The following is a 68,742-nucleotide window of genomic DNA, read 5'->3' as shown; positions in this document are numbered from 1 at the left end:
ACACATGCACACACACACATATGCATACACACTTATACTCACACATGCATGCACACACATGTGCACTTACATACACACACATGTACTCACACATGCAGGAAGAGCTTATATATCCTCTAGGTTTATTTAGCCAATATGTAATGACGGTAGACCCAGCACCGGGAAGCAGCAGAAAAGAATTCTTTCCCCAAACACCCCAATCATATCGGAGCACCACTCCCTGACTGCACCAAACCAAGATACCAGATTGGAGCCCTGAGTCACCAGGCGCTGACATACTCTGGGCATAAAAGGCAGAGCTAGTTGGCCGGGCTGCAGAGAATTCCCCAGGGGTGATCCCAAGAGTAATAAATTAAAGTGTACTCTTATTTACTGGGTGGAGTTTGACTGTTTGGTGGGTCCTGAACTGGCTCACAGGAGGCTATTTTACCTTTGTCCCCTCCTGGGAAGACAACTGTGGCATATGTCACAGACTTGGAGGACATCAGGACCTTAGGAGGCAGAGGGGGCTGTGAGGGTGGAGCTGGGGGTTCGCTTGATGGTGGATCAAGAGAGGAGCCTGTGTAGATAGAGTCAAAGGAAGGCGGTGAGTCGAGCCTCACATGTGGAATGTCCGAGGGTAGTCCCGAGTCACTGCTACGGTGGGCTGCTGAGGGAGGGTCCTGGAATAAAAAAGCAGGCAAGTCACACAAAGTCACTCTGCCTGAGTTCCCTTGAATGGGAAGCCTGAGATCATAATGGACCCACTGTAACAATCCCAATGTACCAAAGGGAGGAGGGGACATTGCTTTGGCCAGGAATGGTGGCATGTACTCATACATGCACAAATGCACGCACATTTAATCCCTGTATAGAAAGAGTTCAGGTTCTGCCTGGTCTACATAGTGAGTTCCAGGCTGGCTAACGGTACTTAGTGAGATCCTGTCTGAAACACAAAACAACAAAACCTGGGGGTGGTCTTTAGTCACAGCACGTATGGGGTAGAGGCAGGTGGTTGTCCACGAATTTGAGGCCAGCCTGGTCTACATAGTAAGTTGTAGGCCATCTAAGTATGAGACCCTGTCTCATTGAAAAAGAAAAAAAAAAGTGGAGTGGGGTGCTTTGAAGACATCCTAAGCCCCAAGGCACTCCCTAGAAAGTACCCCCCCCCAGGTACTTCCCCAGGAAGGGGAGGGTCTTTCCCCCCACCTATCAGTAGTGTGATGGCTAAGGGAATCTGCAAAGGTCTCTTACCATTCCTGGAACTCCAGTGCTCTGGGACGGGCCACAGACAACAAGCCTGTTCCCTGGCAACAGAGGACAATAGTACAATAGTCTAGTCGCTTGCAGAGTAGTAGCTCCAAACCTTTGCAAGTGCACAACCACTTTCTCCACTCCAGTCTCTAACCCTCTACCCCTCCACCTCCTCACCCCACAGGCTTGCCCTACCTCCCTGCCCATTGCCCGCCTCTCCAGCTGCCTCAACCCTAACCCGACCCCCCTGGAACTCTACCCTTCCTTCCATCCTTTCTCTCCAATCCTACTCCACACTCTTAACCAGCTCCCTCAGGCCTGCCCTAGCCAATCCCCTTCCTGCTCTTCCCATCCGCCGCTGGAATTCCAGCCAGATTTTTAGGTGAGAAACACGCCCTAGACTCCTGGCCTCGTCTTCAAAACTGAGCCGCTGGAGTAGGTGGGTGGCTACCTACCTTTCTTTCTGGCCATCACAGCAAATATCACCACAGCCACCACCACCAGGGCCAACAGGAGCACAGCACCCCAGATCAGGGGGATACTGAGAGACACAAAGAGATAGATAGGCTGGTTTAGCCCTGGGCCTTAAGGGAAGCTGCCAAGCAAGAGCTCCGGGGTAGTGGGAGAAACAGCCACTTTCTTCGGGACCCATAATTGTGAGGAGATGGAATGGAAGAAGAAGGCCGGGCCCAGATGGGAGAGAGGAGAGACATACTTTTATAGTGCCTTTGTTAGAGATCGACCAGAGTGAAGGGACCGTTACTGAAATGGATAGATGTCGATCTGTCTGCTGATGGGAAGGTCACTAGCAGTGGGATGAGCTAGCAGTGATTTGAATTGAGACGACTTTAAAATTTTACTTGTGTATGTCTGTGGAGTCACAGGCTGCTTTTAACTGCTGGGGATGAAACTCTGTCCAGAGCAAAAGCAGCAAGTGTTCCTAACTGCTGAGCCATCTGTCCAGCCCTCCATCTGACTGACACCACAGGTCAAAACCAGTTTATGTTTAGTGCCCAGTTCCCCTAGCCTCCCATACCACTGCTTCTGACACCTGTTCTCACGCCGTCTGAACTCGTGAGGACCAGCACTCGCGGAAGGGTCCAAGGAGGGGTCCTCGAGCAGACTTCCGGTTCCGATTCTATAGGTTTCTTTCTCGTCCTCTGCTTCCTCCCCCTCTCTTGGGCCAGGGACTGAGCCAGAAGGAAACATTTAGTGAGTGCATAGCCCTTGTGGAGCAGCTTTTCATAGCTTGTTAAGATCTGAAAAATGAGATAACCCCTCCCCGCACCCTCCCTTGAAAGGCAGGCGGACTGGGAACAGACCATTCTTCATTCTGTGAGTTAGGAAGTAGCTTCCTCTCTTGGTATCTCTGTCTGGTTGTAAACATAGCCATTTCCCCTCTGCCACCAGCTCCCACCCATGGCCCCCGACATTTCTTCATCTCTGCCAACTCCATCCCACACACTGGTATGTCTCCAGCTTAACCACACTATGTCTGACCATCACTGTATGGTCTTGAATCTCCTTCTCATCCCAGAATAGATTCTCTTGTTGTCATCCTCAATGTCAACCTTGCTCTTGGCTCTCACAGATCTACAGTGAGGACCTCCTCCCATCTACCTGCGGCCCTGTGACCTCATCTTCAAGCTGATAGGATCCCATCCTGAGCTGCCCTCAGGATTTACAAGGATTCTGGCTCAGCATTAATGGGAGGCAAGGCCCAATGATCTTTCTGATAACCCAGCTAGTACCTGGGTTCCAATGGGATAGCTTCTGCCAGTCCTACAGTGTCTTAACGTTGGCTGCAGGATACGGTGGTGTGTTCCTCAGGGTAGGTTTTGAGGCTTCAAAGGTCCATGTTCCTCTCTCTCTCTCTCCCTCTCTCCCTTTTCCCCTCCCCCTCTCCCTCTCCCTCTCTCTGCCTTGTGCTTAAGGGTCAGGATGTAAGCTCTCAGCTACTGCTCCAGTGTCATGCCTTCTTGATTGCTGCCTTGTTTACCACCATGACAGTCATGGACTCTGTCTAGAACTGTAAGCCCCCCCCAAAAAAACTTTTTTTTTCCCACCCTGTAAGCTGATGTCTCATCACACCAATAGAAAATTAACTAAGCTACCCTCTGAGACTAAATGCTTGCCTGAGGGACAGGCTATTCCCTCCCTGGGCACCCACATGCTCTACCCGCCTGCCTGGGCATTCCTTTTCTGCAGCACCTGCCCCACTGCAGTGAGAGGAGCTCCCGGTACTTGCTCCATCATCCTTCCTCCCCCATCACCCCTCCCAGCCAGACTGGTATTGTTACCATCTGTCTTTTATGGAGTTAGAACCTGGAGTTGCATCAGGCAGAGTAGAGCATAACTGCGATCCCAGCATTTGGGATGCAGAGGATCTTATCAAGTTTGAGGCCACTGAGGTCTGTGTGAGTTTCAGATTAGTCAGGGTTACACAGAGCATGTCTCTAAGAGTTAAAAAGGGGTTGGGGAAATGGCTCAGTGGATAAAGAGCCTGCCACGAATGCATGAAGAGCTAAAGTTGGATCACTAGCACTGTGTACAAGCCAGACATAAAGCACACGTCTGTAGCTCCAGCGCTGGGACAGGGTATGGATGGACACAGGAGACTCCCTGTAACTTATTGGCCAGCCAGCCCAGCAGAGCTCCAGGTTCCCTGAGAGACCCTGTCTCCAAAAATAAAGTGGAGAGCAAAAAGTCCAGCACCGACCTTTTCCTCCACATCCACACGTGCATACATGCACGCACGCATCTAAGAGCATGTATGTAGACCATGCATGCACAAGAAAGAGGAAAAAGTAAAACAAGGCAAACCCTCAGCATGTCAAGGATGCGGGATCCTGAGAAGGATTCATGTTAGCCAGCATCCGCTTACTGTGTGAAAGGATGGCCATGGGCCAGCAAGTACAGGGGCTCCCTGCCAAGCCTGACAGCCTCAGTTTAAACTCCAGAGCCCAGAAGGTGAAGGAGAGAATCAGCTCTCACCAATGTCTTCTTACCTCTACATATGCACTGTGGCACATGCGTGTGCTCGAGAGCCACCCCCCCACACACACATAGACAGACAGACAGACAGACAGACAGACACAGGTGAAGTTCTAAATAATCACTGTGGAGTAAATGTAAACGTGAACCAACAGCATTCTGACCCACCCCTCTTACTCATCCAGGAAAAACAAAAAATAAAATAAAATAACGAGAATGACTTTACAGTAAGGGATTAGACCTAAGTTACAGCTCACAAAAGATGAAAGGTGCCGTTATCTAAAAGGCATCCATCACCTCCAGCCTTCTCCCTCCAGAGCAGTTTTTTTTAGTTCATTTTTCATTATTTTATGTTATGTGTCTGCATGTTTTGCCTGCATGTGTGTGTACATAACGTGTGTGCCTGGTGCCCAAGGGGGCCAGAAGAGGATATTGAGTCCCCTGAAACTGGAGTTTCAGAAGACTCTGAGCTGCTAGGTGGATTCTGAGAATCAAATCTAGGTCCTCTGGAAAACAGCCAGCTCCGTTAGCCACTGCACCATCTCTCCAGACCCCTAAAAATAGACATCTATTTTTAAATTGCATTTTTATTTTAATAAACACCTAAAAAGACGTGAGCTGTGAGGATATTGCAAAAGCAATATGCTTTCTATATTAAGGTTGCCTAATGAGTTTACACATTAATGTATTTAATATTAATGTATAAATATATTAGATTTAAATAGTCTTAGTTTTTTTATTTAAAAAAAATTTTTAAAACCTCCAATTTTAAAAACTGAATGGAATCAGGCACAGGATTGCACACCTATAATTCTTACATTCAGGAAGACGACGAGTTCATGGGATCAGGATGGTCATGAGTTCAAGGCCAGCCTGGACTATATAAATGGGTTCTAGACCAGTCTGGGCTACAAAGTGAAACTTCTAAAAGAGAAAAACGAATCCTGCATGAGTTGAAGGCCAAAGCAGGAACTAGCGGATCCCATCTGTAGGTCAGATGTAGGACCATGAAAGGTAGCCTGGTACCCGGTTGAGCTAAGGTTGGAAACCCCGTGACCCTGAGGAACAGCAGGCATTTTTCCTGGTTCCCAGACACTAGGCTCCTGACGCGAGGCTGCAGCCCTCCATAGATTTGTCCATTACTCACATAAGGGCAATGTCCCAAGCCCCCTCCACAGGTACAGGACGTGACCTGTGGTCATGTAGCCTCAAGACACATCTCCATTTTAATGAGGTACCTAAAGGCCTGGAGGCTTAGCCAATAAACCCTCCTTCCCAGACACTCCTCCCTGTAAAAGGTATTTAACTTCATGCCCACCCCTGAGAAAGCGGGGTACGGTTTTATTCATCCACTTTCCGCCATGACAATAAATGTCTTAAAACCATGGACTGCCTCTTTTCATAGGGATCCACAGTGGGGAGCAATGGAACAGGCCGTCTAATCTCCCGCAGAAGGCCTCTCAGCGTTCCCAGCCACAGCTTCCACCAAGCCAAGCTAGGTGCCTACAAACCAAGGACTCTATCCCTGTGGGATCCAGCAGGAGGACTCTCTTTCCCCTTGGGCCCTGGGCTAGATCCAGCCTGTGGGTCCCATTCTGTTCTCAACTCTTCTGTGGCTCCCAGCAGCACCTGAGTGCCCAAGAGCCTGAGCACCAGACAGCCCTGGCCTCCTTGCAGGTTCAGGGACCCCAGAGCCAGTTTTGGCTGTTCCCAGAACCTCAGGCTGCGCTCCCCTACCCCCGGAGCAGTGTCCCACAGCTTCTCCATAGCCTGACACTCACCGGGCGCCTGTGTGGGATAAGGGCAGTCAAAACTCCCGTATCCCACCTCCCCAAGTGCCCGAGCCCTGTGGTGGAGTGGCCTCGGGACCCCTTAACCCTACAGTCAGGCCCTTACTAAACTATGTTAAGATAACTTTAAATCATGAAAGGAAGGCAGGGCTGGAGAAATGGCTCAGTGGGCAAGGGTAAGGTCGTGAGTTCAGATCCCTCATACCCACATAAAAGTGCTGCATCTGGAACCCCAGTGCTGGAAGCTAGAGATAGGCAAACCCCTATATGGCCAGCCAGTCTACCCAAAGTGGGGAGCTTCAGGTTTAGTGAGAGACACTCTCTCAAGGTGATTAGGTAGACCATGATAGAACAGGACATCCTCTGTGGCTGTATGGGTGTTAACATGGGCACACACACACACACACACACACACACACACAGGGGAAGGCACAAAAATTCATTTCTGTTAATATGCTTGAAGTTCCTGTAAAGTAAAACAAAGATAGTATAGGAGAGTTGGAGGAAGACACGGGGCCTTGGATATGCTGTGACAGAAAGCTACTGTCAAGGAGAGAGAGAGAGAGAGAGAGAGAGAGAGAGAGAGAGAGAGAGAGAGAGAGAGAGAGGAAGAGGTGGCTGCTTAGCTACTTATCTCCAGCCTCCCAAACAGTTCCGTTGCCACTCAGTCCAGGACGAGCTGTCAAAATGATATCTCACCCCCAACGCCTTCCTAGTGGGCCCCATACCCCAAAGCTCCAAAGAGCCCCCATCACAGATCATCCTGCCTACAGTGGGGGCAGCTTAGGGTAACTCACCTGGTGGAAGAACCAACAGGGAGACCCTATGCAGGGTCTGGGGTCCTGCCGCTCCCTCCACCACACAACCATACTCCCCTGTGTCCTCCTCCTGCAGGGTCACCATTTCCACCTGCAGGAGCCCCCCACCCAGGTCAGTGAGGAATATGCGCCCGTTTCCCGGAGCTCTTCGGTCCACCGCTGAGGTCACTAGTGGGTGGCAGCCTTCCTGCAAGAACTGGCACCACACCTTGAGAGCCCTCACATCCTGGAGCCGGTAGTGGCACTGCACTAGAATGGATGACCCCACCGGTGCCTGTAGCACCTCGGGATGACTGTCAGCTGAGCCTTGGCCTGCAGAAGGAAAAGATGTGGGAGTGAGGGTTGGATAGAAGCAGGCATGGTTCCTAGCCCACTCCCCAACATAGGGACTTGGGGATCCAGAGGGGGGTAGCTATGGCATCTGTGATACTGGTGAAGGAGGCGTGGCTACATCTGCACCTTACCTGCTAGTCCCAGGAGCAGCAGCAGCAGCAGCAGGTAGCAGTCCATGGCTGGGCAGTAGTAGGTTCTGAGGATGGCCTCCTCTCTAAAACTGCAGGCCCCTGGGGGCAGGAAACATCTGTCTCATACAGTCACGTGGGCGCTCCAGCTATCCATCGAGGCTGACAGTTACACTGGGGCAGGGAACTTTTCCATAGATTTCTTGGCTCAAGGTTCAGAAGGCCCCGAGAGACCGGTAGGCAAGTGAGGGAGAGGTTGGAAGAAGAGGGTCTGATACCCCACCAAAGGGAATGGAGAGGGGACCCAGCAACCAGAGGGCAGGAGAATAAGGAGAGATAATCTTCAGTCTCCTACACAGATCCGAAGAAAGAGCCATGAGGGAGAAAATTTAAGAGCTGTCCATGTGGCCCAGGGCCATCTGATTCTCAAGTCTTTATGGGTAATTCTCCTGTCCTGACTCTACTTATACACATACCACCCCAGCTCCCAGGGGACCCCCACTCCCTCACCACAACCTCTTCCCTAGAAACCCCTGGACCTGTCTTTGCCTGTGTCTTTCAAACCCACCCCCTCAGATCCAGGAAGGATGATTTTTCTTCAGAGGCTACAGACCATACTCTTTCCTCTTGCTGTTCTGCACCCACCCATCACCTGGCAGCAGGGATCTTCCCTTTCTTACGTGTTCTTCCTGTGTTCATAACTTTTCTTTCACATTGTTCATCTCTTAGTCCATCAAGCTTCTAGTATCTGCATACTCTTCTTCCTCCCCTTCTAGGATCTTCATTTTCCTTTTGGAGATAGGGTCTCATGTAGCCCAGGCTAGCCTCAAAGTTGTTAGGTAGCCAAGGGTGACCTTGAACTTCTGGTCCGCTGACTCTACCTCCCGAGTGTGGGAGTTTCAGACTTACATCTCCACCTGGGGTTCTGTGCTGCTGGAGATGGAACCCTGGGCTGTGTGCACGTGAGCAAGCCCTGTACCAATGTGGGTTTAGCTCCAGCCCCCTTTTCCACTCTCTCGTTTTTAAAAAGAGATTTATTTACTTTTATTTCACATGTGTAATTGTTTTGCCTTTATGAGATCAGGAGAAGGTGCCTTATTCCCTGGAACTGGGGTTGCAGATAGTTGTAAACTGCCACGTGGGACCTGAGCCTGCGTCCTCTGTGAGGGCAGCAAATGCTATTAACTATTGTGCCGTCTCTCTTACCCAATTTTCCTTGACAATTTTAATTTAGAAGTTCTCTTTCTTATTTTTCAAGTGTCATTATTTTTCTGCAAGCAGACTACTTTGGTGCCACAGATACTGTGTTGTCCATGAATATTTCCACCTTCCTACATGGTCCTGACAGTGCGCGCAAAGCCCTTGTGCTTTGATATGGGCGAGCGTTGGACGTCCCGCAGGAGCTAGAGACTGAGAAACACCCAGAGAAACTTGTATCCTTCACTTTCCTCCTAAGAACATTTGTACTGCACAATAAGGGTGTCTGTCTGGTTCTTTCTCTGTCCCTGCCGCTTTCTAAAGAGGAAGAAGTGTCAAGGAGCCAGTGTATTACTGACAAAATAATTCTGAGTTTATTGGGGTTCACCATCTTAGGGGATGCTGGCCTGTTATGACAGGCATGGCAACAAAAGCATGGGGTATCTGGCCACAGCATGGAGGCAGTCCGGAAGCAAGGGGTGAGTAGAAGCAGGGCCTGTCTGCTGTGACTCCTTCAGATTCCATATCCCATTGCCACCAGCACCACCTATGTGTTTAAGCAGAGGAGCCTGTGGGGGCCATTTCAAAACCCTAGAGCTCACTTGTTTCTTGAACTGCAAGTCTATTTGGGTTTCTTAAGATCCAGATTCACTGCCTACGGAGGGAGCATCTGGCTTCCAAATTGTCCTGGGGGTGGGGTGGGGGTTGGGCACTGGGGAACCAGACAGAATGCATGATAAAACAGTCTGTCAGAAGGAGAGCTATGTGCAGGGAAGTACACGTTGCCTTGGTGTAGAAGATGAGCTCCAGAAAACAATGGCAAAGACCTTTCCTCCCTCCATGACTCTCTACCCCTCCCTCCCTCATTCCCTCCTGCCCTCCCTCCTCTTCCCTGCCTATAACTGTTCTGAAAAGAATGAAGATATTCTAAAGAGACCCTCATGCCCCTTCTTTCAACTATCAGGCAATTGAAGCAATAACGGAAGCCCTGGTGCCATCTTTCAGAGGGAAAAACTGTTTCCCAGGGAAAGACCTCACACAGGTATAAGGACTGTCACATTACCAAGCAAGAGCCAGAAGCCTGGACAATGGTGGTGAGCAGGACCTTGGCAGAGACTCCCTCCTTCATACCTCTTGGACTCTATTCAAACCCAAACCTCATGCTAAGAATGCTAAGACCCCAAAGGTGGGTGCTGGGGTGATGGCTCAGTGGATAAAGAACTTGCTGCATAGCCGGGCTGTGGTGGCATACTCCTTTAATCCCAGCACTCAGGAGGCAGAGGCAGGCGGATTTCTGAGTTCGAGGCCAACCTGGTCTACAGAGTGAGTTCCAGGGCAGCCAGGTCTACACAGAGAAACCCTGTCTCAAAAAAACCAAAAAAACAAACAAACAAACAAACAAACAAACAAAAAAGATACTAGTCAGCCGGGCGTGGTGGCACACGCCTTTAATTCCAGCACTCAGGAGGCAGAGACAGGCGGATTTCTGAGTTCGAGGCTAGCCTGGTCTACAAAGTGAGTTCCAGGAAGAACTTGCTGCATAAGCATGAACTTTGCAGTTTGGATCCTCAAGAACCCATAGGTTCAACACTGTCATATGCACAATAGTGTGTGTGTATGTGTGTGTGTTTGTGAATGTGTGTGTTTGTTTGTGAATGTGTGTGTGTGTGTGTGTGTGTGTGTGTGTGTGTGTGTGTGTGTGGTATGCATTGGGGAGGTGGAGGTGTGCCTGAGGTCAGAAGAGGATGCCAGCTTCCCTGGAGCTGGAGTTACAGGCAATTGTAAGCAGCCTAATCTGGGCACCGAGAACTAAACTCAGGTCCTATATAAGAACACCAAGTGCTCTTAACCACTGAGCCTTTTCTGGTGTGAATGTTTGGCTCCCAGTTGGTGGATTGCCGAGGATATTGGCTTAGATACTGTTCTTTCGCTGTGAAGGCAACTGTCCCAAAGGGAAGCATTTCACTGGGGCTGGCTTACAGTTTAGAGCGTTAGTCCATGACCACCATGGCAGGAGACAGACAGTATGACACTGGAGCTGGAGCTGAAAGCTTTAGATCCCCATCAGCAGGCAAGAGAGAGAGAGAGAGAGAGAGAGAGAGAGAGAGAGAGAGAGAGAGAGAGGAAAAAGAAGAAGAGGAGGAGGAAGAGGAGAAGGAAGAAGAGGAAGAGGAAGAGGAGGAGGAAGAAGAGGAGGAGGAAGAGGAGGGAGAGGAGGAGGGAGAGGAGGAGGAGGAAGAGGAGGAGGAGGAGGAAGAGTAGGAGGGAGAGGAAGAGGAGGAGGAAGAGGAGACTGGGTCTGGTGTGGGCTTTTGAAACCCTAAAGCAGCAATACCACTCCTCTGACAAGGCCACACCTTCTACCCCCTCCCCAAACAGTTCACTCCCTAGTGACTAAGCATTCAAGTATATGAGCCTATGTGGGCCATTCTCATAGAGGGACAAGGAGCTGTGGCTTTGTTGGAGAATGTGTGTCACTGGGGGTGAGCTCTGAGATTTCAGAAGTCCGGTTCATGGTGATTCTTAGCTCAAGGGAGGGCATACCAATGGTCACGCTAACCCAGAGGTGGGCATCTCAGACATGATAGAGTAGGTAAAGAGTGAAAAGCAGGCTCAAAGAGGAGGGAAGCCACCCTGTTCCAGTGCCAGGCAAATCTCAGAGAGCCTCTCGGGCCCACTTTACAGCCCTGTGTTCAAAGTGCAGGCAGCTCAAAGGGCCTGACTAGACTGGGCTAGATTTGGGAGGATGAGTCAACTGCCTTAGGCCACAATGAGTCAGAGAAGCCCAAAATGTGCAGGCTGACCCAGAGCTACAGTCCAGGGTTAGCGGAGAGGCCCGAGTAGGGGTGACAAGGCAGGGATGAAACCCAGAAGGGCAATGTGGGAGTGAGGCTGGAGCATGCATACCATGATAGACTTTTCCCATAATTCCAAGCTCATGCATGTTAGATGGTAAAGCACACACATGTCACCATGGCCACAGGGATTCCTGGGTGTCTACTTCTGAGGCCTAATAGAAAGCTTGGGTCTGTGGCCAGCTTGATCCCTCTACACTCTGGTTCACCAGGGAGTTTCTACCCTGATCCCTCTAACTCTCGCCAGGATGTTGGTGCATGTTTGTGTGTTGGTTGATTTTTTTTTTTAATTTTGTTTTATTAGGTACTTTCCTCGTTTACATTTTCAATGCTATCCCAAAGATCCCCCATATCCACCCCCCCAATCCCCTACCCACCCACTCCCCCTTTTTGGCCCTGGCGTTCCCCTGTACCGGGGCATCTAAAGTTGGCAAGTCCAATGGGCCTCTCTTTGCAGTGATGGCCGACTAGGCCATCTTTTGATGCATATGCAGCTAGAGACAAGAGCTCCGGGGTACTGGTTAGTTCATATTGTTGTTCCACCTATAGGGTTGCAGTTCCCTTTAGCTCCTTGGGTAATATCTCTAGCTCCTGCATTGGGGGTGTTGGTTGATTTTAACAGTCAACTTGACACGATCTGGAATCCTCTGGCAAGAGTGTCCCAAAGAGGGGTTGTCTAGATGACTTTGGTGTGTAGGCATGTCTGGGGGGATTGTCTTGACAGTGAGCAGAGGTGGGAAGACCCAGCCTGAGTTTGGACTCTGTTGTTTTCTGGACTGGGCCTGGAACTGCACAAGGGAAGAAAGCTCAGTAAACATGGGCACAGGAAGCAGGCAAAATAGATGCATTTGCTTCTCTCTATGTCCAACTGAAGATGTGATGTGTGTAGTTGCTTGAGTTTGCCTCAACTTCCCCAAATTGATGGACTGTAGCTTGAAATTATAAGCGAAACAAGCCCTTTCCTCCCTCTGTTGCTTTTGGTTAAGGTGCTTTATCACAGCATCAGAGATGAAAGGAGCAGGGTTAAAGAGACTCACACAGGCCTGACTGTCCCCTTTGCCTCAAATTCTTTCTCTTCACAATTCCCTCATGTATTTGCTAACATCCTTTGCATGTCCCCTACTCAAAGTGGCACATCCTGTATCCTTTGCACCCGGATTTATTTTTAAGTTTCCCTCAACACATTTTGCCTTTGGATATAACCCACATTATTGTGTTTATTACTACGCACCAGCTCCTATCCCTAGAGCAAGAGCTCCAAGGGCAGAGTCTATGCTGTATCTCTGGGGCTCAAATAATGCTCAAAGCAACATGTCGAAATGCTCTTAGCCACAAACACACTAGCAGGATAGAGCTGGAGAAAGAGGTGCCATGAATGTGAAGGAAAACTTGATCTTCAGGCTCTACTAGAGATGAGGACTAAGCCCCCCCCCCCCTTCTCTGAGCCTCCATTTCCTCTCAGTACTTCTAGGGCTGTGACCTATCTGTTCCCAGCTCAGATACTGTGACTTAGCCTTTGTCATTTCTCCAGAGGGGAAGTTGCAGATGGAAGCACAGCTCTGGGAGGTGAAAGACAAGTCAGTGGCTTGGATGTCCCCAAGTAGCAGAAGTAGGGACAAGAGGATGGAGCCAGGAGCTGGGAGGGGGCAACTGTAGCCCAAGGGTAACCAATGAAGACAGTCTTACCAGGGGAGGAGTGGGAAGATGACCAGCTATCCCACACAAGGACTTGGTGATCAAATGTACGGAAAGGAAGTGAGGATAGAAAGACTAGAGCCCATGAGATGGAAGGCATGGCACCCAAAATGGTTACTTTTAATTGTCATCACAACACAATCCAGAATCATCAAAGAAAGTCTCAAAGAAGGGTGAGTAGATGAAATTGACCTGTGGGCATGTCTAAGGGGGTTGTCTAGATTACATGCTGATTGCTGTGGAAAGATCTAGCCCAATGTGGGTAGCACCATTCCCTAGGCAGGGGCTCTTGGCCATTTCCTCTCTGTACTGTGTATCCAGTACAGAGAGGAGCTAAGCACAAGCAGGCAGGTCTGCATCTATTCTTTATCTGCTCTTGACTGTGGATGTGTTTTAGGTTCCTGCCGCCTTGATGTCCGTTCTGAGATGAGCTGTAATCTAGAAATATGAGTTAAAATAAACATTGTCTCACCTAAATTGTTTTTTGTCACTATTTTATCACAGGATATTTTATTACAGCAACAGAAATGAAACTAAGATAATTTATTACCTTTCCCTCCTTTTCCTCATCCAGCCGTATAATCTTACTCTGGGAATTATCTAATCTTACTCTGGGAATTATCTTAGTAGTAAGCTCTTGCGTAGCATGCACAAAACCATGAGTTTAGTCCCAGCACTGAGAAAGAAGACCTTTATGAGGCACAGAACTGTGGGACAGTGGACTGTGCCAGGAAACTTGGTAAGGTAAAGCAGGTCTGAGACCCAGGCACTCAGGTACCCCCCCTGCTCCCTTCTAGATTCCTGGCCCGGAACATGTGTCCAAACTCCCCATGTTGGTCACGTAGCCAACATGTTTGGAGGTCTCCCTGCTGATGAGATACCTAGAGGCCCCGAGGGTTTAGCCAATAAGCTTTCCTTCCCAGATATTAATTGTAGCCTCCCCCATCCTTGAAGCAGGCTGATTCAGACTTTGCTGCCACTGAATATGAGATCACCTGGGGAGTAGCCTTCCTACTTAGATGGCTATATTGTTATGTCAAATACCGTGTCCCTTCTCCGAGACTTTGCTACCTGCTGAGAGACCTTTGAGACACTCCGGAGGAGACACATTCTATCCTGCATGTTACCTACAGGCTGGCTCCAGGCACCAAGAATGGATTGGGGGGGGGGGGAATGGGCCTTCCCGCTTTTAAACAGTCTCTTAGTGTGCCTTGATCAGAGAAAACTTGTTTTGGTTTCATTATTTTCTCGCCGTCTAGTCTTTCTCTTTTTCAGCCCCAGCCTGCCTTCCAGGAATACCTGGTTCATGTAGGCCGTGGGCCAGCTTACTACTACTACAGATATTCCTTTCTGCAAAAGGTATTTAATCTCTGGTCCACCCTGAGGAGTTGGTATGCATCCATTTTCCACAATGAACAGTCAATAAACAGTATGGATAAACATGGACTGTCTCTTTCATTGAGAAGCACCGTTGGGAGCACGGAGAAAGCCTTTGACTACAAAGACACTGCCTAAATCTTCCACAGAAGGCCTCCATGTGCTTCCAAACAACTGCTGCTAAGCTAAGGAGTTTCACTGACATCTAAGCCAGAAATCCCTGTTCCCCCAGCCCCAGGTTTATCATTGTCCTCAGCCTGCGGGCCCCCAATGGTCCCAGCCTCATCAAGGGCCCATGGACCCCCATTCCTTCATTCCTAACTCCTCTGTGGCACTCCAGTGGCGACTGGATTACCAGGAGCCAGAGAACCCCAACTTTGACCTGCCACATCTCAGACTGCATTCTCCCACTCCCTGAGTGGTGTCTCAGCACTTCCCTAAAGCCCAACAGCCAATGGCAGTAGAACGGGGAGACATAGGCAAGCACTCCCTGGGTTTCACCTCCCCAGCAGCTGTACCCAACACCTCAGCAGTGGGGCAGAACATAGACCCACACAGAACCATCTAGAAAGAGTAGGCAGTCCTGGGTTGGTGTGTGGAGAATGTTTAATGTCCAAAGTGCAGAAGTTGACAGACAACCATCCAGCTGTCTTCCCCACTCAACACAGATGTACACACCAGTATTCCTGCTCCCAGGATAGGTGGGCTTGAGGCAGAGGCGGCCTCTGAAGCAAAAGTAGCAGAAACAGAAGTCTTGGTGGAGGAGGGGAGAGCATGCAGGCTGGATTGACTCCTGGCTGGACTTAAGCTGTAGTTCTCCTCCCACTCAGAATTCTCTCACGTACCTCCGGGTCCTGCAACAGATACCTCTCAAGGCTCCCATCGCTCCCCCCATCCATGCCCAATGTCCCCCTTGGCTTGCCCCACTCACCAGTGAGGATCTGAAGTTGGTGCCCAGCATCTTGGCCACAGTCCAGCCCTCTGACCACAGGTGTTCCCGGCTTCTGCCTGCCCCTGGCCACAGCCCAGAGGATGCTGGCTGCAAGAAACTTGCTCAGGAGAACGCAGGCCAGGAGGAGAAGAATGGAGGTGGGTGGGAAGGAGGTCTCTTGATTCCTTGGAAAGAGGAGGAAGGTGGTAGGCTAGAGGTGACCCACAGGATGAAACCTGCCTGTGGAGAAGGAATAGGGAGAATCCAGGAATTCCTAGGGGTCTGGGGAGGGGCTTCATGTGGCTCAGGGGACTCTGTTGTCAATTTTAGGATCTACTAAGTGCACGAAACACATTCCATTTCCCCGATGAGCTCTTCCACATAAGATGCTGTGGTGATGTGGTTGGTGCACAGGTATGTGGCTGCTCAGGGGTTGTCCAACACACTTCTATATTTATGCATCGGAATGGACTATCCAAAGAAGCAGGGCTTCAGTTTTAAGCTAAAGTACTGAGATTTATTGCTGAATTTTAGGGACCTGTGGAATCCCTGAATGTACTTTTGTGAGTTGCTACAAAGGGCTCCAATTTCTCAATATCTAGCCCCCAAACATCAATACGCTAGTGGGTAGAAGGGGGTACTTAGACAAGACTATATCTTGTCCTTTGCTGATCTGTTTGCCCTGGGACCTCCATCCGCAGTCACTGCCAGGGGGTCTAAGAAGGGACCACTACTGTACCTGGAGGTGCTGTGTTCCACTTGGGCACCCTCGAAACTCGATGACTCCTCGGGGACCCAGAGATCTCCAGCATCTTGGTCATCTAGAGGGTCTGTAATAGACAAACCATGAGGTCACAGCCCTCTATCCATTTAGGCCACTGCTGGTGGGGGAGGGGAGAGCCCCTGCATATGCAGTGAAATCCTCAGGGCTCCAGTCTTGTGTAAATCAGGTCATTAGCCTCTGGTCGATTCCCTATCCTTTGCAGTAGCGGGTAGCTGGTAGCAGTAGTGGGGAGGGGAGGCAGAGGGGGGAGGGAGGACATCAGGGAGGGCTGGACATGTAGCTCAGTTGATAGAATGCTTGCCTACTGTGCATAAAGCCCTAGGTTTGATCCCTTACACAAGAGTCAGGAATGATGACACAGGGTTCCTGTGAACCCAGCACTTGGGAAAGACAGGAGGATCAGAAGTTCAAGGTCACCCTCTGCTAGAGATTGAGTTTGAGGCCAGGCTGGACTACATAAGACCCTGACTCATACATAAGAGGGGCTGCTGGGAGCACCACCTTAACGGTGGCAAGGTTTGACCTCAGCCTAGTACCTGGCACCCAACTGGCGTCAACTCTCAAAGCAATTCTCATCTTGTTGCTTGCCCATGAAGAGCGAATGAATATTGGGAGGCCTGAAAATCTTCTGCAAGTCAGGCATGGTGACTTCAGCACTAAGGTACAAGAGGATGGAGAGTTCTCCGTTAGCTTATCCCAAAAACAAAAGAAAACAAACCAGAACTTTACACTACTGGCACTACCACCAAACCATATGAAAATGTTATGTAAATTACGGGGTATAGGGCTGGGTCAAGTCTATTGAACCAGACCCCAAGAATTTGTATCTCTTGAACCCCTCTTTAGGAGGGTGGTGAAGGTAGGGTTTATTAAAACCTACAGTCTCCCCACCTCAGACAAATACTGAGTCTAGATATTCAATTCCATTGTAGAGGCCACAGTGTGGGCAGAGACCCGGAGCCTGGAAGCAGCTTGCCTATGGGCCTCTGCTAGTCCTGTAGACTAGGCAGAAATCCGGACTCCCTTTTAAGGGGCCTGCTCCTCTCTCCTCACCACAACTCAGTTCAGAGCATCCAAAAGACACCACCATTTCTCTTCAAATCTATTCTTCTGGGGTGCTTAGGATGGAGTCTGTATATGTTAGGTAACAGCCATACCCCATGATCTCCTTTGAGAGATGAGGCAAGGGAGGCTGGTAGAGAGATAGACAGCACATTGCCCAGGTAGAGAGACAGACAGCACATTGCCCGGTACAATCAAGAGGTGTTTTTCTGCACCAGGTTAACGAGTGGATGGGTTGATCTACTACTCTTTAAGAACCACATACACAGTGCTCACATACTAATGGGATGCCAATTAGATTAGCTGGTTCAAGGACACAAGGCTGGGACTTGATATAAACTAAAGAAAGATGCCCTTCCAGCAGATGGGACAGCTCTGTACTGGGCAGTATGGCGTGCCTTGAAGAGGGCACACTGGAGTTTAGCTCCCACGTACAGTGAGTGTTCTAGACTCATGATACAGTGAGTATTCTAGGACCATGGGATCCATGCAGTATATTTTCCTAAGAGCAGGGAGATGGTGATAGCCCTTCACATATATGCCTGAACTTTAGTGCTGTAAAACCATTTCCTCTGAACTGAAACATGTCCTCATGGGGGGAGGAGAGAAGGCCATATAACTCAAAGAGTAAGGAAAGCATACAAGGCTCAGGCACCTCGTAGAACTTTATAGGATTTATACACACACCCCTAGATTATATCTGCCATTACAGTTGTCAGAAGAGGAGACTCTAACTAAGACCTACAAGATGCTCAGGAGCTCCATGCAGGGAGCCCCAGGGATGCAGGGAGCCTCAGGGATGCAGGGAGCCCCAGGGATGCAGGGAGCCCCAGGGATACAGGGAGCTCCAGGGAATGCAGGGAGCCCCAGGGATGCAGGGAGCCCCAGGGATTGAGGGAGCCCCAGGGATGCAGGGAACCCCAGGGATGCAAGGAGCCCCAGGAATGTGGGGAGCACGGAGGAGCACCAGGAATGCGGGGAGCACCAAGGTTGCTGTTTTTTTTATTATTCATAATCCATGCTGGGATGATTTTTTTTTTTTAGATGACACAGTTGTTTTTGAATTGCCTGTAAATAAACCCTTGCCAGGCACCTACAAGTAGCCCCAGTATACTCACGAATTCACTAAGCTAGACCTGGACTGAATCATTTCTTATATCTGTTTGTGATAGCTAATCTGGGACAGGCATTTATTTATGTCCCCCTGAAAAAGTCCCACAACAATAAGACCTGGCACAAGGACCAGCCAAAGGTGCACCCAGCTACTGTGTACTCACCCTCCAGCACCTCCACCAGTACTTTCTGCAGGACCTCAGCCTCTCGGCCTCGGAGACTCTGACACTGGTAGAGGCCCGCGTCACCGGCTTGGAGGTTCTTCAGAGTGATGGTGACGGTTCCAGCAAGGGTGTCATCTGCGATGACTGTGCTCCCATTCCGCTTCTTCAGGAAGGCCAGCAGCCACACACCGTGTGTGCTCACCACACGCTGGCATGGGCCCTCCTCACCCAGCTGCCGACACCAGGCCTTGCGTCTCCCCCAGTGCTTCAAGGCGTCATAAGTACATGACACCCTCAAGGACTGGCCGGCCATGCCCTGCAGCACCGTGGTGTTGAGGGCTTGGGACAGGGCTGCAGAGGAGACAGCCACTTGCTTGGAAGCAGTTCCAGGAGTGCAGGGAGCATAGCGTGTGCATGGTCATTAGGATAAGTTCTGGTCCTTGGGTACCTTCCACTTTTTGTTTGAAACAGAATATCTCATGCGTGTGCAAGATGGTTAATGACTGACTCCCTGACGGGCTCTAGAATCATCTAGGGGCAAACCTATGAGCTTGCCCGTGAGGGATTTTCTAGGTCAGGTTAGCCTATAGGAACATGAATGAGAGACTATCTGGACTCAGTTCTTTGGTGTAAGAAGATCCACCCTGACCTATGGGCAGTAACATTCCGTGGGCCAAAATCCCTAGCTATATCAAAAGGACAAAGAGAACCCAGAGGCTGCGTGTATCTCTTAGCTTCCTGACTGAGCATGCAATGTACAGCTGCCTCTGGCCACCATGTGTCCCCTCCAGGATGGAGTGTATCCCCGACGCTACAAGCCAAAATGGACCCTTCCTTTGCTGAGTTGCTTTTGTTAAGATGTTTTCTCACAGCAACCAAACAATAACTAACACAGTGCAGAAATTCACACCGTGGACCAAGCCGGCCTGTGTGCTCCTAGGGATCTGACTGTCTCTGCCTCTCGTGTCTCTGTTCTTGGGAGACAGGCATGTGACACTGTAACTGGCTTTTCTCATGCTTCCTGTGTATCCAATCACAGATCCTCATGCTTGCAAGTCAAGTATCCTGCTGGCTAAGACGTGTCTTGTTCTTGAAATCCCTCTGGCTCTATTTAAGACATCTTCCCTCTGGTCTTATGGGACCAGGATGCCTATTTTGCCCTCTTCATCTCGGGAGAGCAAGGTTAATGGATCCTTGGAGCTCAAGCTGGTTCCCTGAGGGTTGGGATGGCCCCCTCCTTCACCCTACCTTGCTGTCCGCTCCTCAGTCATCCATACTTGATGCCTCTTTCCTAAGTTTGAACTCAGCTTCCCTATTTCTGTGGCTCTGTTCCTCTTTTAAGAAGGACTTGTCTCAGGGCTATTTTGAGGGGAGACATGAGACTGCTATTTTGGGGATCCTTTTGGGGTAGAGGACATGGCATTGGAGCACCCAAGTTATGGCCAGGGCAAGGGGACAAGGGTTCAGCCAAACTTTCTACCTCTTGCACCTTGTCTCCAGCTATTACTGAGATGGGAACATGAAAGGGGGAATTACGGAGCTGATGGCCTGCCTTTCAGAGACCTCAGTCTGCCTAGAGACAGGCTAACGTTCCCTACCTCTCCTTCCACTTCCAGCTGAGATGCTGCAGGGACAAGATGCAGGGCAGCCTCTTCTCCTACCTGGGTTTGTCCATGACTTTGCAGGAACAGGAGGCACCCAGCCCACACTGGAATGAGTCAGTCCATTACAGGTGAGGATACACTGATAAAGCCTACAGCATCCTCACCTCCCACAGAGCGCTGAGGTCGAATCTGGGAGGACCTCCAGGAAGATGCAAATCCTAGTCTGTCTTTCTCTCTTCTCTCCCATTCTGCCCCTCCACTTATGGTTTAAGTGCTTCTTGAGTGTTTAAGGGCTCTTGGCAGTGTCTTAACGAGTCCCCTACCTCACAACTAGTGCCACCCTCACAGCTCCTTCAGTGACTAATTCCAGCTGCCCCTGTTACCCTTCCTATAGGTGGATATTAATCTCGGGGAGGATGTGTGAAGAACACGAATGAGCCAGTGGGGGAGAAAAGCAGAGTCAAAGCAGGACACTGGAGTGTACCAGGACTCCAGCCTCCATAATAGTTCCCCCTCCATGCCACCCTGCCCCCACACCCCAGCCATCTGCTCAAGGAAGGTGAGGAAAAGACAGTGTTGCTGAAGGTAGGTCCCTCCTGTGGTCCCACCTGTGATCAGCAGCAGGAGAAACTGGTGGAGAGGTCCCATGGCACCTTTCCTTTGCCAGCAGCCAGCCGGAGGGGACCTTGTGCAAGATCTTGCTTTTCCCTTGAAGTGCAGAAAAGAGATGACCAAGCCAGTCAGGCTCAGCCCACAGGAACTGTGCTCCTGGATTGAGCAACAGTCAGGACTAGGGTAGGCGCTGTGATTCAAGGAGGGAGAAGGGCGTGAGGGAGGGAGGAAGGAAAGGAGGCTTCTACAGTAAAGGTCAGCTGCTTTCCCGCAAGGCTGGCATGGGTGGCCCTGCATAGCTGGCGCCAGACAGTCTTTTAGGTTATTCTATCTCCTTGCAGAGCCTCATTTGAGGGGGGGTGTCATTACCCTGACGCTGTAGCCAGGGTGTCTGCCATCTCCACTGGTCCCAGTTTCCCCCAGATTGGAGGACAGTGGCTTCTTAGGAGGCTGGCATGTCACCAGAACACAACCCTATTGTGTAAGGCAGCAGGTATGGATGCAGACCAGTGCCAGAGTTCCCATTTGCTGTGTGTGCGCTCAGGCCTGTAACTTTTCTGTGCTTCAAACCATGTATCTGTAAGGTGGGGCTATTGGTGATAAGCAAGTTTATCCCGGGGCTAAAGGTGGTTTCCTACAATCCAGGGTCCAGATACGCAGAGGTCCTCAGCAAGGGTTAACTGTGTCTATTACCCCAATCAGCAGGGGATAGGGAAACAGCCAATCTCTGGTGTGTTTCAAGAATCACCTCCCTGGGGAAATGTAAAGAACATCTACTCCCCCCTCATAAGATCTCAGCCACAAACTAAAGTAAGATTCCACCAAGATTCACCCTGCTTTAGTCCGTGTTCTATTGCTGAGTGAAGAGACACCATGACCAAGGCAACTGCTATAAAAGAAAGCATTTAACTGGGCCTGGCTTACAGTTTCAGAGGCTTAGTCCATTAGTCCATTATCATCATGGCCGGCAGCATGACAACATGCAGGCAGGTGCTGGAGCAATAGCTGAGAGCTACATCCTAATCTGTAGGCAGAAAGGGAGAAAGAGAGAGCACTTTTGCTTGCCCCCCCCCCAGTTTCCTCTGAAGAGCTGAGTGTCCCCTCAGTGCATACATGTCTACACAGCTCAGTCTTTTCTTTTTTTTTTTTATTTTTTAAGATTTATTTATTTATTTATTATATGTAAGTACACTGTAGCTGTCTTCAGACACTCCAGAAGAGAGCATCAGATTTTGTTACGAATGGTTGTAAGCCACCATGTGGTTGCTGGGATTTGAACTCAGGACCTTTGGAAGAGCAGTTGGCGCTCTTAACCGTTGAGCCATCACCAGGCCCCCCTCCCCCCGTTTTTTAAAATTGATTTTTAAAAAAGATTTATTTATTTATTTATTTATTTATTTATTTATTTATTTATTATATGTAAGTACACTGTAGCTGTCTTCAGACAGTCCAGAAGAGGGCATTGTTACAGATGGTTGTGAACCACCATGTGGTTGCTGGGATTTGAACTCGGGACCTTTGGAAGAGCAGTCGGCACTCTTAACCACTGAGCCATCTCGCCAGCCCCTACGCAGCCCAGTCTTAACTTCTGACCATCCAGTGACACGGTCTCAGCATTTCCTGGAGTTCTAGAGGACAGGGATTCCATGGCTGGGGCTCCCCACAAGGGATGGTCCAGGCACAGGGTCCTGCATGTACCAAGGCACAAAGGTATCTAGCAAGTCAGGGGTGGAGCTCAGAAGATCTGAGGGCATCCCCAGCCTGGAAACAGAGCTGTGCCAGAGGTCACGAGCTAAGAAGCCAGGAGACTGGAGGTGCATTACCTGGCTCTTTCTGGTCTCTGTTGTCATGATTGTGTCTATTTATTCCTCTTTTATGGTCAGGGAGTACACCTGGGGTGGGAACTCTTAGGGAACAGAAGACAGCTCTACAACAGGACAAACAGTCTAATGCACAGAGTGGTCCTAAATCACTGGACAGGAACCATTCTTGGTGTGTGTGTGTGTGTGTGTGTGCGTGCGCGCGCGTGCGTGCTTGTGTGAGTTTGACGAAGTCAGAGGTGTCTTCCTCAGACACCATCTATTAAGGTCTAGGTAAAATGTTAAGGCCTAGATGGAATGTTAACATTTTATGCTGTTACTAGTATTATAAGGAAACTTTCTCCTGTGTTGTTTCTGCTGTTACTAGGAAACTTTTTCATGTCTAAGTTGATTACATATTCTGTTACGTTTTGTGCCCTAGGAAATCAGTCACGATAGTAGTCAGTAGAACTGCGTTATGTAGTTATTACCCATAATAAGCTTGGACCTGAACCACCCACCCAGCAGCACTTCCTGCACCTGTGTATAAGCTTTTATGATATTTGCATTCACAAGCTGCCCCTGGGATGGACCCCAACATAAGAGAGACACCTGCACCAGTATAAGAAACTATTCGAAATAAGACTTCCATTTTGACTAGGGGTCGAGTAAAGTTTAAGTTCCCAAGACCTCCCTGGAAACTGACATCCTACTTGGCAGAAAGAGAAACGACCATGGGTAACTAACACCCTGGCTGGCAAGTTAAGGCATGAATATTAGACAAGTCCCCTGCCACAGTTGAATACCCCAACCAATGGGAGCAAGATAAGTGTACAGCAAGGACATGTTCCAAAGGAAATCCCCTAGTCCTAAATCCAGATTGGTGGCATAACTTGGCATAGATGTTTGTTGATTTTAGGCTTAAAAACCCTATAAGATCTTAACTCAATGTCACAGTTGAGTTCCTGAGCCCGAATCTTGGCACTAATCAATCCGTCCTGGGGCATATGCTCAATGAACTATCCCTATCTAAACTGAAATAGGTCTGTTTGTGAGACAACTCCTGGACACAAATACCATCTACCTTATCTTTTGAGGCAGGGTCTCTCACTGGGCATGAAATTCACCAACTGGGCTATACTGTCTGGTCAGTGAACCCCAGGGATTCACCTATCTCTACCTGCCCAGATCTAGGATTATATATACACACCACTACACCTGTGTCCTTTTTACTCCAATGACTGCATCTAACCGTAATGATTTATGTTACATAATTTTATATATAGTGGATAAAAACTCATGATCCTGAGATTCACCAGAGAAAACCAATTCCACCATTTTCAGCCAGATTTGAAAAAAAGTTATAGTAGATATTAAATACTGACCAAGAGACGGACTTTGGTCAGGACCATTTCCTGGAATTTCCCAGATAAATCCCCCAAGAAAAGTGTTGCAGGGGTTGATAAGACCAAACCTACAGGCCACTGTACTTTCCCAAGGGGTGTTGTTATTTTCCAAAGAACTACAATTCCCAGCATTCCAAGAAGTTACTGGGTCCTTGGGCAGGTGGGGCTTATTGGTTAATTTTGAGCATTACACAACATATTTAATGATATATCATAACACAACATATTTAATGACCTAAGACTATGAGGACGAAATACTTTTTAGCATATTAGCTATATAAAATACAGTTATGAGTTTTTCCATCAAGACCTATCCACCACATGTTGCACATTTTGTGTTAGGTGTATCCCTCCCCAAGTATCTTCCTATGAAACAATGAGAAAAACATGCAATGTTTTCACCTGGCTCTTTTTTTCTCTTTTCTTTTCTTTTCTTTTCTTTTCTTTTCTTTTCTTTTCTTTTCTTTTCTTTTCTTTTCTTTTCTAAAAAAGATTTATTTATTTGTTTGTTTGTTTATTTATTTATTATATGTGTGTACACTGTAGCTGTCTTCAGACACTCCAGAAGAGGGCATCAGATTTTTGTTACGGATGGTTGTAAGCCACCATATGGTTGCTGGGATTTGAACACAGGACCTTTGGAAGAGCAGTCGGTGCTCTTAACCGCTGAGCCATCTCACCAGCTCTTTTTTTTTTTTCTTTATGTCTGTCTGTCTGTATTTATTTATTTTTATTAGCTATTTTCTTTATTTACATTTCAAATGTTATCTCCTTCCCTGGTTTCCCCTCCAAAAGCTCATATTCCCTCCCTCTTCCCCCCGCTCCCCAACCCACCCACTGCTGCTTCATGGCCCTGGCATTCCCCTATATTGGGGCATAGAACCTTCACAGGATCAAGGGCTTCTCCTCCCATTGATGACAGACTAGACTAGGCCATTCTTTGCTACATATGCAGCTAGAATCAACAATATGAACTAACCCCCAGAACTCCCTGGGATTAAGCCACCAACCAAAGAAAACACATGGTGGGCCTCACCTGGCTCTTTATGTGGGCTCTGGAGAGTGAACTCAGGTCCTCTCGCTTGCAAAGGAAGTACTTTCTGACAGAGCCATCTCCCAGCCCCCCACAATGTATTATGCATTTTATAGGTTTAAGAAAACGGATACAAACTAGTTGGCCCACACGGTTGGCAAGGACAGCTCCTCTGTCCCTATTTTTAATCTCTAGTTCCCACTAGTTCTTTTTTTTTCTTTAATCTTCCCTTGTATTTTATTTGCTAAGGAAACCAGATAGTTTTTATCTTGCAGGGTTGTCTACAGTGTGTAGCCTGCTGATTCACCCCAGTGTTGCTTCCTTTTCTCCTCTGGCCTCTACATTTCCTTAAGTTGACTTAGCTGTGAGGAGAAGCTTTGTAAATAGTCATAAATGGTGCTAGGGTCCCAGGGGCCTCAGCCAAGGGGCAGGTTTTTTTTTTTTGTTGGTTTTTTTTTTGTGTGTGTGTGTGTGTGTGACAGTAGCAGTTTTTGCTTAATTCATTAGGGGCTGTGAAGGTGTGTTGCTGTAGTTGACTAAAGCTACTCAAATGAGTTCCTCGCTACCGGCCCCAGTGCTCTGGATTCCTGAATGAAAGACACACACACACACACACACACACACACACACACACACACAGCCTTCTATTTAATATGCCTTAAACAGTTCAATGACTGAGCTACTCCCAGACTTCCACGTTGCTAATGCCTCCCCTCCAATACTCCTAAGTTATTACTTCCTAAAATCTATAGTCCATCTTTGTTACCCTAGACCAAACGGGGGAGTGGGTGGAGGGAGTCCTGGGGCCATTTTCCCTAGGCTCTTACATGATTGGTGTGCTCTCTCTTCTGCAGCTCTCAAGCCTGGATCTTATTCCTTTCCCAGCATGGTGATTCTCCTTTCTCCTTGGTCCCCTTGCCTCTGATTCCTAAAGTCCTGCCTCTGTTTCCCTGCCCAGCCATTGGCCGCTGGTAACTTTATTTTCAAATCAGAACCAACTGGGGGCAGGGGCTCTCAGCATCTTACATTCAGATTCTTGTGCAATTTTGGGAACCCAAATAACGTAATGAAAGTGTTAGACCAAATCCACAAGAGAGGTGAATGTCCCTTCTTCACAGGTCACCCAACACTTCTGTGAGACACACTTGCTCAGAAAAGCAGGAGATGAGGGGTGGGTGAGATGGCTCAGTGGTTAAGGCAGCTGCTGTTCAAACCAGATGACCCAAGTTCATTCCTTGGGGCCCACCCAAGGGAGCAAGGAGACACAGAGTTGCCCTCTGACATCACATGTATGCCCACACATCACACACATACACATCAATGTGTGTATTAATAGTTAAGTAATTTTAATAATAAGTAATTTTTAAGTGACAAAAAAAAGGTGAAGAGCAGTCTGTGCTGCACACCTGTGATCCCACCATTGGGGACACATGGTGCACTGCACACCTCTGACCCCACCACTGCACACCCGTGATCTCACCACTGGGGAGGATGAGGCACAGAGCAGCCATCTCAAAATAAAAAGCAGGAGTGCTTCATTCTCTCATTTATAAACTGTTTTGTTGTTGATTGGTTGTGTTTGGTTTTTACACAAGTGTACTGTTTTATTGGCAACTCTGGTTACCAGTAATGTTTTAGGTATAAAGAAACGAGGTAAATAGATTTGATGCATTTAAGATTCGATGTACTTAAATAGACTTGATACATTAAATAGATTGATACATTTGATACATTTACATTTGAAACAGCTTAACTTTAAGATGCATAAATTTGCTGACAGCAAACTCAAACAGATCTGCCTGCCTGTCTCTCAAGTGCTGGGATCAAAGGCACCACCTCTCCAGGCACTGTAGTTGTTGTTTTTGTTGCCATGGGAATCACTCAGTCTTTGACCCCTGGCTAGTTACTGAGTCCTTCCAGTTGATTTAAGCCCACCATCTTCCTAGCCACATGGCATGACAAGATGTCTCAGGCCTGGCTTCTTCACTTCTTATTTAGACTTGGCTCAGTCCATTTCAGGCAACGCTGTTGCTATTTTTAGTGAAAATGAGTATTTTAATGCCAGGCCTGTGTCTTTGTTTCTTCTCCCATGGCTGTGATAAAATACTCAGACGAAAGTGGCTTTAAAATGAGATGATGCATTTGGCTTGCCATCCCAGCTTACAGTGCATCATGGTGGGAAGCCATGACATCCGAGGCTTGAGCATTACATCATCACAACCATAGTCAAGGAGCAGAGAAAGACAATCCATGTTTTCTGGTGCTCAACTCCCTTTGCCTGTTTTCGGGATGGTCCTGTAAATGTAATTAGGATATTCTCCGTCAGCCAGGTTCCAAGGCTCATCTCTCAGGCAATCCTAGAGTCGGTCAAGTTGACAGTTAGCATTATCATTTGTCATTGCAGAGGCCTGTGATCCCAACAGTTGTAAAGTCAAGGCAAGAAGATTGCTTTGAAGGACAGCCTGGGATATGTAGGGAGAACCTGACCCAAAAATTTTTTTAAAATGTATTTCAAGAACACTGCAGTGTATGTGATCATCTGTAAAAGTATATTTTATTCTTCTGGTGTGATTGTCTTCTTGGAGGCTTACTACCTCTGTCTGCTAACCTAGGCCTAGTCCTGGAAGCTTCAAATCTCTATACAATCTTATCTAGGCCTAGAAGGTTTTCAGCCTCTGAGACTTACTGCTAAATAAGTGCATCCTTTCTAGCTCTTTCTGAACTCTGGCTGGCTGCTCAACTCAGCTAGCCGTTCTGGTTCAAACTCCACTCCAAGTTGACTGATTCACTCTGACTTCTCTCTTGGCCTCTGGCTTTTTGCTCTGCTTGGCCTTGAACTAACTCTAGCAATATGTCCTAACCTTCTGGCTCCTTCTCATTCTCTGTCTCGTTCTGTCTTCATCTGTGTCAAGCTTGTTCTCTCTGCAACCTGTCTTTATAAAACTCTCCCAATAAAACTGCCTTTGCTCTCTCTCTACATTGCCCCTCAAGTAGCTTCCCGTTCCTCTCTCTTCTTGGGAGAATTGGGCAGATTCTATTCTGTTGAATCTTTCTCTGACTTTTCACTTTCTCTGCCACTCAATTAGACATCACTTGCAACATGGGTGCTTCCAACTACAAACTAATTTTACCTTTACTGTTTGGGATTAAAAGTGTATACTAAAGACATGTCTGTATTCTAGCCAGAGGGATTAAAGGTGTGATTAAAGGCTGAGCCATGCTACAATTAAAAACAGGTTTGTTTGTTTGTTTGTTTTCAGTTAACACAATCTCAGAGTTCTCAGTGTGATCAAATATCCTGCAACAATCATTAATTTAGTACAGCCAAGGATCACCTGAGAAGACAGTCTCAGTCAGGGGTTGTCTAGATCAGGTCGGTTGTGGGCATGCCAGTAGAAGAGTGTATGAGTTATGATCTTCACTGTGTTAACTGATGTAGGAAGACCCAGCCCACCATGGGTGGCACCATTCCCTAGGTAGGGGATCCTGGACTAGATGAGTGAAGAGAGGTGGCTGAACACAAGAAGCATGCATTTATTTATTCTCTCTGTGCCTTTGACCCTGAATGTGACTAGCTGCTTCAGGTTCCTACCTTCGCTTCTCTGTGACAGCAGACTGTAACCTGGAATTGTAGGCTGAATAAATGGTTTGTTGTTGTTGTTGTTGTTGTTTTCCCTCCTAAAGCTGCTTTTGTTAGTACCTTTTATCACAGCGACAGAAATGAAACTATGATGACCACAATCTGGATACTATGGGGCCTCGTTGCTACTGGGCTAGTCACTAATTCTGGGCTTTTTTTAGTGGGTAGAGGCAAGAACTCTTCAATCCTTTATTTTTTCAAGATGGCACCTTATATAGACCAGGCTAACCTTAAACTTGAATTATATCTTAGGATAACTGTGATCTCCTGATCCTTCTGCCTTCCACATCCCTACTACTGGGATTACAGGATTACATTGACTAATTGTTTGTTAGACACTTTCAATAGAAAACTAAGATGAGGACCCTTGAGATGATTCAGCAGGGGTGAAGGCTCTTGATGCCCAAGCCTGAGAACTTGAGTTTAATCCTTAGAACCCCCATAAAGGTAGATAGAAAGAACCAATGCCACAAAGCTGTCACCTGATCTCTCTCTATGTCCAGATTATGTCAACTGTGACCCCCCCATAATAATAAAGTAATTCATAGAAAAAAATTCTATGGAGTTCTATGGAAATTCAGATGGAGTTACCACCTTCATCATGTGTCTTTGTCTTTCTCCCACCCAGAGAACCTTACCTCCAAACAGTAGTGTTAGAGGCTCAAATAACAACTCATTTGCTTTGTGTCACATAGGTGGTACAAAAGTCACAGGATAGTGGCAGCAATGCCCCTGCCAACACTGTGCTCTCTGACGCTGTTATCACTTTAAGCGCTGCTTTATTCTTAGGGCATATTACACCCGAGGAAGCAGACAAACGACTATGCAAAGTTGGTACTCAGTTCATGTGTTTCTTTGCCTCCTGCCCGCCTTCTTCCTCATTCTCCCTTCCCGTCCTCCCTTTCCTCTGCTTTTTACTCTTGCCCTGCATATTCTCCCCCTCTCTCCCTTCTCTCTCTCCCCCTCCTCTCCCTCCCCTGCTTCTTAATCTTTCTCCTGCATATTCTCCCCCTCTCTGCCTCTCTTTTGTGAGTGTTTTTGTGACGCTATGATGTAATAAAAATTCGTATTTGGTCTCTAGATCAGGTTCTTGAGACAGAATCCCTAATGTCCTTGTAGATGTGAGTACTTTGTTCCATTTGGGGTTTTTCACTCTGGATTCCTGACTTTGATCTCCTGAGATAGCTGTAGTTGTCTGAATGGGGAACAGCTGACAGGAACACCTACATTTCCTAAGTGGTAGGAGCCCCTTGGTGGGCTCTGAGCTAGCGTCAAGATGGGGGCTAGTTGCCGGGGGAGAACCAGGCTAAGAGGGCTGAGAATTTCAGGTCTACTTTCAAATTTCAGGGAAGGATAGGGGCTGAAGATAAGTAGTCAACCATGGCCAATGATGTCATTGTGTCCTGGTGATGGTGAAGCTTCTGTGATGAGACAGAGTTCAGAGAGCTTCTCAATGGATGAACATGTAGGGGTCCTTGGAGGTGGCAGAGCTGGAAGACAAGGATGCTCTGCCGCCTAAAGGCTCTTTCTGTCCTGATGGAGGCATTAATGCCTTCACAGAAAAGGGTTATTAGAGAATCTCTGCTTTACTGAACATAAAGACCAGAACCAGGTTTCACGGCCAGCCTCAGTAGACTCTCCGCACGGTGGCGCTGTTTCCCTACGTTGTCCTGTCTATGCTGGGTCACAGCCCTCTTAGTGGCAAGAGATAAAGCCAGAGCCAAGGCCAGACTGACCTCTGTTAACCCCCAAATGTTCCTAAAGCTATTTTTAAAGTTATGGAACATCTACCCTAAAATTATCATTTGCTTCTGAATTTGAAAAGCAAGCAAGAATCATTCTTAAATTGGTTGCTGGAAATTGAGACTCAATTAAAGATTCAATTTAAGTCTTTTTAAGGGGAGATTTTAAAGCAGCAACTAAGAAAAATTAAAATTTGAAGACCCGTGTGTAGAAATTATAACTCAAGTTATGAGAACACTTACGAAGAAGCCAACACCCCCAGCACACATGAGTGCTGTCAATACTTAGGATAAAACCTCTCTTTGGGTTTCTTTTGTGTTTGTTTAACACAGTCTTTCCGTGTAGCCCAGGCTGTCCTAGAACTCACAGAGACCCTCTTGCTTCTGCCTCCAGAGTGCTGGGATTACAGGCGTGGTCCCCCACACTCAGCTTGTTTAATGTCCTAAAAAAAGAAGAAGAAGAAGAAGAAAAAAGGCTAGCCTACATCTTTTTTTTTTTTTTTTTTTTTTTTTTTTTTTGGTTTTTCGAGACAGGGTTTCTCTGTGTAGCCTTGACTGTCCTGGAACTCACTCTGTAGACCAAGCTGGCCTCGAACTCAGAAATCCGCCTGCCTCTGCCTCCCAAGTGCTGGGATTAAAGGCGTGTGTCACTACCGCCCGGGTAGCCTACATCTTTTAAATTCTTGTGCAACCAGAGCTGGCTATATACTGTGTTTTACAAGAAATGAAGTTTACTGGCTGCAGACCTGGCCCACAGACCTCTGATTCAATCCCCCATGTCCTCTCCCTTTCTTCACCTGGATGGAGACGGTCCCCCCAGATGCTCTAGTTTCTCAAGGTGACAGACACCCTTGTGGGAAAGAACGTGGGTGCCTGGATGTCTGTGTGGAGCAGAGCCTCCTTGGTAACTGACACTGGAGCTGGGATGAGAAGCAAGCTCGTGTCCGGGTGGTGTGTTACCACAGCTAGCTCACCTACAGCTCAACAACAATGTGACTCCCATGTCTGTGGGAGCTTCTGCCTCTTTCAAATTCTCTCCTCTCATTAACTCAACCAAAGGACCAGAACTTCTCAGGCTACTTGCTTAGGGTCACCAAACCACCCTCACACTGATCTCTCTTTGGGGGCAGAATCTTTCCCAGCTCCTTCAAGATTTAGTGTCTTTCCAAGACTGGCCACCAGACTTCTCATCAGAGGTTACATCCCTGTGCTGGTTAGCGGTTTGTTAACTTGACAGAAGCTCTAAGACCATCTGGGAAGAGGAAAATTAATTGGGATAATGTTACCATAGGATTGGCCTGTCGGCAACACAGTGGGGCATTTTCCCGATTCATGATTGATATGGGGAGGCCACAGCTCATTGAGGGTGGTACCTGGGTAGGTGGTCTCCTTCTATCCGTTGGGGAGCAGAGTGGGTGGTAACCAGGATTCCTCCATAGTTTCTGTTTCAGTTCCTGCCTTCAGGTTCCTTCCCTGACTTCCATCGTTAATGGCTCTTGATGAGGACGTGAAAGCCAAATAAATCCCTTCTTCCCCAAAGGACTCTTGGTCATGGTGTTTATCACTGTAATGGACCGCTAACCAGAACACCACTGCTGTGTTTCTCAAGTCCTTCTCCTCAGCATCCATGTCCCAAAGAAACGGACATCACTCCTCTGCCTCTTGCTTCATAACAGCCCCGAGCCTCTGCACCTCCCTGTGGCTTCACCTCTGTCCTCCATTGGGTGGTGACAGATCAGGTCTTCTCCTCAGAGCCCCCTCCCACTCCAAGTATAACCCCCACATGGACTCTTGCACCAACTATTGCAGTAACTGTGTTTAAAAACGAATGTGAGTTGTTAATCCCACCAAACAAGATTACCCAGAGTCTTTGGTCAAATTCAGCAAGCTTGATTTTCTGTCAGGGCCATCTCCCTAAAGTGGGGTTTGTGGAAATAGTATTGAACATATGAAAAAGTAGGGCTTCTATAGCCCCCCAAAACCTGCAAGACTAGAAGAGGTCTAAGGGTTGGGAAGATTTCCAGAGGAATTTTAGTAGAAACTTGGCTGAACATCTAAAAATTATTTGGTAGAACATCTTATCAGGATGGAGGTCAGGGTACAGGGTGCGGAACATGTCAAATTCCAGAAGATGGGTTAAGACCTGGTTAAATCCAGGTTTTACAGAAAATAGGAGTGACTTTATAATAAGATGGCTTTTAATCTTAAAGTGGAGTCAGAATGGCCCATCATCCTCTTGGGTCTTATGTGTCCCTTTCAAATTCTTAATAGGGAACGGCCATTTATGTCTGTTGTATGGCTAATAATGCCAGCAGACAGCAAGTGTCTTAGCTTTTGTTGAAAATGGTTATTAATTAGCTCTATTCTTAACATGACACAGCCAGACCCCCAATAATTGAGAGTGAGTACTATCAATGTATTTAATCAGCTTAACACAATGACTAGGTGCTTATCCCTAATCTATTTTTATACACTTGACTGGTTAATTCCCAGCTGCGCTCCCCAAGTTACTTGCTGTTTGAGTCTCCCTGGGCTGCCTTCCTGCTCCATCAGCTGGTCCTCAGGATGCTCTTCTCATGGCTCATCTCCATTTACAGCAGCCTCCTCCTCTCTTCCTTTTTCTCCTCCCTCTTCTCTCTCATGGTCCTTGCCTGCAGCCTCCAGCCTGTTAAGGAAATCACCACCTACCTTCATTCTCCCTAGTAATCGGCTGTGGCCATTTTTATTTAACCACTCAGAGAAGATTGGCGAGCAAAGTTTATACAACATTATTTGGTGTACGAGAGAATTTGCTCATTGAGATGGCACCCAGATCTTGGGGACTGGTGTTTAGCATTTGAGTATGTTAGCAGCACCAGGCCAACTCTCTATACTAGCATTTTCTATTTGGCAAGAGACAAAATTTGTATCATAGCTAGGGTCTCTAATTTGGTCTGATTGGTTAGTGTGGGAAGCCACATGTGTCGTTGCAGGGTGGCGCAGGCTACTGCTGGACACCACGCATAAGTTTGGGCAAACAACCAATGTGTACATATGCAGTAAAGTTTTTTGCCAAGACACTGCCTGACCCAGGCATGATAATGAGGTTTTGAGAGTATAACCAATCAGATGTGAGACACGCAAATGAGGTATGTTAATGATGTTCGGTGAGGTACTGAGAGAGAATAACCAATCAGATGAGGAACATGCAAATGAGGCTTAGTGCATAACCAATCTGGATGTGAGACACGCCTCTCCTATGCCTATATAAGCAGCACCAGTTCTGGGCTCGGGGTCTCTTTGCCTCTGCAATCAAGCTCTCCCAATAAACGTGTGCAGCAGGATCCTGTTGCAGCGTAGTTCTTGCTGGTGAGTCGGAAGCGCGCAAGAGGTTAGCATAGAAAGAATACATTTTTCTTAAAGTCCTCTTCTTTGCTCTTTGTATAGAGTAGGCCAAGTACCTTAACATATTGTAGAACTATTTTAGCTAATGAATCTAGCTGTTGATAGACCTTGCTCTATTTGGTTTCAACAGGTACCTTTTTTTTTTTTTTTTTTTTTTTTTTTTAACAATGAGAGAGCCCGGTATGCCAATACATATAGTCATTTTGTTCCCCTTGCGAAGAAGTTGCCTTTAGATCTGACATTCTAGCCTCCGTTGAGGATAAGGGGCAATGCATTCTCTTAACTACTTCCTGCTGAAGTTAGAACGCCATCATCAGGGCCCAGGAAGGCTGACTCATTAGGCAAAGCCCAGAAAGGGGGTAGGGCAAAGAGGTTTTCATCCGAAGCATCAGGCTCACTGTCCCAGCCAAAGACAACAGGGAACAATCACATCAGATGGAATGGCTCACATTCCTTATCAGCAAGTGAAGTGCTTTCCAGTTTTGTAGGGCTAAGATGTAGCTCACCCTTGGGTCAGTTGGTAGTTCATAGCTGATTTCTGGATGCTGTTTATCAGCTGAGCGGAACTCCACAGGCACAGATATAGACTAGGGATAGAAAAGAAAGTTAAGGAACTTGGATCTTACATTTGGAGATTTTCCTTTTGGCATAGGCATCAGGCAGAAATATTTATCTGGTCTCCAATTGCTCTGTGACCGGTGGAAGCAAGTTGGGGATTCCCTGAAGCATATATGAATCTTTAACTAAAAAAAGATAAAAGTTTTAGTAACATTAGCATTACCATTGTTTGCAATTCATACTGAAATCCACATTGTAGAAAGAGCAGCTAACAGGTTGTCTGTGGTAGACTTGTGGCTTTGAGTCATAACAAAAGTTTTCGTTTGGGGTTAAAAAGTGTGAACATTTTTTCTATGCCCAGAGGACTGGATATAGATAGGACAGAAATGTTTTCTTAAATGATGAGAAATACCTTCAAATCTATATTTAGAAGACAATCCAAGGTAATTAAAGTCTTGAGCTTGTGACTGATAACAGTGGTCAGTGCTTTGCCACATTATCAGAACTCCATTGATCAATGCTAAAACTCTGAGCCTTTGAAACCGTAGTGTGACCACAGCAGAGAGTAACACATTTGTATCTTAAATCATTGTTAGAACTTCATAATTCATTTAAGTTTTCCTATCCTCAGAACTTTATGTAACTTGCATTACTTTAGAAGAGTTTTCTTAGACCCTCAGAATTTACATAAATTTAAAACCGTTTTTATTCCAACCATTTCCCAGGGTACACAGGTGGTTGGTTACTGCAAGGTCCTTTAAATAGAGGAATGGTAAAGAGTTTCATCGGAAACCTGTCTATCCTTTTCCGTGAAGCCTGTTAGTCAGGCCAACCTCTCTGTTGAATTTGCCTTTCTCATCAGGAGACCCAATGGCTCTAGAAAGGCTAGATTCTTATATTCTAGAAATGCAGACACCAGGCAGCTGTTGTTCCGTGAAGAACACTTAGCTGCCAACAGCATCAGAGATCTAAGAAGATCTAAAATTACTAGAAATTAAGAAGGATAAACTATAGTGGGGAGTATAATCCTAACGGCCTCTATATCAATAAAATGACAGAGACTTACTGTTACCTGTATGTCCCCAACTATCTTCTTTAGAGACCTTAGGATTGTGGCTAGGATCTGGCATTTCTATCTATTATATGAAGCTTTGCCCATTAAACATTTTAAATGTTGTATTCAGCAGATCTCTGAGAGGTTTTGAGTGCAGTCTACTAAGTATACCAGATTTTAAATAAACTTTACTTGTTTTTAGTTATTTGCTTTAGGCTTAACCCTGAAAACATACCTGGAAGTCTAGATAAGGCTTATTCCTATAAGTAAGTCATGCATCCTGCATGACTACAGTTCTCTACAAATTGAAGAAGTTTGTCGTTTATAATGTGACTGACTACCAAACTTAATGTGTTAATTTTCTTTTGTATAGCAAGTTCATGATTTTTTTTATAAGATTAGGACTCAAACTTAATCCTAAATTGATTAGCATTTTCGTTTCAACAGTATCCCGTAGAAACACCAAACTTGTAGTGCATGGTCTACACTGGGTGTGCTGTAGGCCCAGTAGAATTTAACTGGAAATGCAGTAGCCATTGATACTTCAGCTACATCCAGCAGTAAGAGCCAGTCTTTAGCGATGCATAGCTTGCTACCTATAGCCAGCACACCAGCACTCCACACAGGGATTATCTGGGCTTTCATCCTCTCTTATAGTCCTGCAGACCCAGCAACAAGTTGGTGTCTGTCACCAAAGTCAGCGTCTTCGTTTCGAGGCAAGACAGGCTTTAAGATGCTGTCTTTGTGCTAGAGCTTCCCGAGAGAGCAGAATTTAATGGGATTCTTTTAGGCTTACTTCTCTATGTAAAGTGTAAACTAGGATTGGCAAACTTACTAGAAGACCTTTTGCTTATTTCAAATGACACAGCATCTCTGGTTTGAGAAATGCAGATGCAATGAATGTGAGGACATTTAAGAAGAAACGTTTAAATCGTCATTTGTCCTCTCTGCTGCTTTCGGTTTGGTCTGTTATATGCCATCTTCCTTCTGGTTGGCTTCAGAGCCTCATTTAGCCGTGTTCATCAGGTTCCGTAGCTTAGGAGCCTGCTTCTAGGAGGACTTTCTCAGATAGCCATTGGCTCTTTTCCTGATGAAAACTGCACACATGTTTGTTGATATCTGAGGCTACCTAGAAATCATTTCATGTAACATTCCAGCAAAGTCTTCTGGAAAAAGTCCCCCTCTTTTTTCCCCATAAAAATAATAACAAGAATAACAAGGAAGTAACGCAGCGGGTGGAGGGAGAATCTTGCTAGGCACAGTGACAGACTTCAGTTGGATTTGTGTGTTTCACCATGTATCTTTGTGCCTATGGCTGTGGCCTAAGTCTTTAGGTCTTTCTTAAATCTTTTATTTAGAATAATAAAGATTTTTGCCATCTTCATCTGTCTAAAACCCTGTCCAGATCCTATCTCATGATATTAAACCTCTGCTGGTCCTTCTAAATTATATTTTAATCAGAAGACTCAACTAGAGAAGCTGGTCCCTGCTGTCAGGGTGGCACCAAAATCTGATCAAAGAGATGAGAGGCACCATGTCAGGAGGTGGCCTGGGATCTCATTCATTTGCTCTCTCCCCCTCCCCCACCCCTCCCCCTCCTTCCCCCTCCCTTCCCCTCCCCCTCTCCCCCTCCCTCCCCCTCGTCACCTCCCTCCTCCTCCCTCCTCCTCCTCTCCTCCTCCTTCCCCCTCTCCCTCTCCCTTCCTCCCCACCCCCTTCTCCCCTCTCTCCCTGAGACAGGGTTTCTCTGTGTAGCCCTAGCTGTCCTGGAATTCACTCTGTAAAACAGGCTAGCCTTGAACTCAGGGATCTGCCTGCCTCTGCCTCTGAGTGCCACCAAATTGAAAGCATGCTTCAGCTCCTTGGAACATCTGCAAGATGCACACTGCCTCTGGAGGCAACATTGCCATCTACAGCCCAGAGTGAAGGTCCAGCCTCAGAATTTGGGTTGGGGTCTTGTTGAGGCTCCCAATTGCTAATCCCCCAAACAAGACTAAAACACAATACTCAAATTCTTTGGGCAAGTTAAGCAAGCTTTATTTTCTATTAGATAAAGTTAGCTCCCTAAAGTAGGGTTTGAGGAAATAGCATTGAACATAGGAAAAAGTAGGAGCCTTTTACACCCCCTAGCCCTCCCTCCCCAAAATACTAGAAAGACTAGAGGGTTTTCAAGGGTTGGAGGATTTCCAGAAATTTTGGTTACATAGGAACTTAGCTGAAAACCTCAAAATTATTTGGCAGAACACCTTATCAGGGTGGAGGTCAGGGTACAGGGTGTGGAACATGTCAAATTCCAGAAGATGGGTCAAGACCTGGTTAAATCCAAGTTTTACAGAAGACAGAAATGAAATTATTTTGACCTTGTAACAAGATGGCTCTTAATGTTCAGCTGGAATCGGGCTGGTCCATCAGAGTGTCTTAGTTAAGCATACAGAGGATGTAGTGAAGCCCACAGAGAGTGTGCACTTTACGTGTGCCCCATCTGAGGGCTCCAGGCAGCTTGGTGGGCATCAGGGTTACTGGCTGAGATGTGTGTACTTGAAAACAAGGAGTGCAGAGGAGGAGAAAGATGGCTCCAATCCAGGTGATGAAAAAGCCACACACAGGGTGAAGTGACCTTTCACACTGATTGTCCTTCACACCAAGGTTTGTATATTTGACTTCACACACTGTATTTGAGGTGTTTTTTTTCATTCCATGTCCACATTTAAATGTTGTTTTCTCTGTCTTATAAATATTGACATAGAAACTTGACACCCACACAGACTCTACAGTGGTTTTGCAGGAAAGACCATTTGCACCTCCCTATTTGGGAGAACTACATGATTTTCCAATCATGATTATTAGGACTCTTCACAATTCAAAGATGTGAAGGCAGGGCTCAGGATACAGCTTAGTGATTGAACTCCTTTCTAATTAATGTGTGCATGGCCTTGGGTTGGGTTCCTCAGACCCACAGAGTCAGAAAGAAGAGAAGAAGGGAAGAGAGTCAGAGAAAACAGATGGGAAGGAAGGGGAAGAGAACGGAGACTAGGACAAGACAGAGAAAGAGACAGTGTGCATCATTTATGTATACCTTTATGAATCTGGTATCTCTCTGTGTTTATAAATATATATTATACCCAGCACTTTTAACAAAACAGACAAGTACCCTGGCACTGAACCACCTCTCCAGCCCTACATCTAACGACTCCAGGGAGCTTGCTGGGTATCAGTGTTTCTCTGGCTGAGATGTGAGGTCTTTCTGAGTGCTATTGCTAGTGAAATTAAAAATATGGTGTCCCTCTAGCGTGCACTGTCTCAGGAAGGCTTGTGAAGGCTCTGCGGGTTTAGTCTTCCCGACATTGAAGTTGAAAACGGTTTGTCCTTTTTCCTCAATGAGAACAAGTACACCATTTTATTATGGAGGGGACACGCCGAGGTCAGAAGAGGACCTCGGGGAGTCTGTTCTATCCTTCCACGAGGTGAGTTTCTGGGATCAAAGTCAGGAGTAGTGGCAGGTACCTTTATGTGCTGCGACATCTTGCCTGGCCCCAGATTGTTAGTGAATGTTTGGTCTCAAACCTGGGACGAGGGACTGAGATGCATATTTTGTATATCAAAGCAGACTTGGCCTCCAGGCTCTTCCAAGATCCCTCAGTCCCTACCTGGCATACCTAGCCCTGAACTTCCCCGCTCAGTGGCTGGGCCCACCTTCCCTCAGAGGCTCTTCCCTGAATAATCCAGGCATTCTGGGCTTCTCCAGCTCTCTTTTCCTTCTCTCCCTGTCTCTCCCCCACCCCCAATCCCCCACCATGGTGACTTTAGTGGCCTCGGCCCTTGGGGTCAGTGAACTTGCCTGAGAGCAAGTTCTCACTAAACCTGCCTTTAATATATTGTAATCTGGCTTGCATTATCTCATTTCACTGGCAGAGAAATAGCCTATCAGTGAAGAGGGGTGGGGTGGGGGTGCGATGAATGCGAGGGGAGAGGCTAACTGTGGACTTGGTTCTCTCCATCCACCTTGTTATTGATCTCTGGACTAAACTTGGGTGGTCAGGCCTGCCCTCTATAAGCCACCTCAGCCCCTCTCTATGAATTTGGAAGCCATGTCTGTTTAGCTTGGGCTAGTGGTCTCCTCCCAGCGATGTGCACTGTGGGGCCTGTCTTTGTTTATGCTGCTCATCCTGTAGCTGTTTCAGCATCTCCTTCCGTGCCAAAGTTTTCAATTTGAATCCAGTCAAATATGTGACTTTGTAAAAAACCACGTATGGTTTATGCCTTTGCTAGCTTGTAAGAAATCTTCTACCCTGAAATCATATAAACTTTAAAAGAAAATCATCTATCTATCTATCTATCTATCTATCTATCTATCTATCTATCTTCTTCTTTTTTTCTTCTTCTTCTTCTTCTTCTTCTTCTTCTTCTTCTTCTTCTTCTTCTTCTTCTTCTCCTTCTCCTTCTCCTTCTCCTTCTCCTTCTCCTTCTCCTTCTCCTTCTCCTTCTCCTTCTCCTTCTCCTTCTCCTTCTCCTTCTCCTTCTCCTTCTCCTTCTCCTTCTCCTTCTCCTTCTTGTTTTGGTGGTTTTTGGTTTTTGGTTTTTGGTTTTTGGTTTTTGGTTTTTCGTTTTTGGTTTTTCGTTTTTGGTTTTTGGTTTTTGGTTTACAAGACAGGGTTTCTCTGTATAGTCTTGGCTGTCCTGCAACTCACTCTGTAGACCAGGCTGTCCTTGAACTCAGAAATCCACCTGCCTCTGCCTCCCAAGTGCTGGGATTAAAGGCATGCGCCACCACTGCTCAGCCTATCTATCTATCTTGACTGGTTCTCACTATGTAGCCCTGGCTATCCTGGATCTCTATGTAGATCAGGCTGGCCTTAAACTCACAGAGGTCCACCTGCATCTGCCTCCTAGGTGCTGGCATTAAAGGTATGTGTCACTATGCCCAGCTCATATAAATGCTTATTTTTTTTTCCAAAAGTTTTATTGTTCATCTCTTTATATTTAGCTCCTGCTCCATCTGGAATGTATTTCTGTGTAAAACATAAGGCAGGAATCTAATTTTATTTTATTTTTTCCCCAATATGGGAGAGTGGCTGCGTCAGCCTTTCCCCTGACTGGGAATGTCTGCTCAGTCAAAGCCCACACCTCCCACACAGCTCTAAGTGCCTCAGTCTGTTCTTAGCTCGGTAGCCTCAGCCAGTTTTCCATTCCAAATACAGCGGTAAACGTGAACAGTTTGGGAGTGAGTTTTGGCTTCTGGCAGGGTAAGGCCATCTCATCTCTCCATAGCCTGTTCTCCCAAGTCATCTTTAGCTATGGTTTTGTTAAGAACCTCTGATGTTTTGAGACAAGGTCTAGCTATGCAGCCCTGGTTGACCTGGGTAAAGCAGAGCCGGGCTTGAACTCACTGTGATCTTTCCTCTCAAGTGCTGGGATGAAAGGCACACATTGCCACTCCAGCCTTTGGTGTTGTTTTTCTTTTGTTGTTATTGCCATGGAATTACACAAAGGAATATCTCACTGAGGTGACCTGAGATGCCCCTGAGGCATAAAGGAGAGGTTAGCTATCACCTGGGGTTCCCTGAGCAAGAGGCAGGGAGAATGAAGACCGACCCTCAGGAACAGCTCACACACAAACACATGTTGGAACCTCTGGGAGCTCAAAAGGTTAAGAAGTGTCTCTCCTCTGGGATGGCCAATACAAGGTCTAGAATCACCAAGGTGGCAAGCCCCTGTCCAGGCCTGTGAGCGACAATCTAGCTTAGGTTAATGGAAGTGGGAAGACTCACCCTGAAGGTAGGCAAACCGTAACCTAGGTTTGGGTCCTGGACTCCAAGAGGGGGGAACCTGTATGCATGTGCCACCTAGACACACACACACACACACACACACACACACACACACACACAGACACACACAAACAAGGAGAGAGGAAGTTGAGCACCAGCCATCACCACTGCCTGCTTACTGACTGAGATGTAACATGGCGAGCTGCCTCCGGCTCCTGCTGCCAGGACTTCCCAACTGTTGTGGAATGTACCCTCTGACTGTAAGTTCAACTCACCCTTTGCTGATGTAAGTTCTTTTTTCTCATGGTATTTTATCACAGCAACAGGAAATGAGACGCCTCTTTTCTCCTCAGACACCCCTGGCACAGGGTGCTGGCTTGCTGCAGAGGCCTGAGCTAAGAAGAGGTGAGAAGACGCTCTGGAGAGGCCTCGGAGCCTTCAGTGGTAGCGGATGTCTAGAACCGGCTCAGTCTCGCCTCCAACGTCTCAGCAGTGTAAGCTGCACTGTTGTCCTCTGTTGCATCCTGAGGCCTCTGTCGCTCGGGTCCCACTCCCCTAGTGTATCCCTATATCTAAGCCTTGATTTCCACTGTCCCTTCAGATGTCTCCCCCAGCACATACACAAAGAGATCCGTGAGGGAGCAGGAACCAGAAGTGCAGTGGCAAAAATCAACATCATCGGCAATTTACCGTTTATTACCTGTGAGACCAAGTCTCCCCGTGCCTCAGTATATCTCCATCTGTAAAATGGAGGAATGCATGTAAATAGGAGCGTTTAGGCTCTTCATCCATATAGAGGCAAAGGGACACATTATAAGTATTCCCAACTACATCCTACAATCAATCTCTCTTGTCCTCAAGCTTGAGTGTAGGTCCTGGGAGTCCTAAGTATCTATTGATACTGACCCAGCGAATACTGCTTAGTCAGCACCAGGAGCTCCAGTCTGAAAAACCCTTTTGGGTTTTGACAGCTCATGAGAAGCCCAACCTTCAGGATGAGCCATAGCCAAGAAGAGCAATTCAAGGAATGTACAATAGAAAGCAGGCTTCCAGGAGACGGTGTTGACTGAAGCATGGCCCAAGAGCACGGCTGCAGTTAGGAGGCACGAAGGACCACAGGTCAACTGAAATCAGGAGCAGAGACCAATAACCCAGGAGCGAGATGGAGTTGGGTGTGAGGCTGGAGGTGGTAAGCATCCTGTCTCCCCCAGGCAAATCTGCATCATAGGAGGAGGGCATGGGCAGGCAGGGTGAGGCAGAGTGCTCAGGAACAGGGCCACACTCACAGCATCCCTTCCTTCTCTGTAGCTGCATCTCCCTGCTCCCCGGGGGTCTGCCTCATAGGGACCCCATCCCCCCCAAGGGTCTGCCTCATAGGGGTGAGCAGTCCGCGTCCAGGAACAGCATCTTCAGTGCTAGGACCCTGGAAGGAGCGTGTGGTCTTAGGTGGTACAGGTAGACACAGTTTGCAGAGTGAATGCTAGTCCTCTAGAAGGCCGGGGAGCCCAGGTGTTCTGACAGAGATGTGTGGCTGGCTATGGTAAGGAAGTTCCCACTTTTGACATGGTTGGAAATACCTCAGAAGATCACCGCCTACATCTTAGTATTCATCCTAGCAAGGTCACCAGAGTTCCCTGAGCAGGATGGTTTTAGAAACAAGGGTCAGGCTGGTGTGGGAGGGATTGGGGGTTGGGCAGAATGTCATAGTTCTGCCTAAAGTTCCTGAGGAACTTGTGCAACCGGCTTCGATTTCATGAACCAGGGGGGAAGGAAGTGGTGGTCACACAAGGAAGGGAGGTTAAGGTCACTCAGAGGCGCCGACCCATCTCTCTTCCACACAGAATGTGTTAGCAGCATTGGTCCTAGGCCTCCAGAAGGGTGAGAACAGGGCTCCAGAGTCCTTCTGGATGGCACTTTCAGTCACCTTCCTTGAAGAAAGTGTGTCCTCTGTCATCTGAGGCCATCTTAACTCTGTGTAGGAAGTTGCCCCTCCACAGGGACAGTAGCGTTGTACCTACATGCTCACTGCCCTGGGAGCTCAGCCCTCAGTTGCTGGTCTTCACCTCTTGGGTAATCTGGCTTGGAAGAGCCGAGTCTGTTTCTAGAGATGCTGGCATATTCCACAGTCAGAAGTGGGTCAGGAGAGGGCTTCGGGTAGGGCTGGGTGTTGCTGTAGATGGAGTCCTGAGGGTTTACACGGTTTAGGTGGATGAGAGAGGCATAGCAGATGGTCCCAGTGTCCTCACTGGAGTGGGTCTGCTGATTGAAGCTCTGAAAATCAAAGAAAAAAATGTTTGTTGAAAGAATAGCTCGAGTGGTTAGTGGCCTGTGTGGAGCCAGGACTGGGTGGAGGGACACAGACAGAGTTTATGATGTTGAACATGGGCTGAAGAGATTGCTGGGTGGCTGAACACAGTGGCTACTCTTCCAGAGGACCTGGGTTTAGTTCCCGGCACCCATATGGGAGTGTCTGTTAACTCTAGTTCCAGGAGGGTTGACTCCCGTTTCTACACTGCAGACACTTGGTGTTCATACATACATGTGGGCAAAACACTCAGACAGACAAAATAAATAAATATTTTCTTTAAAAAGAGATGGGATGTGACGTTGGGCTGGTAGAGCCTCTGGGAAGATGGCTGGGAACGTTGCCTCCCTGTCACTGAGCTGAGAAGCACTGGCCTCCCTCCTAGGTTCCAGTTTTAAACTGCAGTCAAGCCTTGCTCTAGGTCCCTGAAAACAAAGGCCCTGTGGGCGGGGACTAAGGAACCACTGATTTGCATATTTTTCAATGATAGGATGGAATGCAGGGTCTTGCTTGTACTTACACAAGGCAAAGACTCCCACTGAGCTACAGCCCTGGCCTTGTGTTTTTGAGACTGGGGTCTCCTTATGTTGCCCAGGCTGGCTTGAAATTGGAGTGCACCATGACTCAGCCTCATAAGGCTTGGGGTTACCAGCATTTCCTGTGAACACACCCTCCCACACTCGCTCCTGGATACACACTCACACGCACTCTGAGGTGGACATGGAATGAGGCTGTGTGTTGAGAGTCCAGGTGTTTTGCTGCTCCAATTTTGCTGCTTCTATTACTCTTCAAGAATTGTTTTAGCGAGTTCTTTAAGGGAACCATATGCACGTTTAAACTTGACTAGGGCTGAGTTAGACAGGGACTTGCTGGGTACGCATTTCATGGTGATTCTAGTGTTATACAGACAGCTGGGTTGGATGACCTTGGAGCCTCCTAATTCTGTGGATCTCACACCTGTAGGTGAGATAGAATTACCCAAGCCACCTAGTTCTCAGGAGGACTTAGAGAACCATGGCTCATCAAGCGTTTTCCAGCACTGATTGGACCAATGGCAGCTGCTCTGTAGTCTGACTGGGCACCTAAGACACAGGAAAAGCTGTTTCCCATTGAGGTGATAGCCAACAGCTCTACCAATCTCTCTCTCTCTTTCTCTGATCTCTCTCTGTCTCTGTCTGCGTCCTCTCTCTCTCTCTCTCTCTCTCTCTCTCTCTCTCTCTCTCTCTCTCTCTCGGGTTTGGGAAACACAAGGAGAAGAAATGCATAAAAAGGAAGCACAGAAGCGGGTCATGAGTACATGAGCAGTCATGAGTGCATCTCACCACTTGAGTAAAGAGAAACCGAGTGCAGTGCAGGTCAAAGTTCACAAGCACAGATGTACACCAGAAAGCCAGGGTTCCCTAAGTCCTGGGGGAAGAGTCATTTTTACTTACAGTGGTCTCCTCCTTCTGGTCTGAAAAGTCTTCATAGATAGGGTGACATTGGTTCTGAACTGTGAGGAAACCAGCCAGGTTAGTGGAAGGACCTCCCATGTACCAACTTACCCACTTCCCATGGCAACCACAGGCTGGAAGAGAGGCCAGCGCCTGGCCGAAGGATAGGTTCTGCCTAGGGAGCCTCCAAGTACCCAGCACTGAGTAGTGTCCAGGGACTCTAAGAAGCCAGATAGCCTGGCTGCCCGTGATTAATCTGTACATTCCCGCTCACCTCCCTGATCAGTTTCCGGGCACTCCCTGTAGATTCCAGATTTAAACATCAGATTTAACTATAATCTGTTCACCAGTGTGGTTATAGGTAGTAAGAGGTTGGATTTCAGGTTTCTTGTGTCCAGAGCCCTCAGTGTAAAGTGTGGCATTTCCTGTGAACATACCTCCCACCCTCGCTCCTGGACACACACTCACACATACTCCGAGATGAACACGGAATGCAAACGTGTGTTCAAATTTTCTCCTTTCTAAGGATTTTTTTTTTTTTGAGCTTAAAAAGAATGATGTTCACAAGCTCCAGGAGTATTCTGATCCGCTCACACATTTAGTCTTGTTGTCCATAGAACTATCTGGCAAGAGCAGTTACAAGCTACCTACTTGGCAAAAATATAGGGTATGACCTATTGACCTACTAATCTTACCCACGCTCCTCGTGTTGTACACTGTGCCCTTTGAGCCATTTTTACATATTTACATATTTGCTACTTTGTATTTTCTGACCTATATACTTCTCTGCACTTCCTTCATATTGAGAAAAACAAAATTTAAAGATGATAGCAACATGCATTTCAATATCATTTAACCAGACAGTCCTTTATATAAACTTATTAACAAGTTGCTAATTGTAAAGTTGAAAAAAGTGGGGACTGGAGAGATGGATCAGTAGTTATGAGAGTGTATTGTTCTTCAAGATAACCCATGTTATCTCAGCACTCACGAGGAGGTGGCTCACAACTCTCCTGTAACTCTGGCTCCAGGGGATCTGATAAGCATCAGGCACACACATGGTGCCCAGAAATGTGTGCAAGCCAAACCTCCATACTCACAAAATAAAAGAATAAAAAATTAAGATGAAAAATGTATATGAGCCAAAATCCTAGCACACCTTGTCGTAACCAAATGGATGGGTTGTTGAGGTGCCCTAGGTAAGCCGACCTGAAAGCTGAGTAGGGCCGGTATGTCATCGTCCCCATGTTACCCACAGCCCCTGACCCCTGGCCTGCCACCTTGTAATGGGCAAGGAAGCCACTTAGACACCTTGCCTTTCAGATCAGTTTCCTTGTCGTCAAAACCAAGCAGGACGGGCTCACCGTTCAGGGCCTTTCTTCGAGCTTTCCTCAGGTACAGGATCACAAGGATGACGAATGTGAGCAGTAGCAGAACAGCCACGACCACCCCAGCAACGATGGCCTTCCACATCGGGCTATCTGGAAAGCTTCTGAACAAGGGTTAGCCAGGTAAGGAGTTTCAGAGCCCAGCACACCTCCTGCCAAAAAACCTTCCCCGGGCTTGCAGTCCCCACAGGTTCTCCCCCAACCCGGCCTCTTCTGAGGTCTCCTGCTCAGCAGGGCAAGGGACCACTCTCATATGCAGCCTCCTAAGTCCTTCAGTCTCCAGAATAGGGTAATGTTGATAATGTCACAAGCCATTGTTCCTTTTCCTGTTTCCATTGTTCCTGTCACTTAGCTCCTCTTGGGTCTCTGAACTTGCTAGCTCCAGCCTCTTTCTTTCACGGGGGGGCCCCTGTTCCCATCCTGTAGCTTTACCTCAGCCCTTCTCTGTGAGACAGTCAGCTCCCAGGAGCACTAGGGGACCTGACACACAGCTCTGCCAGCTAAGTGCACTTCAATATGTCCTACTTGGGGTCTAAAGAAACACCTGGAGGTAGACAAGACCTTCCACATCTGGTTGTCTCGGAGCAGCCTCTAGGGAAGGTATCTGAATGGCAAGGCCATAGAGAAAAAGGAAGTGTTCTCAGGGACATCTCCGCTCAACTCGTTTCCGGTTTAATCTATTTAGGCAAGGAGTGGTCTGCAGGAGCCTAGGGCCCACCATCTTCTCAGAAGCTGGGTTTGGAGAGAAGCAGGTGGCAGAGGCCAATGGCCCAGGGCTTGGAAACCCATCAGCCGGTAGGGTAAGATTCCAGGCCATGAAACCAAGAACAGCAGCTAGTGCCCTTTCTCCAGACTCAACACAGTTTCCTGGCAAGAGCCCTGCTCACACTGAAGGACAAGACAGGGCTGTAAGAATGGCAGAGGTAAAGACAGCAATGTAGTCACATGGGGGGATCCTTGCCACCCGCACCCCAGTCCACCCTCACTGTACTCCAGGAGACAGTGGTACTGAAGAGAGGATAGCTGTGTCCTTCAAAGTACATCTAGTAGTGTCTGGTGGCATTTTTAATGACCACAAGTGTGTTCAGAAAGACACTTGTGCCATTGGCCATTGGCCATTCAAGGCCAAGGACACTGCTAACTATCTTAAGAGGTACAGAACAGCCTCCTGTGACAAGGAATTAGGCAGCTGCAAATAGCAAGAGCCTAGGCTAGAGGCACAGGCCCATCACCCCAGATACAGGAAGCTGAAGCAGGAGGACCAAAAGTTCAAGGTCAGCTTGTGTGGTAGAGTGAATTAAAGGCCAGCTTGGGTGGACTTAAATGAGATCTCAGTCTCAAAATCAATAGCGGAAAGCTGAGAGTCAAAACTCCTGCCCCGAAAATGTGAGGTCTCAGGTTCAACCTGCATCATAGAAGATAAGTAGAAGATAGATAGATAGATAGATAGATAGATAGATAGATAGATAGATAGATAGATAGATAGATGATAGAGAGAGATGGATGGATGGTTAGATAGTTAGATAGATAGATAGATAGATAGATAGATAGATAGATAGATAGATAGATGGATGGATGGATGGATGGATGGATGGATGGATGGATAGATAGATAGATAGATAGATAGATAGATAGATAGATAGATAGATAGATAGGTAGATAGATAGATACAAATATGGAAATATCATTGTAATTTCATTTCACAGATGAGAAAACTGAGCCTATATAAAATGGTCAGAAGTGACTATCTGACTCCGTCCATCCTGTGAGAGTTGGTATCTATCAGAGTGACAGTTACTTGGAGAACTATAGTTAGGAGAATGGGAGGAAGCCCAAGATGGGGGACAGGCCAGGGAGCCTGCAGTACCTGTTAGTGACGGGGCTGTGGGTAGAGGCCAGGGTTGTTGTCCTCCAGGTGGTTGTGGATGAAGCTGTAAGAGACCACAGTGAGTTCAGCATCTGTCTTCTCACCTCCCCAACCCCCCACCCTCCAGCCCTGGAAGAGAAGGAACCCTGGGGCCAGCAAACAAGGACTCAGAATAGCACCATCTACTCTCCCTGCACAGAAAACCAATGCTGTGTTGTGAATGGGGCAGGAGTTACTGTAAGTGACATCTTCTGTTTCCTGTGTTCTTTCATCTCATGATTTTTAGTATTTTCAGTTCTGTGTATGTGGCAGGGGTGATATGTGCAGGTGAGTGCAGTCACCATGGAGACTAGATGTCCTGGAGCTGGAGTTACCAGCTTTAGTGAGCTACCAGATGAGGATCCTAGGAACCAAACACCGGTACTCTGTCAGAGCAGCATGCACCCTTAACCACTGAGCCATCTGACTAGCCCCCAGTGTTCTTTTGTAAAATGTGTCTTTATACACATGTATCTGTATTGTTTGTATGTTTGCATGTGTACACCTGCCTGCAGAGGTTAAAAGATATTTTTAGCCATCTTGACTCAGGTGTAATCCACTTCACTTTTATTTTATTTAATTTTTGAGACTGGGTTTCTCACTAGCCTGGACCTTGCCAGTGAGCCTCAAGGTTCCTCCTGTCTCCACCTCTCCAGCGCTGGGGTTACAAGCACAAAGCTCTGTGACCAACCTATCCTTTAATGTACCTTTGGGGAATTGAACTAGGGTCCTCAGACTTGTGTAGTTTCTTGGATACTTGTTGCATCACTGTGATAAGACACCCTGTCCAGAGCGACACTGAGAGAAAGAGTACATAGTTCAGAGTCCAGCCCATCACAGCAAGGCGACGGAAGTCAAGGCTACGGGGAGCTTGAAGCAGCTGGCTGCAGGTGTATCCAGTGTCAAGGAGCAGAGAGCAATGGATGCGCTCAGCTCACATCCTCTTTTTTTTTTTTTTTTTTATTGCATCCCATACCCCAAGCTTAGGGAATGGTGCTACCCATTTTTAAGATGGGTCTTCCCACCTCAAGCCGAGATAATCTTTCACAGCGGTGCTGAGAGACTTGTCTCCCTGATCATTCTAGGTTCTGACACTTTGGCAACTAAAATTAATCTCTACACGTGGCAAGCATTTTATTGTCTGGATCGTCTCCCCAGTCCTGTGCCCACTGTGTTTGAAGATGTAGGAAGGTCAGCACCTACTGCCTCCACGGCATGAGATGTGCCTGGGCCAAAACTTTCAGAAAAACAGCCTCCAGGCACCCACTGAGCAAAAGTGCGGGGCATGTGCTACTGCAGCAGGAAAGCCCTGGGACTGGGATTGCGAACATATGGACATCATGTATGAATGCAGATGAAAGTCCCAAGCCACTGCAGTCTTCAGCATGAAATACACGGAAGACTCAAGATCAGCAGCAGTACTCTGGACCACTGTCTGAGAGCTCAAGAGCTCTCGCTTGTCAAGGGCAGAGCCCCGAAGAGAACTCACATCTGCCAGCCTCCCCGACGAAGCCTCAAGTCGGCCTCACTTTCTACCTGTCTCCTCTGAGTCCACATCTCTCAGTGCCCTGCCCACTGGCTATGAGATCTCTCCACCGCCCCTGGAGAGAGGGTTTCTGATGGGATTACAGGCAACGGGTGTTCAGGAATGGAAGGCTGTGAATGCATGGGGGAACTCTGAGATCCAGCCAAAGAAATAGATTTCTGTTAGCAGCAACGAGGCAAAAGTGTTCAGAGAAACCAGTAAGAACCAGCCAGAGGCCAGCAAGCTTGGGGTTCAGCTGGCCACTGGCTTTAAGCGGCTGGTGGCCTTAGGGGAGGGGCCATTCTTCTCTACGCCAGTTTTCAGCAACTAGAGCAGTGATTTTTCAGTCTTCCTAATGCTGTGACACTAAGACAGTTCCTCATGCTGAGGTGACCCCTAATCACAAAAGTATTTTGTTGCTACTCTGTAACTGTAATTTTGTAACTATTATGAATCATAATGTAAATATCTGATATGAGACCCCTGTAGGGCTCTTGACCCACAGGTTGAGAACGTCTCTACTAGAGGAAGCTGTTTCTTGAGTCCTCTCCAACTCTGGAGCCTTGCAACTCAGGAAGGCCGAGAGCCACATGGAAGGGGAAGCTCACCTTTTGACACCACCAGGTGAATACTTCTGAGATAAATTATCCTGGTATTTACAGCGATCCCACAGTGATAGATGCCCGAGTCACTCATCTTGAGCTTAGTCATGGTGACAGTGAAGAAGTTGAAGCGAGAAGACTGCTGGATGAGGAATCTTGGCTTCTCGGCACTTTTGCTGACGAAGAGGTAACACAAGTTGTCTATTTGCTTACACCAGATCTTCTCATCGGAGTGGTAGAGCGAATCATACCAGCATGTCAAAGAAACAGTCTCACCCTCCTGTGCTCGAAGTAACTCTGGTTTCTGTGTCCAGGAGCCTGGGAATAAATGTTTCATGTCAGAGAGCCCCCATCCTCTGCAGCAGCAGGAGGAGATGGGTTCCCTTCTCAGGGAGAGAGAGACCCTCTGTGTGTCTATGCTCAGAACTTGTTGCAGGCAGCGGCTGGCCACAGCCCCCCATGTACTCTGCCCTCACAAGCACAGAGCCCCATTGTGCACACCTCCTGTCCCCTGCCCTCTCTTCAACCTGGTTTTTTCCCTCTGTCCTTGTCCCTGTCCTCACCTGAGGCCAGGAGCAGCAGCAGCACTGGGGAGAGCAGGTATGTGGGCTCCCAGGCCATCACTGAGTCCTCCTGAGCTGTGATGTTGAGCAAGAAAGGAGGGGCGCTCTGAAGAGAGAAGAGCAACCCTGGGCAGGATTCAGGAGCCACCACAGCCAGTTCTGCAGGAGCTGCTAAGGAAGGCAGAGACCTCTGTGGATGAGAGAGAAGCTGGGCAAGGCCTGTGCAGTCCTGTGGATCCTCCAGCTACAGCCCTGCTCTGAACTAGATGAAAGCTCTCAGAGACTCTGATCTCCTGCCTCACAAGGCCAGGCCTGAGGAGAGCTGAGAACACCCAGGAGGAAAGTGAAGTAAGAGAATTCTCATTTCTCCTCCCCGGCCAGTTCCGCCACTTCCTCTTTAGCTTAAAGTCTCTGTTCTCCACCCAAGATGCACCCACAGAAGGCAGGTGACAGAGTCAGAGGCCCTTTGGAGACCTGGCTAGAACTCTAAGCCCTGCTTGCCCTCAGGTTAGACCCTCCTACCAGCCCACCTGTCACATGTGGAGCAGAGGCCATGAGAGGAAAGGAGATGGGCATTTATTCTCAGGAATGGAGGAGCAAGGGAGTGGGCAGGAGCCTGGTCAGGGTGGGGGATGGGAAAGCTGGGCATGAAGGAAGACTTCAGAATGGGGGAAGGGAAAGGGGAGCCCCAGGCCCTATGTTACCCCACACACCCAGTTTCCCAACATGCCACATTCACTGCTAAGAATTTGATGTATTCATTAAACATTTTAAAAATAGTTGTCACAGGACAGTGAGATGCTTCAGCAGGTAAGGACACGTGCTACCCAGACTGAGAACCATGACCCACAGGCTAAAATGTGAGACTCAATTCCCAACAGCAGTGTGCTCGATTCCACACAGAAAAAAAAAAACTTAAAGTAAATAAATATGCATGTCAGTGCATGCACTATGAAATATCAATAGCTACAGGCTGTTCCCAGTTATCAGATAAGTAAGGAGAAAACCAGGCATGATGGTGCCTGACTATCATCCTAGAACTTAGGAGGCAGAGGCAGGAGGATGGAGAGGTCATGTTTATCCTTGGCTACGTAGCAAGTTCAATCAGGGCTACATGAGGCCTGTAGGCAGCCGGCCTAACCCTAAAAGATGGCGCCGGTCTCCGGTACACCCTCACCATAAACAACACTACTGCGCAGGCGCTAGCCCGAATCTGGCGCCAACCCCTCCCAAGCGGGTGCATGCAAATTAAAGTGCCGGCAGACTGACCAATCCCAGGAGGACACATAGCCCTCCCCAGTGCTGGGGTGTATATAAGCAGTCCTCCCTGGGTTCCCGGGGTTCCCTTAGCATTGAGGCGTTCCTGCAATAAAGCTGTTGAGAGGAATCCGACCGTGTTGTGTTTTTCCTTGCCGGACAAGGTGAGCACAACAGAGGCCCTGTCTCAAATAAACAAATAAATAAAAATAAAATGTAAAAACCTGTAATAGTGGGGAACCTTTAAATGGAAATGCAGGGTTTCAGGTAGGATGCCAGGGAGCAAGGGCTGAAGCCGATGGGCACAGGACTTGTGAAAGGCTCTGCGGAAGAACGGGACAGAGGAATGAGCGTTGTGCAGGCACTGGGGAAGTGCAGGTCACCCTGGGAGGAGGCCTGAGAAGTGGGAAAGTCTTTAATCAAGTTGGCAAAGGGATGCCAAGCCTTTAGATACCAGAATCAATCAGCCAGTGGCAAGACAAGGTGTCTAGGGGTGAGTTGGGCCTTGGCAGGTTGACATTCTGCAGCTGAAGGGCTAGCTAGGTGACTCCTCACCACTCCCAACATGAAGCAGGAAGTCCGAGGATGCTGAGGGCAGACCTGCAGCATCCTTCCCAGTGAACAGAGCAAGGCAAGCCTTCTGCAGCCACTGTGTAAACTCTATGGGAGAGTGCACAACTGTGGCCGCAGGGTTATTTCACCTGCTCCTTGCATGTAAGACAACCAGCCCTGTGAGGGGTGGTCAGTCCCTACAGCCTTTAGCTCATGAGACTGTTGCGAGGCAGGCAGCATCGCTGGCCTGTCTGGTACCCTAGCTGGTTATGCCCCTCCCAAACCTAAGTCTACATTGCTTCTGGCTCTGCTAGATCTCAAGAAAGAAAGGCAAGAAGAGCAAGGAGACTGGGCTGGGGTTTGAAAAAAGAGAAGCCATGCAGGCTGCAGGAGCTGAGGAAATAGGTTACTTCAGCACTCCTCTGTTTTCAGTGTTTCTACCTGTTGGAGACCATCCCGTGAGAAAGTGAGCCCTTCACAATCTCCCTAACAGGTCAAATGGCCTTGTACTAAGAGCTGGTTATCACCCCCCTTTCCTCCCTGTTCCTTTCTTGGCACCTGAGGCTGTAAAAGCTGAATTATAGTCCCCTCTTCCCTATTTCTTCCTGAGTTCTCATGCCATCCAAGGACATGAGTTATGCCTGAGCCCAGCCTGACCCCCAAGGCTGTCAAGGAGGATCGATGTTCCAGAGATAAGATCCAGAGTGCCCGCTGCTTGGCTCCTGACTTCGGCCCCCATGTCAGCAGTTGCCCATTTCTTTGTTCTTTGTATAATTCTCCCTCGACCCCTCCCATATTCCCCGCGATGTATGCTTTAAAAAGAAGGCACCTCAGCGTAATAAACGAGACCTCACTAGGTACCCTTCCTGGTCTCCTGCTCTTCTTTCTTTTCCTCCCATCTCCTTCCAGGTTTGCGGTCCCCCTCGCACCCACGAATAACTGAATCCCGCGGGATGGGATACCTACCACTTGGGGCAGGATTAGAGAGAACATCTCTCATGCATTGCTGGCTCACAGAACCCCACCCCTGTGTGAATACACATGAGTGGGTGGGTATCATTTTCACACTCTCCTATCTAACTTCTTCTCTGAAGACTTTCATGCACCCATCACTGGGGCCAGTCCCTGGCCTCCTCTGTCCACATAGCTCCTATAGCAGGCAGCCTTGCCAAGGTCCAGACTGTGCAGTGTCTGTACCCACATCTCTATAACCTCCTGCAGGCATTACCTACCTCCTGACAACAGCCCATGCTCTGAACTACACAGAGAAATCTCCCCCATGAAACCACCTGACCATCCTGAGCTTGCAGCATCTCCAAGGCTCCTCTCTCTGAAGCACTCAAGCTTGTCCTGCCTCCTGGAACACAGCATCTGACCCTGTGTGAGGGTCTAATGTGTAAGCAACTGCTCTGTGCCTTCTCTTCCTCAGTCGCTGTCAGACTGAGGCCAGAGCTGGCTGGCTTCCCTTCCCTGCCTGCTCTGCCTCTCTAGATGTTGGGCTGTGCTCATGCAACTGACATGCACATGGCCTTGTCCTAGAAGGTGGTATCCAGGGCTTCTCTCCCTCTTCCTGTCCAGAAGGGGACACAGTATCAGAGAGGGACAGTGACTCATTATAGTCACACTGATGTGAAGGGCTACACTGGGGATTTTAACTCAGGCCTTGACCTCAGTACCATTGCATGTTAACTATTCACAAGGAGATGGCACTGAAGAGGCGACTGCAATGGTTTGAGTGAGATGTTCCCCATCGTCTCAGGCCTCTGAACACTTTGTACCCAGCTGGGAGAGCTGTTGGGACAGTTTAGGAGGAACCTTGCTGGAGGACCTATGCCACATGGGGTTGGCTTTGAGAGCTAAGTTCTTACCCTACTGTGTGCTCCTTCTCTCTCTGCTTCTTGCTTGTGGACCAAAATGTGAGCTTGCAGCTTCCTGCTCCAGCCTGCTGCATGCTGCCATGCTTCTCTGTCAGTGGAGTTTCATCTCTTTAGGGACAGTGAGCCCAAATAAGTTCTTCCTTTCATAAGTTGCCTTGGTCATGGTGTGACCTGGACCAGAGGGTTTCTGTGCAGTTTCCTGATAGGGTAGATCGGGAATGATACAAATAAAGAAGGTAGGAAAACCGGGACCAGGAGGCCTTGCAGACGCTGATGGCTTATGCCAAGCAAATTTATTTACAAGAATAGCAGTTTTTATGTGGCTTGCCGAGGGGAAATGGGACAGTCAGTGGAAAGCTGTTGTACAATAGGATCCAGTCAGCAGGAAGCTAATCAAACAACATTGCCTAAGATACAGGGTATCAAGTGTATCACAGACAGATTTTATAGTGGCATTGGGTCTAATAACCACAGCTCCTTGTGGGGAGGAGTTGGGTCCAAAGGTCATTTGATAAAACCCACAGTTTCCCCAAGGCCCTGGCCCCGGGTTACTACTGACTTTGCCAGGGGTATTCCTGGTGTTAGATAAGGGACTACCTTCCTTCTCCATACATTAGAACTGTGGGGAGAGCCTTGGATCACCTGGCTCCCAACACTGGTGTTTTATCACAGCAACTGAAAATCCAGCCATCATCACAGAACCCCAGCATCCCTGTGGTGAGGACAGAAGCAGGAGAGGAGAGCAAGGAAGTTGACAGGTACCTTTAACTGTCCACTTGACACAGCCTAGAGTCCCCTGAGGAGAGTCTCAATTGAGGGATTACCCTGATCAAACTGACCTGGGACATGTCTCTGAGGGATTGTCTCAGTTTTTAGTTGATATGGGAGGCTCCAGTCCACTGTGGGTGACACCATTCCCTGGGCAAGTGGCCCTGAGATGTACGAGAAAGCTAGCTAAGCAAGCTAAGCCAGCAGACAGCGTTTCTCCATGGTCTCTGCTCCAGTCCCTGCTTTAGCTCCTGTCCTGACTTCCTTCAGTGATGGGCTGTAGACTGCAAGCATAAACCAAATGAACCTTTTCCTCCATAGACTGCTCTTGGTGGCTGGTTTTTGTTGTTATTGTTTTGGAAGATTTTTTTTTTAAATTTATGTGTATATGCATGTACCTGTAATAGTTTATATGTGTATACATGTGTACCTGTAATGGTTTATATGTGTATATGTGTGTATCTGCAATAGTTTATATGTGTTTATGTGTATACCTGTAATGGTTTATATGTGTATACGTGTGTACCTGTAATGGTTTATATGTGTATACGTGTGTCCCTGTAATAGTTTATATGTGTATATGTGTACCTGTAATAGTTTAAATGTACCATGTGTATGAAGGGCCTGAGGAGGCCAGAAAGGGGCATCAGATGCCCTGGAACTGGAGTTACAGGATGAGCTCCCAATGTGGGTACTGGAAAATGAGCCTGGGTCCTGGCAGGAGCCATGAGCATGTTAAGCATGAGCCATCCTTGAAGCCTCTGGTCAGAGAGTGATAGTCTCAGCAGCAGGAGGAAAACTCAAACCCCACTCAGCTCCTAATGAGCAACAAGACAGGAAAGAGCTCCAGGGAAGCACAAGACACTTTCAGGTCGCACAGTGTTTATGTCATCCATTGCATCCCCAACCAATCTTTATAGGCAGGAATTATTATCCCCTTTCATAGGAGACAAAAACGAGGTCTAGACAGGGTTTGTGGCTTGGTCAGGGTCACACAGGGACAGTGGCATCACTGGTCCTTATGCCTGACCTCTCCATCATGAAACAAGGCTGTGGGGGACAATGAAGGTACAATGGAGGTTCAGGGCCAGTATGGGGGTGGGACTGTAGAACAGGCAGTGTGAGCTAATCCTCTCTAGTTAACTAGGGTGGTGGCTCTATATAGATGCACTCTAGCCAGAGGTGTGTGTGTCCATCCATCCTTCCAGAACTTGTTTTGTCAGTTGTTCAGTTTGATATTCCCTCTTGTGCTCTCATCTGGAAGCAGAGAGGAAGATGCCTTCTCCCCTCTGTCCCCTGACTTTGGTCCTTCTCTTGCCTCAAAGTCATCCTGGAGTGCACACCAAGGCCCTAGCTGTGTCAGCCACCTGACTGTGATGTTTGCTGTCTTGTCAGGATGTCCCTGACTCAGGGCTGAGGGTGTAGATGCTGCACTTGGCCCAGGGACCTTTCCATGCTCTGTGGGCTAGTGAGTATCCCTACTAAGGAGGCAGCTCAGCCCACAGCCCACAACCCACAGCCCTGCTCTACTCTGGACCAATGATCTAGATAGTAGAGGGCAAGTCTGAGCTGTATGGACTCTTCTTCTTTTTCTTCTCCTCCTCCTCCTCTTCCTCCTCCTCTTGCTCCTCCTCCTCCTCTTCCTCTTCCTCCTCCTTCTCCTCTTCCTCCTCCTCCTCTTACTCCTTCTCCTCTTCCTCTTCCTCCTCCTTCTCCTCTTCCTCCTCCTCCTCCTCCCAATTTTCCTCTTTTGTTTCCTCTCCCCCTCCCCCTCCCCCACTCCATGTGTATATATGTGTGTCTGTGTGTTCAGGCGTCTTCCCATCTTTCTATCCTAGAATCTGATTTGTCATTCTCCTGCCCTGTTCCTCTCTCTCCTGATGCTTTAAGCAGGGGAGCCCCGTTTGCTCTTTTCTCAGAAGCGGCATTGCTTTGGTCCATGGCTGACCCCAGTGTCTGGAGGAAGGTGTCCTCTATGAGGCTGCAAGCACCCCATGGTTGAGTCTCTGCACTCAGTCTCCTCCACGAGTTCATCATTGTAGCATGGGAGCAATGGGAGCAGAAAATCGAGTGGGGGAAACCCAGGTTTGCCCTTTGCACTTCTCTTGGGAAAGAACAGCCCTGTAACTTAAGGCTGTCACCGGCCTGAAGGGGTTGCCAGGCAGGAAACAAATGATGTGACCTGTAGGCTCCCAGGACAGAAGGGACCAGCAGTCACAGTCAGGGAATATCAGAAGACACATGGCCTTCGTCAGCTCTGGGACCTCCTGCTACCAACTCCTCTGAGGCCCAGGTCTTCGTCACTGTTCCTTCTCATCCAGAACAGAACTCTAGAAACCCTGGCTGCCTTGGAACCTGACTCTTGTCTTCAAACATATAGAGGCATTTGAAGGGAACAGAGGGAATCTGAGGACACAGTGACCCTGGGTAAAGGGAAGGCAGCTCTACTGTCCTCCTGCCCCAGGGCCACTGCCTGGTCTTTGGTTCTCTTCTGGCCTTCTGAACCCACTGGAAATGGCTTCCCAGCTCACTGAGTTATCTTAGACCAAGCAGGCTTCCACGGTGTCTCTGGTCCTTCAGGAAGGTGTATCCAGGGTTTAGCATAGTTGCTGCCCAAGTTGTATCCTACAACACATAGGGAGATGTAATGTTTCAGTGCCCCAATACACCCGGGTGACTCTGCCCCTCTTTGGACTCTGCTTGATTCCTTCATCCCCTTAAGAGACATGTAGGGCCATCTGTGCCTGGCCACAGTGCTCAGATAGCCAGATCTTGGTCCTGGGAGGCCAGGGGTGGGAATACTCACTTCCCATATGTCTCTTCTTCCAAAACCCGTAGGCTACGACCAACACCACAGGTGCTGGAAGAAATGTCAACACCACCACCATCGCAGGGATGTAAGTTTCCTGGGACCTGAGGAGGAAGGACAGAGGGAAGAGTTAGCCCCAGATTCTCCACCGTGGTCACAGCTTTCTTTGGCAGCGTGAAGCACAGACCAGGCATGCAGTCTCACAGTACACCCCTCTAGGTAGATGGCCTCTTTCTCTCCCTCTCTCCCTCTGTCTTATTGTCTGTCTGTCTCTCTCCCTGTCTCTCTGTGTCTGTCTGTCTCTCTGCCTGTTTCTCTGAGGACCAGATATGGGAAGAGAAAGGAGACATCAGAGTCCCAGGAAGTACATCACCAGGCATCTCCACTTGATACCTCCCCTCCATTCATCAGAGAAGACAAGGACACTACAAAAAAGCCCCCTCGGGATTGAAGAGATGAAGGTTTTTGCCTCCACGGTGACTGGGAAGTCCTCTCGCCCACTTTGTCTTCTGTAGCAGAAGCACCCCCTTATGTGTCACTAGGGCCTGCACACTCCTTTGTCACTGAGCCCTTTATGTTTTGCCTTACTGACTGAGAACAGGAGTTAGCATGTCACTTTCCCTTGGCCTTGAGTGAGTATCTGAGGAGCTGCCTGGGGTATGATGTTCTTGTGTGCACAGCAGAGGTTGCCTCAAGCACGGTTCACCAGCGCCCTTCCATTCTGTGTTCCCTTGGCCAAGCCCTCCCTTCTCTGCATCCATGGCCCTGACCCTCATCCCCATTGCTTTCTATCATGACCCTTCCCATCTCCCATAATCCCATTCAGCAACGGGCCACACTGAGTCCCTGGGAGGAGCAACAGAGATGGTTAGAAGTAAGAGTGACCTCTTTGGGTCTGTTGGGCTCTGGGTGCTGCGCTGGGGCCATGCCTGATAAAATATCACATAACCTGTTGGGAGTTAACGGGTGGCACGTCCCCGTGGTGGACAAGCTGCTACTCTGGTGTCTGGACATGGTGGAGGTGGTCACTGGATCAGCAGAGAAGGATCTTGCATTGCTAGGAGACAGGGTTGCGGGCTGGGACTCTGTGTTCCTCTCAGGCTCTGTAACGGTGCCACTGGTATCGATGAAACTGTAGCCTGTCACAGGGGTTGGTGTGGTGGTCCCTGAAGCCAAGGTGAGGAGTCCAGATGTGAACATGGTCACTTCAGATGTGAACATAGTCACGTCAGATGTGAAAGGAGCGTGAGGGTCTGAAATATGGACTTGGCCGGTCGTGACAAATCCATCCATGGGGGTGTTGGTAAGATGTGTGTGGGGAACGTTTCTCTCAGTTGTGAGGGCTGAGGGACCAGAGAGGAAGAAATATTAGATTAAGCCAGAGGCTTGCATGCGAGGGACAGGATCCCTAGCCCCCTCAGATGTTGGGACCGTGGCAAGAGCCTGCCTCTCTGTGACTCTGGGCTTGGCTCCTGGTTGTCAGGCTTGCACTCTTTCAAGAGTGACATAAAGGGAGGGAGACTGTGAAACAATCTCTTTAGCCTACCCTACCAGGCTGCTCCCAGAGCACAGTTCCATCTTCCTTCCTAGCTCCCTGTCCTTTCCCAGGCTCTTCTCAATCATGAGCCTCAGAGAGATCCCCTTCTCATATTACATATATAATATTACATATAATAATATATGTAATATGCAATATGCAATATGAAATATGTAATATGTGTGTTCATATGTGTGTGCATGTGCCTCAGCACACGTGTGGAGATTAGAGGACAACTTGCAGGATGTTAGCTCTGTTGTCCCATCATATGGGTCTTGGGCTTGATAGCAGGTGCTCTGACCTACTTGGCCATATCATGGTCCTTTTTTGAGTTTAAGAGGTGTTTTTACAATATGATGTCATATAAAGGAAGCTACCCCATAATTGTCAGACAGGAACTAGAACTGGGGTCAGAGAGGGACCAAGAGTCCCAAATTCCGGAGGAAATTGCAAAGAGTCAAACACCTTCCTAGGGGTGCACTAAGACACACAGGAACAGATCCCACCCCTTCAGGGTCTCATCCCAACCCTTTAGTGCCAGAAGTAGCTGGGAGTCCAAACAGCATTCGAGAGCTGCAATCAGGAGCTCTTGATGCTGCATAGGAGCAAGACAGAGAAAGGCTTCCAACTTCTCAACTGGACACAGAGCAGACACATTCCTGAAGCCATCAGACACTCTGCAGGAAGGCCTGAGCAGTTGCTCTGAACAAGGGAAGCCCGAACACCAATTTGGTGAGGCAAGAGATGGAGGAAGAGGTCAATTATGACCATGACTCTCGTGGCAAGGACACCAGAAGAGCCCCCTAAAGGGGCATTTTGGGAGACATGAGTTTAGACGTTCACATCACAGACTTTCAAAGCATTGGCAAGAAAGGACTCAGCCAGCAGAGGGGATTCCCACACCCTCTATAAGTCACACCACTAGCGATCTTCCCTCTTTCCTGCTCAGCACACCAGTGTGGGAGAGGGAGAGTCAAGAAAGTGATCAAGAGGAAACCATCCTCACCTCCAAAAAGGAAGGAGCTGGTCTGCTTCCCCATGAAGTTGCCCTGGGCTACAAGGCCTGGTCCTTGTGGGTGGAGAACATACTGCTGAGGCTTACATGTTTCTTTCCATTTTTGTTTATTTATCTGGGGGTGGGCACACACTTTCCTGGCTTGAGTGTGAGGATCGAAGGAGAATTTTCCAGTCCTAGGGATCGAACTCGGATCACCAGGCTTGGCCTCAAGCATCCTTTCCCACTGATCCATCTCCCCACTGGCAGGAGATATTTTTTTTCTTGCAACTGAAAATATGTGCAGAGTCAAAACATCCCCAAGATTATCCCTAAGAAGCAGAAAATGAAGGCCTGAGAGGAGGTTTCAGTCAGTGTTGTGCTTACCATGGAAGCATGAATCCCCAGAGCCCAACATGGTAGCACATGCTTACAGTCCCCGTGCTGGGGAGACAGAGACAGGGGAATCCCTGAGGGTCACTGGATAGGCAGCCTAACCTAGTTGGCAAGTTCCAGGCTGGTGACAGACTCTGTCTCAAAGAAAATAAGTACATAAAAGGATGGGTGGCACCCCTCAACAGAGGAATGGATACAGAAAATGTAGTACATTTACACAATGGAGTACTACTCAGCTATTAAAAAGAATGAATTTATGAAATTCCCAGGCAAATGGATGGACCTGGAGGGCATCATCCAGAGTGAGGTAACCCAATCACAAAAGAACTCACACAATATGTACTCACTGATAAGTGGATATTAGCCCAGAAACTTAGAATACCCAAGATATAAGATACAATTTGTTAAACACACGAAACTCAAGAAGAATGAAGACCAAAGTGTGGACACTTTGACCCCTCTTAGAATTGGGAACAAAACACCCATGGAAGGAGTTACAGAGACAAAGTTTGGAGCTGAGACGAAAGGATGGACCATCTAGAGACTACCATATCTGGGGATCCATCCCATAATCAGCTTCCGAACGCTGACACCATTGCATACACTAGCAAGATTTTGCTGAAAGAACCCAGATATAGCTGTCTCTTGTGAGACTATGCCAGGGCCTAGCAAACACAGAAGTGGATGCTCACAGTCAGCTATTGGATGGATCACAGGGCCCCCAATGGAGGAGCTAGAGAAAGTACCCAAGAAGCTAAAGGGATCTGCAATCCTATAGGTGGAACAACAATATGAACTAACCAGTACCTCCCCCCCCCCCCCAGAGCTAGTGTCTCTAGCTGCATATGAATCAGAAGATGGCCTAGTCGGCCATCAGTGGAAAGAGAGGCCCATTGGTCGTGCAAATTTTATATGCCTCAATACAGGGGAACGCCAGGGCCAAGAAGTGGGAGTGGGTGGGGGAGCGTGTGGGGGACTTTTGGGATAGCATTGGAAATGTAAATGAAATAAATACCCAATTAAAAAAAAAAGAATGGGTGGCACCTGGGTATGACACCTGAGTTTGTTCACAGACCTCCATATACAGATGGGCACACATGTGCACATGTACACACACATACCCGGACTGACACATACACACAAATGTGCACACAAAAACAATAATAAGAGAAATGACAGGAGAAATGATAAAAAGTAAGTCCATTTCATGATGGCATCGCACCCGACACGAGGACCCGGAGTCAGGTTCATCTGCTTCTTGGGTTGGCATCTTACTAGAGAGCAAAGAAATGAGACTCGGCCCCACAACTGGTACAGAAAGCTCTTGCTGGTTCAGACCAGGGAAGGGGGAGATGCACTCAGGTGAGAGGAACAGGCAAGGGCTGGTGGCTTTCCCCAGACACTTGACAGCTCCTCACCCTTTCCAGTCTTATAAATGTGGGACCCCACATCTCCATTCCAACTCTTCTCCCTTATTTTTGTTCACAAGAGAGATTGTTCTGTCCCTTGATCAGTGACGAGCAGGTTTACTGGAACATGCTGAGAGAGACCTCATGTCATTTAGCCATTATCCCCAGCCCTAAGCAGTGACCTTTGAATGCCCCTGACTGTCTTTATAGAGACATTTTCAAGTGTACACTCCAGATCTGCCCCGTCACTAACACTTAAACTGCCTGGGTCACCTCTCTCCCTGGGTCCTAGGAGGTGCCTTCCCATGACCAAATGGCCCATGATTCCCCTCCTAAGGAGCTTGCTTTGTGGGTTCCTCTATTTGATAAATGTTACCATCTCCTAGCAAATGATGAGTCAGTATTCTCTCTCTCCCATTTAAGCAAATCCTGCACTCACTCCAAAATATGCAGAAAGCTTGAAAAAGAATAGAATTGCATCCATCTACTACACACAAGCACGCATGCACGCACACACACACACACACACACGCACACACACACGCACGCACACACACACACACACACACACACACACACACACACATGCTGCCTACGTCCCACCTGTCCAAGCCACTGCTGTTTCCAGCCAGCATCCACCTAGATCTCATTGCCTCTTCTCACTCTCACCTTCTGTACGCAGCGATTGTTGCCTTGCAGAGAAGGGGCTGAAGACATGGCTCAGTCAGTAGTAAAGGGCTAGCCTTGAAACCATGAAGGCCTGGGCACATTGCTGTGGGCTTTTAACCTGGGCATTGGTGAGCCAGCCTAGCCTACTTGGCATTCTCTAGGCCAGTGACAGACCCTGTCTCAAAAAACAGTGTGGGCAGATCTAAAGAATGCTATCTGAGTTTGGCCTCACACATAAATCGGCACGTACATACAGAGGCAGAGGCAGAGGCAGGGACAGATGAATAGATAGACAGACAGTCAGACAGAGAGACAGACAGACACATACACACACACATGGGGCAGGGGGAAGGGGAGAGAGGGGAGGCAGGCAAAGAAAGATATAACACGTTTTTTTTTTTTTTTTCTTTTTCTTCCTGTTGCAGATAGAATTAAACTCAGCTCCATATCATGGAATTCAGGACAACTCGACTCTCCAGTGCTTAAAGCCTAAATAAAAACAATGCATTGGTCTGGTGTGGTCGCACACACCTTTAGCCCCAGCACTTGGGAGGCAGAGGAAGGTGGATCTCTGTGAGTTCAAGATCAGCCTGGTCTATAGAGTGAGTGAGTTCTAGAACAGCCAGACTATATAGTGAGACCTTGTCCCAAAACCAACCAACCAACCAATGCAGCCAATTACTCTAAAACTTACTGTCGTCCTTCCTTGTCTCCTAATCCTCTTCCCAAGCCCCAGTCTGAGTGGACCAGTCACACCAGTTCTCCTTGTGCAGGCCTTGTTGTGTCTCACCTCAGGGCCCTTGCACATAAGGCTCTCCCAGGCCTATGTGGGAGAGCTGTTACAGGGGCCCTGCTGAATGCTTGTTGGTCCTCTGATGCTCACTGCAGCAGCCGCATCCCTGACTCTGAGTAACTCTGCAGCTCAGTATTGTTTTCTAAGGACATCTACTGTGCTGTACAAAGATTTGTCTGGATTGACCTGTTCCTGTCTGGCAGGGCTGAGGCTGGTTTTGTTTGTTATTATATTCTCAAAGCCTGTATATAACAGTGCCCGGCACACCCTCTAAACTCGGTGAGTATATGACATTCAGATAACTGTATAAAACAAAGTAGGGTCCCAAGTCCCAAGTCCCAGCCTCGCTCTGCCCAAGGGCAAGGTCAGAGCCACAAAGAGCTTGCCCAAACCCATTTTCTTTGTCTGTGAAACCATGACAGGAGGATGTACACAGCAAAGAACCATTGTTCCATGATCCCGCCCGTCCAGGCTCTGCGCAGGTCTGCTCACCTGGATACACTTCCAGTTGGAAACCCACCAAAGGGTAGAAATGCCCAGCCGTGTTACGCATACACCAGTATCGTCCGGAGTCCTGAACTCTGAGAGCTTCCATGGTGATACGGACTACCTTGACCTTGGCATCATCCCGCAGAGAGTAGCTGGGACCCCTCACCCAGCTCCGGGTGAAGTTGTGGTCGCACTTCTTCTTCTTGACTTTGCACCAAGACTTGGCCTCAACTAAGTTCCGGCGGTTCTTGTAGGAGCACTGCACAGACAGGGTCTCGCCTTCACGCCGCCACACTTTCCTGTACAGGTTCTCATTGGAGTGACCTGGGGAGACAGGACTTTTCTGACCAAGGTCGGCCGAGAAAGAAGGCATCTTGAAAATGGAAGCTGGGGGTGAAAGGAGAGAGGGATGCTGCCCTGACTTCCCTGGAGCTCAGTGTGAGGCAAGAACATAGCCGGACCCTCCGAGAATCTGTCACAGAGAAACACAGCACCTCTAACCCCCAGAAGGTCTGCTCTGAGTCTGATGGAAGAGGCCCCCAGTTCAATGAGGGACACACTCCTAACACAAGAGCTCCACCAGACATAGTCTTGTTCCTCTGGATGTTTTCCACTCTTCAGGGATGCTCAGGATTTCAAGATCAATCCAGACCCTGCCTTCGGGGAGACAGATGCAGACACAACAGCTCATCAAGCTCTGGAACCAGAGAGCACAAACTACAGAGGCCAAGAGAAGGTCCCAGTATCCGGAAAAATGATGAAGAATTATTTCTCCCAATAGTAGTCTCCCTTCCTCTTTCTCTCCTACCTGGACACTCTCTTCTTTATGTCTTGTTTGGGGTTGTGGGGAACACCATGCCTCGTATCTCGAGCAGGGTAGGCAAGCACTCTAACCACTGAGCCACACCCCTGCCCCTATTGGATACCTTTTAAGTAGCACTCTCCATGGTCCTTAATTTTTAAATACCCTATATTAACACACAGATTAAGCACACCACACACACTTAAGTCCCATGGATGAGCCAGCCAACAGATACAGTATTCACTGTCCATCCAACTTTTTGTCATCGGGACTTGACTTTGACATCTGTAGATGCACCAGGCAAATCATGGCTGTGCCAGGATGCTTGGGGCCTGCGGACCACAGGCTGGCCATGGATGGTAGAGTCTCTATACCTAGGAGTGAGATGTGGCCCAAGCCTGTAATAGCATGAAGGAGACTGAAATAGGGGGATCCTGAGTTTAAGACTAGCCTGGGATACCTAGTGAGATCAGGCTAGCCTGGAAACAAAATCCCATCTCTAATTTGTACCTGTAACACCAGGGATGGGTTTGGGGGGGGGGGCAGGGAAGGGGGAAGGGGATGGACTGGAGTGCATACACGTGTGTGTATAACACACACAGAGAGAGAGAGAGAGAGAGAGAGAGAGAGAGAAAGAGACAGAGACAGAGAGACAGAGAGAATGAATATGAATGAAGACATGAATGAGTTCTGTGCCCTTCATAATCCAGTCTGTTGAAGAAAGCAGAGCAGGGCAATTCAAGAGATGGAGGGAGGGAGAGGGTACAGTGAAGACCCAGAAGCCACCTGCCCTTGTTTCCAACAGCTTGTAGCTGAAGCTCTAAGGTCTGTTCCTCCCTTGCCAAGTAAACAGAACAGAACAGGCCTCGAATTCACCTCGGCTCAGCCCAGGGTTTCGAGACCCTTCTCCCTGCAGAGTGGCAGAGACCTGGAAGAAGCCTTTTGGGGTCCCAGGTTCGTTTGTGCCCATGTATTTTCTGTCACTTGGTGAAGGGAGGGTTTGCCAGCCCTTACTCTAGCCAGAACAGAACAGGAAGTGGTAAGCGGTTGCCTCGGCAGTCAGGAAGGTCGAAACCAGTGAGCCCCTTGCAGAGTAGCCTCTAGTTGGGAAGGGCCTTTGGGGATTGGTTCCCTTCCAGTCAGAGCTGAGGGACCGGATGTGGCATCAGCATTCCGAGAAAACGAAATTTAAAGTGTGCAGACTTGATACAAGAACTCATACTGGCACCAGTCAGACAAAGGCCAAACAGAGGTCATTTCTGTGAGAAAATTAAATGCTCATTCTTCGTTACAAGGGAACCCACTAGATGAAGGCCAATATAGAGGATACAGCTACATCTTAGCCTGTCTAAGCTCTGCCTGGGGCCAGATATTAGCAGGGGACATTCTCACTGGTCTCTGGTAAAGACCGGTCAGCCCACCCTCCTTCCCCAACCCACAAAACATTAAGATAGTGGAACAAGAAGAGGCAGTGTGGGGTAGACAGGGGAAGTAGTCTTTCTCTTCTACCAACCCCACCCCCACCCCTGCCTCTCACCTGAGACACAGCCCTGTAGCCACAGCAGCAGCAGCAGCAACAGCAGGAACGTAAGAGGCCATGGCTCCATCCAGATGCAATGTCACAGTCAGCCCGGGGATCGAGGGGCAGGACCCACACTGATCCCAGGCATGCCACCTGACCTCCCAGGGTTGGACGGCAGGCTCTGAAAAACCACAGTTGCCTGTTTGGGGAAGTGAGCCCCTGTGGCACACAATGCCCCCAGTGGAGCCTATCACAATTGTGGGGAGAGAAAGTGAGGGTGAGGGCGAGGGCGGGAGCTGTCTGTTTCCGCCCTCTTCCTCAGAACTTCAGGCAGGTGTGGCTGCTCCACCCTGTCTTGGGGCCCCTGGGCCAGAGAAAACTCCAGAACCCCACAATGTCTGTGATTCTCTGCAGAAAACTGGATCCATCTGGGGTGTCTCCTCATTCACAGCAGCTGGTCCTCCACTCGGGGAACTGGAGGAGAGGCTTCTGGAACATTCTGTAGAGACTTCATGGGATCTTCTGGGTTCTGAGATTCAGGAGCAGGTGCTCTCTGGCAGGCCTTGACATACTCCTTCAGAAGGAAGGTCTTTAGTCTGGTAAAATGGACTCCTTCAGTCACCCTGACCCTCCTCTGTCCAGGCTAGTCACTTCAGTCACTCCTGCTCACAGTTGCAAATAACCTCTCACGGACTCACGTGCGGGCTTATTTTTGTCATGGGGGAAACAAGATGCAAATTTTAAAATTCTCTCTCTCTCTCTCTCTCTCTCTCTCTCTCTCTCTCTCACACACACACACACACACACACACACACACACACACGTGCGCGCAGCCTCTCCCTCTCCCCTCTCCTCCCCTCTCCTCTCCCCTCTCCCCTCTCCTCCCCTCTCCTCCCCTCTCCCCTCTCCCCTCTCCCCTCTCCCCTCTCCCCTCTCCCCTCTCCCCTCTCCCCTCTCCCCTCTCCCCTCTCCTCTCTCCCCTCTCCCCTCTCCCCTCTCCCCTCTCCTTCTCCCTCTCCCTCTTCCCGTATTTCCCTGGCTCTGTTTTTCCTGGTCCTAAGTCACCCAGCAATTTTCTCTAGCCTTCCACTGCTCCAAGGCTTCCAGGCTTCTTGAAGTGAGGTAAACCTTCCCCTCCCCCACCTCCTCTCAAATGACCCCGCCCTCAGAGCCCCTCCCTCCCCTTGTTCTGCAGGCTTAGGCCACCTTGGAGCACACAGTTCTGTCTCTTCAACTTCCTCCCCTCAACCATATCTCTCTTCTACAGCCACCCGGCTCTAGCTAAAATGACCCAGCATTTGGCCCAAGACTCCACCCATCCCTCTGTCTCCAAAGAATCAAAAGACTCTACTGATGTCCAACAGCTGTGCAACCTGCTCTTGTGGATTATGGAGGCTCAGGGGACTCCGTGATTATATGGGATCCCTCTACTTGTTTAGGACACTGAACAAAAAGTTCTGCCATTTGCACAGCCAAAGTCTTTACACGAACTTGAACTCCCAAGTCCCAGACCAAAGGAATTGTAGTTTTGCTCTCTTCAAATTTCTCACATTTTAAACTCATTCATTCATTCATTCATTCATTCATTCATCCATCCATTCATTCATTAGTTCTTACAGTGTGCTTGCTCTGCATGGCCCTGAACACTATGGGGAAAGGATGAAAGGGCTCTGATGTGACATTCAAAGGGACACTGAGACACATTATCTTTTGAGGGAGAGAAATGTATTTAATACTGTGAACAGAAGTTCCTGGAAAGATCTGCACCTGATGTTGAACCTTCTAGGAGGCTGACTGACTGACTAGAATGTCAGTTGACACATTTAGGACTCTGTTTTCTGTTTGTGAAGCCCACGCTGCTCCAAGCTGCCCCCACCTTGGCTGCTCAGCCAAGATGAATTGTACCCTAAACTGCACTCCCAAACCAATGAAGTTCACTGGCAAGACGGCTCAGCAGGTAAGGGGGCTTTTGAGAAGCCAAAGGACCTGAGTTCCATCCTCAGAGTCCCAGGGTTTGGTTTCAGACCCCAGAACAAACAACTGAGGTGCACAACTTATATACCAAAGCAGAC

The 68,742-nt window shown here is 48.2% G+C and overlaps 4 protein-coding genes across 15 annotated transcripts; all 4 read right to left on the bottom strand.

Annotated features, from left to right (window-relative positions):
- Positions 1 to 105: 105 nt before the first annotated feature.
- Treml1 (triggering receptor expressed on myeloid cells-like 1) lies at positions 106 to 7,366 on the bottom strand. Of its 4 annotated transcripts, none has more exons than NR_110338.1 (6): positions 7,300 to 7,366; positions 7,044 to 7,147; positions 2,285 to 2,423; positions 1,689 to 1,774; positions 1,234 to 1,286; positions 106 to 662 (listed from the first exon to the last, which is right to left on the bottom strand). NR_110338.1 is itself a non-coding variant. In NM_027763.2 (6 exons), exons 1-6 carry the CDS (start codon positions 7,343 to 7,345, stop codon positions 366 to 368), a joined length of 969 nt encoding a protein of 322 aa, NP_082039.1. In that variant the 5' UTR covers positions 7,346 to 7,366; the 3' UTR covers positions 106 to 365. The 4 variants fall into 4 exon arrangements, 3 of the variants coding, with proteins under 3 accessions (NP_082039.1, NP_001276386.1, NP_001276380.1); NM_027763.2 differs by having other exon boundaries at positions 2,270 to 2,423; positions 6,815 to 7,147; NM_001289457.1 differs by having other exon boundaries at positions 6,815 to 7,147.
- Positions 7,367 to 15,005: 7,639 nt separating this feature from the next.
- Trem2 (triggering receptor expressed on myeloid cells 2) lies at positions 15,006 to 20,881 on the bottom strand. Of its 2 annotated transcripts, none has more exons than NM_001272078.1 (5): positions 20,687 to 20,881; positions 18,475 to 18,825; positions 16,091 to 16,181; positions 15,352 to 15,591; positions 15,006 to 15,274 (listed from the first exon to the last, which is right to left on the bottom strand). In NM_001272078.1, the coding sequence occupies exons 1-5, from the start codon at positions 20,724 to 20,726 to the stop codon at positions 15,247 to 15,249; spliced, it is 750 nt and encodes a 249-aa protein (NP_001259007.1). In that variant the 5' UTR covers positions 20,727 to 20,881; the 3' UTR covers positions 15,006 to 15,246. The 2 variants fall into 2 exon arrangements, with proteins under 2 accessions (NP_001259007.1, NP_112544.1); NM_031254.3 differs by having other exon boundaries at positions 15,352 to 15,536.
- Positions 20,882 to 40,770: 19,889 nt separating this feature from the next.
- On the bottom strand, positions 40,771 to 52,003 carry B430306N03Rik (RIKEN cDNA B430306N03 gene). 5 transcript variants are annotated; one of them, XM_030249843.1, is made up of 7 exons: positions 50,797 to 52,000; positions 50,510 to 50,551; positions 50,240 to 50,409; positions 48,068 to 48,131; positions 46,129 to 46,304; positions 44,813 to 44,871; positions 41,730 to 43,345 (listed from the first exon to the last, which is right to left on the bottom strand). In XM_030249843.1, exons 3-7 carry the CDS (start codon positions 50,340 to 50,342, stop codon positions 43,097 to 43,099), a joined length of 651 nt encoding a protein of 216 aa, XP_030105703.1. In that variant the 5' UTR covers positions 50,343 to 50,409; positions 50,510 to 50,551; positions 50,797 to 52,000; the 3' UTR covers positions 41,730 to 43,096. The 5 variants fall into 5 exon arrangements, with proteins under 5 accessions (NP_796057.1, XP_030105703.1, XP_006524458.1 ...); NM_177083.4 differs by having other exon boundaries at positions 40,771 to 43,345; positions 46,177 to 46,304; positions 50,240 to 50,551; positions 50,797 to 51,120; XM_006524395.4 differs by having other exon boundaries at positions 46,129 to 46,301; positions 50,240 to 50,551; positions 50,797 to 52,003.
- A 2,744-nt stretch (positions 52,004 to 54,747) lies between these two features.
- Treml2 (triggering receptor expressed on myeloid cells-like 2) lies at positions 54,748 to 67,892 on the bottom strand. 4 transcript variants are annotated; one of them, XM_006524441.3, is made up of 6 exons: positions 67,877 to 67,892; positions 66,686 to 67,375; positions 64,350 to 64,670; positions 59,009 to 59,402; positions 58,057 to 58,163; positions 54,749 to 57,875 (listed from the first exon to the last, which is right to left on the bottom strand). In XM_006524441.3, exons 2-6 carry the CDS (start codon positions 66,753 to 66,755, stop codon positions 57,778 to 57,780), a joined length of 990 nt encoding a protein of 329 aa, XP_006524504.1. In that variant the 5' UTR covers positions 66,756 to 67,375; positions 67,877 to 67,892; the 3' UTR covers positions 54,749 to 57,777. The 4 variants fall into 4 exon arrangements, with proteins under 4 accessions (NP_001028577.2, NP_001347050.1, XP_006524504.1 ...); XM_006524440.2 differs by lacking the exon at positions 67,877 to 67,892 and adding an exon at positions 67,736 to 67,810; NM_001033405.2 differs by lacking the exon at positions 67,877 to 67,892 and having other exon boundaries at positions 54,748 to 57,875; positions 66,686 to 67,244.
- Positions 67,893 to 68,742: the final 850 nt, after the last annotated feature.

Source organism: Mus musculus, chromosome 17 (genome assembly GCF_000001635.26).
Source record: "Mus musculus strain C57BL/6J chromosome 17, GRCm38.p6 C57BL/6J".
Lineage (NCBI taxonomy): Eukaryota > Metazoa > Chordata > Mammalia > Rodentia > Muridae > Mus > Mus musculus.
This window is presented reverse-complemented; position numbering and strand designations above follow the sequence as displayed.

Excerpts from the sequence above, each read along its gene's own strand:
- Trem2 (NM_001272078.1), bottom strand. The coding sequence starts at position 20,726 with ATGGGACCTCTCCACCAGTTTCTCCTGCTGCTGATCACAG. Across the intron at positions 16,182-18,474 it reads ACTGGTGGAGGTGCTGGAGG|ACCCTCTAGATGACCAAGAT; the intron begins GTGAGTACACAG and ends TGTCTATTACAG. Across the intron at positions 15,592-16,090 it reads GTGGAACACAGCACCTCCAG|GCAGGTTTCATCCTGTGGGT; the intron begins GTACAGTAGTGG and ends CCTTCTCCACAG.
- B430306N03Rik (XM_006524394.4), bottom strand. The coding sequence starts at position 50,854 with ATGGCCTGGGAGCCCACATACCTGCTCTCCCCAGTGCTGCTGCTGCTC. Across the intron at positions 48,132-50,239 it reads TCACCTGGTGGTGTCAAAAG|CTTCATCCACAACCACCTGG; the intron begins GTGAGCTTCCCC and ends GGTCTCTTACAG. Across the intron at positions 46,305-48,067 it reads CACAGCCCCGTCACTAACAG|AAGCTTTCCAGATAGCCCGA; the intron begins GTACTGCAGGCT and ends ACCCTTGTTCAG.
- Treml1 (NM_027763.2), bottom strand. The coding sequence starts at position 7,345 with ATGGACTGCTACCTGCTGCTGCTGCTGCTGCTCCTGGGACTAGCAG. Across the intron at positions 1,287-1,688 it reads TGTGATGGCCAGAAAGAAAG|GGAACAGGCTTGTTGTCTGT; the intron begins GTAGGTAGCCAC and ends CTCTGTTGCCAG. Across the intron at positions 663-1,233 it reads GCACTGGAGTTCCAGGAATG|GACCCTCCCTCAGCAGCCCA; the intron begins GTAAGAGACCTT and ends TTTTTATTCCAG.
- Treml2 (XM_006524441.3), bottom strand. The coding sequence starts at position 66,755 with ATGGAGCCATGGCCTCTTACGTTCCTGCTGTTGCTGCTGCTGCTGCTG. Across the intron at positions 64,671-66,685 it reads GCTACAGGGCTGTGTCTCAG|GTCACTCCAATGAGAACCTG; the intron begins GTGAGAGGCAGG and ends CTGTCTCCCCAG. Across the intron at positions 59,403-64,349 it reads CCAACTGGAAGTGTATCCAG|CCCTCACAACTGAGAGAAAC; the intron begins GTGAGCAGACCT and ends CTGGTCCCTCAG.